The 72,089-nt window shown below is 43.6% G+C and overlaps 1 protein-coding gene across 2 annotated transcripts; it reads left to right on the forward strand.

Moving 5' to 3' along the window:
• Positions 1–41,239: 41,239 nt before the first annotated feature.
• RCE1 (Ras converting CAAX endopeptidase 1) lies at positions 41,240–55,720 on the forward strand. Of its 2 annotated transcripts, none has more exons than XM_063437369.1 (8): positions 41,240–41,439; positions 43,405–43,507; positions 51,941–52,024; positions 52,112–52,190; positions 52,487–52,654; positions 53,316–53,387; positions 53,525–53,587; positions 55,038–55,720. In XM_063437369.1, the coding sequence occupies exons 1-8, from the start codon at positions 41,318–41,320 to the stop codon at positions 55,271–55,273; spliced, it is 927 nt and encodes a 308-aa protein (XP_063293439.1). In that variant the 5' UTR covers positions 41,240–41,317; the 3' UTR covers positions 55,274–55,720. The 2 variants fall into 2 exon arrangements, with proteins under 2 accessions (XP_063293439.1, XP_063293440.1); XM_063437370.1 differs by having other exon boundaries at positions 41,329–41,439; positions 43,490–43,507.
• Positions 55,721–72,089: the final 16,369 nt, after the last annotated feature.

Consider the following 72,089-nt stretch of genomic DNA (forward strand, 5'->3'; position numbering starts at 1 on the left):
GCATTCCGCTACACACGTGTGTATGTATGTATGTATGTATGTATGTATGTATGTATGTATGTATGTGTGTGTGTAGAAAGGCCATTAGGCCTGAATTTGTGGGAGGAGTAAGTCCCCTACTTAAACCACTAGCCCCTACTCACCTCCTCACCTCTGACGTTCGAGTTCAAGTGTTCCTCGATCTACTTCTGGTTCGCAGGTTTCCTGGTTCACGTCACTTCCGGTTCGGGCGTCTGGTGTGTTGGCTGCACGGCTAAACTCCTCCGGTTTCGGCGGTCCGGCTTTTATGCTACACGTGAGTTACATTCCGGTCCCCACCACACCGCACTGTGGTCTCACCGGGGGGCCGGAACACACATGCCGGAAATCTTACCAGGGACCACCCTGTCATGTCAGCATCCATGCGGCCACCCGTCTGGGGGGTCCTACACCCCCCCCCCCATGTTAGAAATCTTACCAGGGACCACCCGGTCCCCTCATGTCAGCATCTATGCGGCCACCCGTCTGGGGGGTCCTACCACCCCCTCACAAACGTAAAACTTCGGTACAAACTTTAATCTGTCAAAATTAAATATACATACATACATACATTTGGGGATTTTCTCTTCCAGTTATAAAGCTATAAATTGTATAAATATGTGGGAAAGGGATGATGCCAGTAAAGTTTACTATAATGCAAGACATTTATAGATTGGGAAAACTTTCATTCATACCTTTCATTGCATTTTCCTTTATCTGTTCACATACCTAGTTTTGGCCTGTTATCACCACCTAGTGGTTGTTTATGGTATTCTCTGTCCTATTCTGTAAAAATGTAGCTTCCCTGCACTAAACTACAGCAGCAGCTACTAGCACAATATTATACCATGCCTTTACGTACAAGTCAATCTCAGTCCTGTTAAAACATGTTCCTTTGATCTCCACAGATTATACTTTTGTCATATATTTCGTCAAATAATTGCAAAACTGGGGTTCTTCACCTTAAAAAATCCTGGTTGCCATTCTACAATAGCACCAACCATCTGCTCCTTCCATATTGGAAAACCCTGTTTCTTGTTCTTTAATCAAGGTATAGTACTTATTCTTTAGCTCCTGGTTTGTTAAAAAATCAGACATTTATCACTTTACTTTTCTACTCATTCTACGTTCATACGATACGCCCACTCAGATTTACATCTGGCCCAAAAACCCTTAGGTTCTTCTACGATAGCATCTACAGCTTTGCCTCTCCAAATAAATATCTGAAATTATTGTTCCTGCCCCTTATACCCAGGTATAGTTTTTTCTTCAAACTTCAGTATTTGTTTTACTTCAGTTTTGTTCTTAAGGCCTCAGACAGCCTTCACTGTTCACTCGCTACTCTCTCATATCACTCGTCCACGCCCCCCAGTAATGCGTTACGCACTCATACGCCACGCTCAATCAGATCTACATCTGTCTCATAACCCCTTAGGCCTCTTCTACGATAGCACTAACCGCCGGGTCTCTCTTCCACAAATACTCAAAGCCCAAGTCCCCGGGTATAACCACTATCAAGGTTAGTATCTCACCATCACACAATTCGCCAATCTACCCCATAGATGGTACGTGAACTGGCACACAGGGTCTGGGCTACAGACCTAGCTCACCGAGGCATTTACAGACCCCGCAAAGCCATCTCCCACCTCAACACGGAGGTACAGCCCCACGTCCAAATCATAGTTAAACGCCTCATTCGCTCTTCTACAGGGCCGTAGTCAGGGCCTCACCTTTCACGGCCACACGTTTTGAACCTTTTAAATATCATCGAGAGGCCAACATCCCCCATCTGTGGCAACATATTCACCTCACCCAAATCATAGATAGAGCCTCTCACCGCCACTTGGCACTAGCAGGGCCTCATCCGTCACTAGTAAAAGCTAAGTTTTTCGCTTCGGCAATAACCTTACAGTCCAGTTCATCTGAGGAATTCCCCCCCACCCCTTGTAATAATTCTCTCAGAAGCCCCTACTAAATCCAACTAAATTAATTCATTTCTATAATGTCACAAGATACAACTACTACTGACAATTTGCCTGCTGAGGACATAATATCCACTCCCATCAGACCAGAATCTCCAGGAATATCTCTCGCCCCTTCTACCCCTACGTCTTTGAGAGCATGGTCTATACCAAAAAATTACGGCCAAACCTAGGCTTAGAGGCATCCCCTTTCCGGCTACGGCCCGAAAGGCGGAACTATACAGACTTTTGTCCCACCAAGCCCCTGAGCCTAGGCCAGGCTCTAGCTCTCAAAGTCAACCATCTGGCGCTGGCACCACCACCCAGGACACCCTTGCTGCAATCCTGGCCAACCTGCAGACCTTGAGCAGCAGGTTAAGCAAGGTGGAGAGTGCCATAGCCCCCTCAGGTAACCCTCCTGTCCTCTCAGCCCTCACCCCGGCAGGACCTATGGCACCAACACCCGTCCCTATACTTCCCCCTTCAGCTCCCGCCTCAGTTGCGTCTCCTTTCATGTCACCAGCTCACTCCGTCCCAGACTCTATTAGGAAAGAAATCCTAGATGGGTAGGACGTGTGTCTGGTGTCACTGCTTATTACATCCCAAGACATGCTGGAGAATAGGGCTTATACTTTGGCGATTGCCCTTCTATGGCTGATCCATCTAAACCCCACTCCCACCCCTCAATCCACTTCCACTCCTCACTTTAAACACGAAGGTGGACAGCGGGATAAACTGGGTAGGCCCATCTCCTTTTCAGGGAAGGCGCAGGTGTGCAGCAATTTCAATGCTAGTTCCTGCAGCTTCAGCGCCTGCAGATTGTTGCACATCTGCTCCATCTGCTTCAGGGCACACACAAAGACCATGCCCGGCCAGGTTGTCCCCTAGCAAATGACTAACCAACATTAACATCGACAACCTGGTTTTATTTAAAAAACTAATCCATATAAACATCGTGTGGAATATCTGATAACAAGGTTCACCCAGGGCTTTCTCACGGGTCTCATAGCCATTCCCCCAGGGACGCTGAAATGCCCCAACCTCCTGTCAGCCTACCTAGATCCAGAAACCACCGACACTCTCCTTTCCACAGAAATTGCACTAGGTTTCATGATCGACCCCTTCACCTCCTCACCGTTTTCTCCTGGCACACCAAAACCCATTGACATAGCTGTACACAAATATTCAAATTAAAAGTGTATGATTATTGATTTATCGGCACCGCACTCCTCTTTTGTTCCCAGCATTAACGCACTCATTCCCACAGACGAATTCTCACTACAGTACGTAAAATCAACGACGCCATACAAACCATCATCTCAACCGGTAACAATGCTTGGCTTAGTAAAACAGACATAACTAACGCATTTAGATTACTGCCCCTGCACCCATCACTTTGGCACTTGCACGGTGTTAAATGGCGTAACAGGTACTATTTTTTCCACGTGACTTACTTCAGGTCCAGGAGCAGCCCAAAACTGTTCGATATTTTCGCAGAAACTCTATGCTGGCTGCTTCTGAACATTATTAGGTGTCACGCAGCCATTCATGACTTAGATGACTTTCTCATAATAGAACCAAGCGCACACACACCCACCGACATTCTCAGCACCTCTGCACTTTTTCCACCCTTGGTGTACCTTTTGTCTCCCTCTAAAAACTATCGGACCCACTAATAAACTCACTTTCCTAGGGATAGAGCTGTACCTTCCGTGCCAGTCTCCCGCCTCAGAGGGGAAATATAAATGTTCCTGCGGAATGATGTATGCACCAGGAAAGAACTTCAGTCCTTACTAGGGTCCCTGAATTTCGCGATGCATGTCATTCCGCAGGGAAGGTCCTTCGTGTCCAGGCGTCTTTGTCTGCTTCACGGGGTACCGGACGCATGCCCAATTACGTTGGACCAACACGCCAAAGCTGACCTACTCACGTGGGGAAAGTTTTTGACTGTGTGGAACGGTATCTCCATGTTTATTCCCCCTCTCTCCAACTCCTCACCCTGCATTTACACTGACGCTGCAGCCAACACGGGGTTCACAGCTATATTCGGGAATCACTGGTTTAGGGGTCACTGGCCTTGCCGGGTTTTTAGAGTTACATCTCCCCTTTTTGAAATCTATCCCATCGTGGCGGCCGCACACACCTGGGGTCACCTCTGGTCCGGCAGGGCAGTAAGATGCTATTCCGACAATTCGTCAGCTTGCGATATCATTAACAAAGGGCGCTTATCCTCCCTTACCATTATGCAGCCGACCCGCAAGCTGACCTGGCTGGCAGCAACCGTCCAGTATTCCCGGGTATTCACAACACGGCCGCTGATGCTCTGTCTCGATCTCAATTCCAGGTATTTTTTCCAGGCGCTCCTGTCAGCCCACCATCAACCATCCAGAACACCGACATTTCACGAGTTAATCCTGGATTAAACATACTTATGCACCATGCTAGGGCTCTCACACACCAAGCACTATCACCCAACACAACTATCACCTGCAATAGGGCACTTACCATCTTCAATTAATTCACAGCGGAATTTGGATTACAAGGTGATTTTTCTACCCAAACCATGGTGGCTTTTGCCTCTTTTTCCACTTACACTTAAAACTTTCACACTATACAATCAAATTATACCTCACGGGGGTGCAGCATCACAGCCTCACTAATTTCCCTTACAACACCCCTTTGTTTTTCATCCTACCCCATTAAGAAAATCTTAAAGGGCATCTTTAAAGTTTCGGTTCCAGTTATCACCACCAGACTTCCAATAGATGGGCCTATCTTCAGACTACTCAGCAATCTCCTTGACGAATCCCCATTTGATTCGAAACACAAACCTGGTGATCAAATTGGTTATCTATCTAGCTTTTATGGGTTCCTAAGACCTAGGGAATTTACGGTTGTTTGTCAAGGAGATACCACACACAACCTTAAAACCTCACAACTCACTAAAGTAGACGATTATTACATTCTCACTATTCCATCTACCAAAACTAATCATTCACCACACCCCACTATCATCCATCTCTTCCAACAAACAATGCTTGGTGCCCAGTTAAGGCACTAGCCCACCTACGGTCTACAAATAACGCACAATTTGCAAACTCACCACTCTTGCAACTACAAGGGCACCCACTCACTACAGAAAATTCACCACGCATGTTAGAATTTTTTATTGGGGTAATTGAGTTACAACCAGCTTCATCCTCTGGGCATTCCTTCCGCATAGGAGCCGCTTCAGCAGCTTCTAGTTCTAACACTCCGGTCCACATCTTTAAAGACTGGGTCGTTGGAAATCCTCTATATACTATACGTACACTCCACGACCAGAACGAGAGCTTCGCCAGGCCTTCAGGAATTTAGTCATGTAAACAAATGCAATAAAGTGTGTTCTTTCGAACTTCTCTTTGCCCTCTTTTATTTACAGGCCCACTCGGACGTTGGTTTCGGCACACCACAACCAACTTTTCATATCAATCAAATATCCATTTCATATTAAATTCCGAGCACAAGTAGAAAGGCCATTAGGCCTGAATTTGTGGGAGGAGTAAGTCCCCTACTTAAACCACTAGCCCCTACTCACCTCTGACGTTCGAGTTCAAGTGTTCCCCACCCACCAGCACCTTTAGAACATACAATTCTCCTTGGTGGGCCCTCTTTTATTTACAGGCCCACTCGGACGTTGGTTTCGGCACACCACAACCAACTTTTCATATCAATCAAATATCCATTTCATATTAAATTCCGAGCACAAGTGTGTGTGTGTGTGTGTGTGTGTGTGTGTGTGTGTGTGTGTGTATATATATATATATATATATATATATATATATATATATACACACACTGGCCAAAGAAAAAAAATGTTTGTAGCAGTGTGCTTTTGTTTGTTTTTTCTCTCTTTTCTAATTTCACGACAGTCACTGGTTACTTGGTAAATCCTGGCTGCGTTATAGTTACATATCATGAATGAAAAAGCATTTTTTTCCTAGTGCAAAGGCAATATAGTGCATGGAAAGAATTTTTACCCATGTTAAGTCATCCTTGAAATAAAACAATCATACAATCCTTTTCTATGTTTTACTCTTTTCTAATGACTATGTATGTTTAATTGTTATTTAATGATACATTTTTAAAATCACTAGACTGTTCATGTCACCAATTAAAGAAGAGAAGACTGACTAAGGAAATCACGGAGGAAGTTTTTTTCCAAGATACTGAAATAGAAATGGATGATGAGGATTATTTGAGTCCCGGATCTAGTAACTGTAGGGATTGCATACCTTATTGTGAAAGCAGTCAGAATCATAAACAACATGAAAGTGATATTGTAGGATCAAATGCAGAAGGAAAAATTATCAGACAGGTTTGTAAGACTTAATTAATTGTTTGTCATTATTATCATCAACTTATTTTACCACAGATTATTTAGAGGGACATTCTAGTTCCCTAAAGTAATCCATTTTACTAAAGTGCTATATTAGTTCACTGATGTCAAGAGGAATTAGCACTTTATAAATAATCTTAGTAATTCTGGTTTAGAGCTGTGAAGGTTTCCTGCCTCCTAACTTTATGAGAAGCATTAGACTGGCGGAGCATGGCCATAGGTCCCCAATGCTTCTCTGTGAGAACTGATGGATTGTACAGAGATCACTAGTACTGATCACCATTGGAAGAGCAACCTGGAAAGACTGGCCTGGAACTGAAAAAAAGGTGAGTTTAATAACTTTTTTTAATAAAAGGGGTTGCTATATCTAAAATAAAAAGAACGCTCTAACATTAAAAATAATTAATTTTGACAGAGATGATCAGTATTGATGACCTCACCTCCAGCAACACTATGATACAATGAATATAGGCTTAGATTCAATATTAGTAGTGGTGAGTCCTGATAGCCAGAAAGTGTGTCTATCAAAAATAGATATAGAGATAGAGTAATCCAGGAGCTTAAAAATAGAATATTTAAAAACTAAATAGTATAGTTATTAAATTGTCGGACAAGTACTGCAATATAGAATAACTAGAAATATCATCATAAATACAGAATATAAAACATCGACTAAAAAGAGTAATCAAAACATCAAGCCTTAGTCCTGTGTAGCAGCAATGTATAGAAGTCTAAATCAGAAGTCCAGATAATAAATGAATCAGTCCAGGCATATAAGCAGATAAATATTGCACAAAGAATAATCGATATGTATCATAAAACACCTATAATCTGCTAGGAAATATATAGCAGAATCAATTAGACATGTGCAATTCGTTTCGGTCCGAATATGAATTCGGACGAATTTCGGGCAATTCGGACATTCGGGTACTTCTGAATGTCCGAAGTGCTGAAGTGCGAAGTTCCGAAGATGCCGAATTTCCGAAGTGTCGAACTGCCGAAGTTCCGAAGTGTCAAAGTTCCGAAGCACAGTTTTGCGTAAGTACTAATATACTTACCCAGTGAAAGAAGAAAAATGTTACATTGTATACAATTTTAAATAAAAAGTATACAAACATAGCCAGGATTCAGCTGTAAGCATTTGCAACACTTACAACAATCAAGTAACATACATTCATATAAAATGTAAGTTACTTGGCCAGTCATGTAATGACAGGAATGAATAAGTAGATAACTCCCTAATTCCCACGGTATTAGGGAGCTATCTACTAAAAGGCTGAAAGACCTAAATTGGTCTTTCAGCCAAATTTACTAATACTAAGTAAACATTACTTAGTATTAGTAAATTATGCCCCTACTCGCTATACCGCGAGTAGGGGCATGTCTATTAAACTGTGAGCAGCCTGTGGCTGCAATGTTAAAAAAAAAAAAGGTCCCCCTTCCCGAGCCCCCACCCCTGAACGGCGAGTGGGGACCCTAAATTATAATAAGGGGGGGACCTAATGTCCTCCCCCCTGGCCCCCACCCCTGAGTGGTGGGTGGGCGCCCTAAATTATAATAAGGGGGGACCTAATGTCCTCCCCCCTGGCCCCACCCCTGAGCGGCGGGTGGGGGCCCTATATACTAATAAGGGGGGGACCTAATGTCCTCCCCCTGGCCCCCACCCCTGAGCGGTGGGTGGGGGCCCTAAATAGTAATAGGGGGGACACCTAATGTCCTCCCCCCTGGCCCCCACCCCTGAGCGGCGGGTGGGGGCCCTAAATACTAATAAAGGGGGGTTACCTAATGTCCTCCCCCCTGGCCCCCACCCCTGAGCGGAGGGTGGGGGCCCTAAAAAAATGCCCCCCTCAGGTGACTAGGGGTCCCCAAACCCTTAGTCACCCCCTCCCACCCAAAAAAATTATCCCCCTACCTACCCCCCTCACCCTAAAAATAATGAGGGGGGGACATTTAACTAACTTTATTAGTATTTAGGGCTCCCACCCACAGCTCAGGGGTGGGGGCCAGGGGGAGGACATTAGGTCCCCCCCTTTATTAGTATTTAGGGCCCCCACCCGCCGCTCAGGGGTGGGGTCCAAGGGGGAGGACCTTAGGTTCCCCCCTTTTTAGGATTTAGGGCCCCCACCCGCTGCTCAGGGGTGGGGGCCAGGGGGAGGACATTAGGTCCCTCCCCCTTATTTTACTGCAGGGCCCCCTCCCACTGCTCAGGGGTGGGGGCCAGGGGGGAGGACATTAGGTCCCCCCCTATTAGTATTTAGGGCCCCCACCCGCCGCTCAGGGGTGGGGGCCAGGGGGGAGGACATTAGGTCCCCCCCCTTATACCAATTTAGGGCCCCCACCCGCTGCTCAGGGGTGGGGGCCAGGGGGGAGGGACCCCAATGTCCACCCCATTATTTTACTGCAGGGCCCCCTCCCACTGCTCAGGGGTGGGGGCCGGGGGGAGGACATTAGGTCCCCCCTTATTAGTATTTAGGGCCCCCACCCACCGGGTCTTTCAGCCTTTTGGTAGATAACTCCCTAATACCGTGGGAATTAGGGAGTTATCTACTAAGCGGTTGCAATAGAAGTGCCGAAGTCCAGAAATTCCAAGGTTCCAAAATGCCGAAGTTCCGAAGTGCTGAAGTGCCGAAGTTGCGAAGATGCCGAATTTCTGACGTGTCGAAGTGCCGAAGTGCCGAAGTTCCGAAGTTGCCAAAGTTCCGAAGTGTTGAAGTGCCGAATTGCCGAAGTCCCGAATTGCGAAAATTCTGAATTTCGGAATGCCGCACCGAACCGGAAATTTTCCCCATGCACATGCCTAGAATCAATATTGTTTGATAAGCATTTAAATCATTTAATATTTTGAAAAATAAATGTTGATGTCTGTGGCGAAAGTAACCTCGCCACTGGTTCTCGGAGGGGTCTGTTTGCCAGCCTCCTACCCTGTGACTATGGCCCCTGTGTTAAACCCTGGTGGAAACCACTGTTTGGGCCTTTTTTGGACTTGGACAGTAACACTTTGAACTCCTGAAGTGGTTTTAAGCGGCACTTTGAACTCCCGATCTCTCGAAGCGGCATTCGAACGCGTGGCGGCGGCCATCTTTAGCCACGAGCAAAATGAGCAGTGTTTGGTCGTCGAGTGCATGGAACTCAGATCGAACACTCGACGGAGCAAACACCGCTAAACTCTTACCTTCCATGGATGTTTGGCTATTCGAACGAGAGTTGAACGGCGTTCGGTGGGAATAAGCTCCCGAACCAAAGACATAGACTAAGTGCCATACAATCTCTCTACGTTCAATATTTTGGACGTTACTTCTAATCCTAAAGTAGACCAGCCGCACAGCCTGATTCTCTGGAACTGTTTTGGGCATGGGACCATGCGTGCGGTCGGTCAAAATGTGACTTCCAGGAAATTCCTGAACTGATCTGGGTGATTTTTGGATATGTTGGTCACCCAGATCAGGGCTATCAGGGGATGCAACATTTGTTGGGATATTATGTGTTTTGGGGTACTTTTGGGACTTTACAGAAATGTGTTTTTTCTTCCTGGAGTTAATACAGTATCTGACTCAATTATCGTGCAATTGAATTCTATTGTCATTGGTCTGTGACGTTGTAAATCAGTCCACCATCAGGTCCATGTGGGTGCACCCCTTGCATGGGGATTGTCATATAAGGCCAACTGTGGCACCAATAAAATCTATTCCAACCTGCACTCCAAAACTGTGTGTCGTCCTGTTATTGGAGGGAGAGAAGATTTACTCCTGTGTCTGCTGTTCCAGCTTGCAGAGGATTCAACCGGGAAAGTCCTTGTAAGGACTAGAGCTCCCAGGACTGAGTGTCATCCAGTGCCTGGGGGTGTCTAGAGCGAATTCCCCATTCAGGTCCAGGAAGGAGCGGTTCCAGGGCCCCAGTCAAGCCACGGCAACTGTGGGCAGACATGCTGCGGTTTGTCCCCTGTTCCAGCTAGGAAGTGGTCTTTGGCAGAGATACCCAGCCGGGGTACAGGGAGCTCCGTTACAATATTTATTAAAATATTTTGTATAAATTCTTAGATCTTATTTACTCCCAAAGTTAAAATATCTCTTCCGGACAATACCTCTTAAAGTCCCATAGACTATTTGTATTATTCGTTTGCGGGAGCAAAAAAACCTATAATTGCCTTTGAAACAATGACAACTAGAACATCAGAGGGGGGTTTATCCTTTCCCAATGTTTTTCTTATTCATGACACGGTTATGTTCTCACATTTTCTTGAATGGGGGAAACATTTGTTCTTTTATGAAACCCTGGTATATACAAAAGGAATCAAATTTGATTCTTTCCATCTTTTTTGGATAGAAAAGAATATCTATAGAAATTTGTAGATTGACAACTTAGTTATTAATCAAGTCTTTTACTCTGTAGAGACAATAAAGAAGCTTTTTTTTCAGACAAGCATCTTTCTAAGCATACTCCATTGAAAGCGTTGAAATTATTCATTCTAGATTTGAATTTGACAGGTTGGTCAGACGCTGGATTAATAAGAATAAAATATATTTATTATGCTGGTAAAATCTATACGTTTTTGGATCTACAAATAAGATCAAATCTTGATTACAAAAACTATATACATTTATAAGAATAGAAGATTTCTTATGTAAAGTTTTAATCATAAATGAACCACCTTTAGATAAGCTCCTTAATGGAGATTAAGGAAATATATCTTCTAAGATTAGGAAAGTTATATATTCCCTAAATCAAAATATGAAAACAAAATCTATTAAAGAATGGGAAAAAGACATGAATAGAAAGTTTTCTTTTCAGACTTGGAAAAACCGCTATAGGCACCTAGACCACTTCAGCTCAATGAAGTGGTCTGGGTGCCAGGTCCATCTAGTGTTAACCTTGCAGCTGAAAACATAGCAGTTTCAGAGAAACGTGGCGCCAAAGAAACTGCTATGTTTACAAAAGGGTTAATCCAGCCTCCAGTGGCTGTCTCACTGACAGCCACTAGAGGCGCTTCCGCACTTCTCACTGTGAAAATCACAGAGAGAAGACACTGATGTCCATAGGAAAGCATTGAGAAATGCTTTCCTATGGACCGTTTAAATGCGCGCGTGGATCCTGCCGCGCATGCGCATTCAAAGCTGACGTCAGGAGAGGGAGGAGAGTTCCCCAGCACCGAGGGAGTTTGGCGCTGGAGAAAGGTAGGTGTTTAACTCCTTCAGCTCCCTTCAGCCTGGCGGGAGGGGGGCCATGATGGTGGGGGAAGCCTAAAAACCCTATAGTGCCTGGAAAACAAGTTTGTTTTCCTGGCACTATAGTGGTCCTTTAAGGTCATTGGCAACACCATGCCAACATTGACATGTAACTCCAGCATCCTGCCTTTATACAATAAAACCCCCTGACAATGACCCACTCTTACATAAACAATAAATCCCAACAACATTATAACACCATATAATTAACGTTGAACACATAACCATTGCCACCAAGGGCATCCATTTTCACAGTTCCACAATTGTACAGAGATACCCCTACACACCCAGGTTCTGAGCTACCAATGAGCCCAAACCTACCAAACCAGTACAAAGGCCTACCTATTTTCCCTGAACTAAACATTTTACCCCATATCAATCTGACCTACCCCCCAACTTTTCTCTCCATCCCCCGCCACAGCTCAGAGCTTGACTCCTCAAGCCACCTGAGCGCCCCACCCTACCCCAGTAAAAAGCCCTCCAGAAAACCCAACAATAAAAAATCCAAGCCAACTTTAGAGAGGTGAACCCCATCATGCCTGTAATATCCTGGAAGCATTGCTTCTAACTCCATATGCCTAATCACCACCCCTCCCCTCAAAAGGCCTGACATACGCAGCCATCACCTTGTTTACTTTACACCTAATCTTAGCCACCGCAGAAGTATTCCGCGCGTGGCGCCAATGACAACAAGGAACCATTTCTGACCAAATGACCACAACCCCGGGCACTAACTCTCTCAATCTGTCCACGTCCTTATAGATACCTAGAATCAAATCCCTCTGGGGCACCAGTCCCACATCATTTCCCCCCGCGTGAAGCACTACCATGCACCTGCACCAAACTAATATTACTAAAAATTTCCAAACAAATTGCACTCCATCCCCAACCCTAAATCTAGGAATGTGCAACCAACCAGGCAGTCCAACCTAGAAAAGAAAAGACAGAGAAAAAATCCATAGGAACAGGTACACACCACTACCACCACCCCAACCTCACAGATTCCCACCTACCAATTCTCTTAACCAACTCATCCCCAAGACCCAATCGAGCAGCCTCTGTCGCAGCGCCAATCCTAAAGGAATGAGTCCCAAAATGAACTGGATCCAAATCCAACTGTCCCAAGGCCAACCGGAAGACCCTGAGGAACTGATACTTCGATAGGGCGGAACCATCTGCATGCAGGAAAAATGACCCCCCCCCACCTCTGCACGAACCCTTAGAAAAGCCTCCGCACAAAAAAACGGACACCCCCCAATTCCGGGCAACCAAAATAAAGTCACCAAACAGCCTTTACCAAAACAAGCGTCTTGGAACAATGCAAATTAATGACCACCCTGTTATGCCACAATTCGACATCTAAAGACTGTAACCCCCCCTATCTCTGGCACTGACCAACTCGCTAACCCGAAACAGCCCAAAAAAGGCCCAGCTAAAGACCACCGAGAACTTTGTACTGGGAGAAGCACACGTTAGGTAGTACTTGAACCACCCTTCAAAGAAGGTCGAACGACACTGGTCTCCTAGCGTGGACCGACACCCTCCCCTTCCTAAATCCTTTGAGAGCTTGAAGAACAATAAAATGCTTTGTAACATGCCGTTAAGCTTAAATAAAAAGGCTAAAGCTGACAATTTATGCTCAACCACCGCAGGAGAGACACCCACAGCAAACAAACGGCATAAAAACCATAATAACGTGTCCAACAGTGCATCCGCCGAAAGCTGACCCCCCGCAAAATTAAACGTTTCATCTCATTCCTGTCACACCTTACTGTATGCAGCCCAAGTAGAAGGCGCCAAAGACTCCCTTATCAGTCTGCCAAGCAGGAGGTCTGAGCTGCCACACTTCTTCCGGACCGGACAAACCCTTCACTTGCCGGCCTGGAGCAACCCAATGAAACGAGACAGCGAATGAGCGATGACATTTAAAACAAAAAACGGCACATGACGTGCCCGAAAGACAATATTACATTTCATACAGTACAAGACAAAGTGGCGAAGAAGCCGAACCACTGGAATAGAGGAAGCAGACAGCCCATTTACTGCGGCCACTACCGACATATTATCCCCCAAAAATATAACCTCCTTATCCCGCAACTGGTCCCACGAAGCTAATGCTACCACTAGGGGAAAAGGCTCTAGAAAAGCTAAATTGCAGATAAGCAGGCTAGCCTTCCATTCCTCTGTAGTGATGCCCCGAATGGTTCGCTGGCGAATAGTTCCTGGCGAATATAGCATGTTCGCGTTCGCCACGGATGGCGAACATATGCAATGTTTGGTCCGCCCCCTATTCGTCATCATTGAGTAAACTTTGACCCTGTACCTCACAGTCAGCAGACACATTCCAACCAATCAGCAGCAGACCCTCCCTCCCAGACCCTCCCACCTCCTAGACAGCATACAATTTAGATTAATTCTGAAGCTGCATTTTTTTATTATTATTATTTTTTTGTTTATTATACATTATCCTCCATAGCCAGTAACCTGTGTTTATTATACATTATCCCCCATAGCCAGTAACCTGTGTTTATTATACATTATCCCCCCCCCCATAGCCAGTAACCTGTGTTTATTATACATTATACTCCCATGGACAGTAACCTGTGTTTATTATACATTATCCCTCCCATAGCCAGTAACCTGTGTTTATTATACATTATCCCCCTATAGCCAGTAACCTGTGTTTATTATACGTTATCCCCCATAGTCATTTATCGTTGGACCTAGGCAGCATGATGTCTTAGGCCAGCCCAGAGAGTGAGTGAGTGAATAATATAATATATATGTTCAGAAACATATTAGTAATATATGCAAATTGGGTTCATGCATAGAGGGTGAAAAGGTATTAAAGAAAAACACACTTATTGCATGAAATTTACAAAGCCAAACTTTTAAAAGCTTTCCTCATTTCTTTCTCGGGATGAGGAATATATCGGTTGTAGACTGAGGATTTCCATCTGCCCAATCTTTTAATAATATGCACTGGAGTGTCAGTGTTGAAGGAGACCGAAGCTGCCCCTATTCTAAATGAAAGACCCGAGACATGGATACAACCCAATCTTAGGAGTAGTGTTCTGATGTAGAAGATTAATTTAGCCGTAGTCAGAGGGATTCAGTGAGAGTAGTGGTGAAATTTGTGTGGCATGACTGAGTGTGGGTAAGTAAGTAAGAGTCAAGTATTTTAACTGGGCACTAGTTCTAGGTGGGATGAAGTGGTATAGCGGATGGATGAGTAGTTTGGTTCGTTTTAGAGGTTTGTAGAGAAAGTATATAGTGATCATGATTTTTAGCGATATCCAATATTTTTAAGGTGGTCTCAAACAAACATAAAATGCTATATAAAATTTGTGGGAATATCGAATAGTCGTGTACAGTAAATCAGAGAGGGCTTGGAATATCGAACCATCGATCGGTAACCTGGATGAAGTAGGGGGTCTATCTGTTTTATTAAATACGCGGTAATATGCTTTTAATGGGATAGGTCGTTAGGAAAGGTGTGTGATTGGGATAAGTGGTTGTGGCTGTATTTACCTTATCCTGGGACCGACCTGGCTCCTAAGCTTGAGCCGCGCGTGGCTGGATCACTCCTGCCTCCACACGAGCCGCATGCGGCTTGATCTCCTCTTCTGACTTAGCCGCGTGCACTGACTGCAGTGATCGGTCACGTGGCCCACCTGGCACTAGGAGCACGGCTCAAGTCATAAACTCGCTCTTAAAGGGGCAGTGGGAGCCAAAAGTTTATTCAGGCTCCCATTGGCACACGTCATTACAGCACCCCCACACACGAACGTTTTGTGGGCACAATAGCTTGCATTTAAAAAAAAACAAAACTTTTTTGACTGTTATATAATAGCAGTCAGTTTCCTTCACACGTGTGCGTTTCAGGGCCTGCCAGGGCACAGTGTCACACCAGTGCAACTCATATCTGGTGTAACAGTAGTGTACATTTAAAAAAAAAAATACAGGGGGCTTGTTGTCACCTTTCGGGGACCCTTGGTGTTGTACGTGGCTGGGTGGAGGAAGAGACCTTCAATGACATCAGTGAGGACAAGGAATGGGACATGGCTAGCTTGGTATCCAACCTTGTGCAAATGGGGAGTTTACGGTTGTGCAAATGGACTGTTTGCGGTTGTTTGCGGTGCGTTAAACGGGGAGTTTGGTCTGTCACTGTGAAGCGGGCGTAACCCTTACACTACCTGATCGATACAACATCATACCTGATGTTTTAAAGCACGTTATTCCAAACAATTTAGGAATGTTAGGTGATTTATGCCCTTTATGGATTAAAACCAGACTCTGCATCAACTATGTAATTTTCCATGGGAGTTTTGCCATGGTTCCCCCTCCGGCATGCCACAGTCTAGGTGTTAATCCCCTTGAAACAACTTTTCCATCACTATTGTGGCCAGAAAGAGTCCCTGTGGGTTTTAAAATTAGCCTGCCTATTGAAGTCTATGGCGGTTCGCCTGGTTCGCCCGTTCGCGAACATTTGCGGAAGTTCGCGTTTGCCGTTCGCGAACGGAAAATTTGATGTTCGCGACATCACTATTCCTCTGGCCATGCTCCCACGCACTGAAAAGTAAGCCCTAAAACCCACACTTTCGGATGCATCCGTAAATAACTCCAATTCTAGAGAGGAAACTGCTGAATCCTCCGTCACGGAGAAAAAACATCCAGACGTCCAAATCCGCTTTAATGGATGCCGTGACCCGAATGAAATGATGAGGAGACACCACCCCCTCAGTTGCCTTTGCCAAAAACCTGTTAAATACACTACCGAAAGGAATCATACGACATGCGAAATTCAAACGGCCAATCAACGACTGTAATGTTCGTAACATAACTTTTTTGGCTTCCCTGACCTCCGCCACCGCCCAACGAAGAGCAAGCAATTTGTCTTCTGGCAAACGACATTCTCCCCTGACGGAATCTATCTTTAAGCCCAAAAACTCAAACATATTGTGGGACCCACAGTCTTGTCACCCACCAAAGGTACCCCAAAAACATGTGCCACCCATTCCAACATCCTCAATCCTATACGACATGCTTCTGAACCGGAAGGGCCGACTCACAGGAAATCATCCAGATAGTGGACCACAAATATTGTTCCCGCCTCAACCCTGACCACCCACTCCAAAAAGGTGCTACATTTTTCAAAGTAGGCGCAGGAAATAGAACACCCCATGGGCAAACAGAGATCTACAAAATACTTGCCTTTAAATTAACAGCCCAACAAATTATGACACTTAGGGTGAATCGGAAGGAGACGAAACGCTGATTCCACATCTGGCTTGGCCAACAATGCTCCGGAGGCCTGCCCGCCGAACCAAATCAACCGACTGATCAAACGACGCATACAATACTGAACAAAGGGCCTTATCAATATCATCGTTTACGGACGATCCCTTTGCAAAAGAAAGATGGTGTATCAACCGGTACTTACCAGGTTCCTTCTTCAGCACCACACCCAGAGGTGAAACCCTAAGATGAGGAAGCGGGGGTTCCGCAAAAGGTCCTGCCATCCTGCCCAATTGGACCTCTTCAAACTATTTTTCCCGTACCACCCCCGGAAGTTCCCCAACCGATTTTAAATTATAAAGACGAGGAACCACCTCCCTCTCCCGAAACAGGATAACAAAACCACTAGTAAAACCATCCTTCAGTTACGACGCATCAACCTGGTTACCATAGCTTTTTAGCCACGGCAACATCACGCTGACCTTCACCAGCGTTACCCCACTGGCAGCGGATGGCACCGCACCTCCCGAGGAACCCTCTGCTGCCGCAGCCTTACCTCTCTTGAAGCACCGATGAAGTCCATGGCTTCCTCCACAGCCTGAGCACTCAAGCTTAAACTGACATGTGGCCCCCCACTTGCACTGCCCTTCATTTACGAGCCAGAAAAAAAAAATTTCTGTGGCTGGCCGACGAGGTAGAGGAAGATCCCGCGCCGGCCCCTGAATAAAAGGGGGAGGCCTTCTGTGTCATCATTAGCTTGATCCAGAGCGGTAGGTCCACCTGATCCCACCACATCCCTGGATTTGCAGACAAGCGCTGACAAAACTGTTCATCATAACGCCACCACGAGAGACCCCCGTATGTGCGGTATGCCTCCCAAATGCCGTCAAGGTAGCAAATTCGCCTGCTCACTTCCGAAATCAATTGATGCTGAAACAGCCGATGTTGCCACTGTCTCCCCCCTTGTGCACCCTCCTACAACAGGGACGCCAACTGCACTTGACCCTAAACCTTCCACCCTCGGCACCCAAACCTGACTAAAATTCACAACCTTTCCCTTACCCTCACACCAAGAATCTTAGCAATTTTTTAAACCGTCTAACAGATCCCCTGAATGAGATACTAAAAATTACTCACCCTCCGAACCCCTTGCCGCTGAAGGCCGTGGGGGCGTCAACCAAGATCCGCTGTCCTGACCCAAGCGCTCCGGTGCTTCAAGCCGTACTTCCCCAACTGTAGGTCTCACCCTATCAGAGGGCAACCATCTAGACGACTTCCCAGCGTCTAGTCTCACCCGATCCGTGGGCTACCGTCTTGGCGAATTCGGTCTCACCTGAACCATGGACGACCGCCTTGGCGACCTTTCCGAGCGTGATCTCACCCAATCTGTGGAAGACCGTCTAGGTGACCTGTAAGGAGAAGTCCTGGGTAGGCCGGCCGTAGTATCCTTGACATGCCTTACTCCCTAGTGGGAACCGTGACTTAATCCCTCACTGACGTCCTCACCCCTAGGGCTGTGGGCATGCAAAGAAGTCCCTGCACCGCCCCTCTGGAAATCTCCTGCGAGCAGATCTAGACCCGCTATGCCTCTGCTACTCAATCTTAATGGGGGAATCTGAAATCCTCCTCCGTGCATATCCTGAAGAGGACCCTCTGCCGTCGCTGTCCATCCCCTGACGATGACTGCTCCTAGAACAATACCTATCAGCGTCCCTATGGAACCTGACGTACCCCTCCTGAGGACAACGTGGGACACCTACCCATGAGGAAAGCCCCCTGAGCTGTCCCTCTGTGTCATCCCTATAATCATATTTCCTGTTGCTTGCCTCCCGACTCACCCCATGTCACCCTAACGTCATCGCGGGAGGTGACACACTACACTCCCATAACCTGTCAGGGGAGATGGAACGTCGTCTGCCAGTGGAAAGAGGAGACCCAGCTGCCGTTTGTCTGGATGTTTGTCTGGCCGTATGCCTACCATCTGCCACCCTACTGCTGCCAACCAAACCTGTACTGGGACCCACCTCAGGGGAAACCCTTGGGCTAGCAAAAGTGGGAGCAACGGTGTTGGGAGCTGACTCACCGGGACAAAATAACAGAAAAAGTCAATGTGCATAACTATTCACCCCCCTAAAGTCAATACTTTGTAGAGCCACCTTTTGCGGCAATCACAGCTCCAAGTCGCTTTGGATAAGTCTCTATGAGCTTGCCACATCTTACCACTGGGATTTTTGCCCATTCCTCCTTGCAAAACTGCTCCAGCTCCTTCAAGTTGGATGGTTTGCGCTTGTGAACAGCAATCTTTAATTCTGACCACATATTTTCTATTGGATTGAGGTCTAGGCTTTGACTAGGCCATTCCAACACATTTACATGTTTCCTCTTAAAGCGGCACTGTCATGCCGAATCCCGTTTTTTTTTAACCCCCCTCCCGCCTCCACTACATCCAATTGACCCCCTAGTCAGCCCCAAATACTCCTAAGCCCCCCAGATTACCTCTTTTCTAATTTTTATTTTGTGCCCGATCTATATTCAGGGCACCGCCATCTTTGTGTGGGTAGGTGAAGTCCCTGTGGGACATGTCATCTGCCCACACTAGATAGCGCTGTGAGATTCCCGCACATGCCCAGTGAAACACCTGGACATGCGAACGGGAATTTCATCTATTCATTCATTAATCAGACAGACGAATGAATGAATAGCATTGTCAGACGAACAAACAAACACTGTGTATCAGTGTTCGTTTGTTCGTTCGGTTTATTACAAGGAGGGAGCTACCGGCGTGCAGCTCCCTCCTTGTAATATGTAAAGATAGAAGCGGCAGGGAGCAGTGCTCCCCACCACTTCCTAAACCCCCCCAGGTCCCCCTCTCACTCTATGGGGGTCAATATGACCCCCATAATAGCACAAGGGAGATTAAAATCTCCTGAATGCCCCTACTCTCTATACCGCGAGTAGGGGCATGTCTACTAAACAGTGAGCAGCCTATGGCTGCTCACTGTAGAAAAAAAAATTACATAAATTACAATAAGGGGGGGCGGACCTATTGTCCTCCCCCCCGTCCCCCACCCTGAGCGGCGGGTGGGGGCCATGAGGATAATGAGGGGGGGGAACCTACTGTCCTCCCCCCCAGGCCCCCACCCCTGTGCGGCGGGTGGGGACCATAAAGATAATAAGGGGGGGGACCTACTGTCCTTCGCCCCCGGCCCCCACCCCTGTGCGGCGGGTGGGGGCCATAATGATAATGAGGGGTGGGACCTACTGTCCTCCCCCTGGCCCCCACCCCTGAGCGGTGGGTGGGGGCCCTAAATAAGGGGACCTACTGTCCTTCGCCCCCGGCCCCCACCCCTGTGCGGCGGGTGGGGGCCATAATGATAATGAGGGGTGGGACCTACTGTCCTCCCCCTGGCCCTCACCCCTGAGTGGTGGGTGTGGGCCCTAGAAAAGAATGGTGGGGGGACCTACCGTCCTCCCCCCCCCAGCCCGGTGGGTGGGGGCCCTAAAAAAACAATAAGGGAGGGGACTTACTGTCCTCCCCGCCACCACCCCTGAACGGCGGGTGGGGGCCCTAAATGAAAATCCCCCCCCAATCAAGGTGACTAGGGGTCCCAAGCCCCTAGTCACCCCCCCACCCAAATCAAACTATCCCCTACCTACACCCCTCACCCTAAAAATAGTGAGGGGGGAATAAAATAACTAACCTGTAAAAAAAAATTAAACTTACCATTTGACATCTTCTTTTTTCTAAAATCTTCATTTTTCAGCCCCAAAAAAGGCCAAATAAAAAGCCATCATACCCGTTGAACTTAAAATAAAATAAAAAACCCGAGCGCAAAAAAAAAGCCATCCAATCACAGTGTTCTGTGTCATTTTACACAGCGTTGGAAAATTCCAAAGAACTTTCCCACGCTGTGAAAAATGACAAAGAGCACTCTGATTGGCTTAAACCCACCAATCAGAGTGTTCTTAGCCTAATTGCAGGGCGGGGCAAGGCTTTATAAGCCTTCCCCCGCCCTGCGTAGCTCAGTCTGCGCGGAGCCCTCCATGGGTGAAGATGGATTATTTTTTTGCGCTCGGGTTTTTTTTTTTCCGACGGGTATGATGGCTTTTTATTTGGCCTTTTTTGGGGCTGAAAATGAAGAATTTAGAAAAAAGAAGACGTCAAATGGTAAGTTTATTTTTTTTTTACAGGTTAGTTATTTTATTCCCCCCTCACTATTTTTAGGGTGAGGGGGGTAGGTAGGGGATAGTTGATTTGGGTTGGGGGGGTGACTAGGGGCTTGGGACCCCTAGTCACCTTGATTGGGGGGGGATTTTCATTTAGGGCCCCAACCCGCCGTTCAGGGGTGGGGGCGGGGAGGACAGTAAGTCCCCCCCCTTATTGTTTTTTTAGGGCCCCCACCCACCGCTCAGGGGTGGGGGCCGGGGGGGAGGACTGTAGGTCTTCCCCACCATTCCTATCTAGGGCCCCCACCCACTGCTCAGGGGTGGGGGCCGGGGGGAGGACACTAGGGTCCCCCTCTCTTTATTTAAGGACCCCACCCACCGCTTAGGGGTGGGGGCCAGGGGGGAGGACAGTAGGTCCCCCCCCCCTTATTGTTATTTAGGGGGCCCCCACCAGCCGCGCAAGGGGGGGGAGGTTATTAGTTTTTTTTTTTTTACAGTGAGCAGCCACAGGCCACAGGCTGCTCACTGCTTACTAGACATGCCCCTACTCGCGGTATTGCAAGTAGGGGCATATCTATAGAATGTAAGCTCGTTTGAGCAGGGTCCTCTTCAACCTATTGTTCCTGTAAGTTTATTTGTAATTGTCCTATTTATATTTAAATCCCCCTCTCATAATATTGTAAAGCGCTACGGAATCTGTTGGCGCTATATAAATGGCAATAATAAATAAATAAATTATTTACTAATACTAAGTAATCTTTACTTAGTATTAGTAAATGTGTCTGAAAGACCAATTTAGGTCTTTCAGCGTTTTAGTAGATAGCTCCCTAATACCGTGGGAATTAGGGAGTTATCTACTAAGCGGCTGTAAGATGCAGCCGCGGCAATTAATAGGATCGGAGTTTCATTCATTCGAATGAAATTGCGATCCGAACAAAGTGCCGAATTGCGTTCTAAAACAAACGAACATACTGTTCTCATTCAGTTAGAACGCAATTCGGCAGTTTCGGCTAAAATGACAGGAAGCATCGTGGGAACAGGGAGGAAAGGTAAGAACTGTGGGAAAATTGCTCTGACCAGCGGAAATGAAGCACACTTTGCTCCTCCGCTGGTCAGAGCTGGTCAAGCGGAGGAATCCTCCATAAGGCAAAGAGTCCCTACTTTATCTTATGATTTTAAAGAAAACTAGAGAAGACAGGAAGAAACGGAGAACAGATCCTGAGAGAGGGGGAGAAGAGGAAGAGATTGAGGAAAGGGAAATTCGGCATGACAGTGCTGCTTTAAACCACTCAAGTGTTGCTTTAGCAGTGTGTTTGGGGCCATTGTCCTGCTGGAAGGTGAACCTCCGTCCTAGCCTCAAATTACGCACAAAATTGTACAGATTTCGCTCAAGAATATCCCTGTATGTAGCACCATCCATCTTTCCCACAACTCTGACCAGTTTCCCAGTCCCGGCTACTGAAAACATCCCCACAGCATGATGCTGCCACCACCATGTTTCACTGTGGGGATGGTGTTCTTTGGGTGATGTGATGTGTTGGGTTTGCACCAGACATAACCTTTTCTTTGATGGCCAAAAAAAGTTTAATTTTAGTCTCATCAGACCAGAGCACCTTCCTCCATACATTTTGGGAGTCTCCCACATGCCTTTTCACAAACTCAAAACGTGCCATTTTGATTTTTGCTGAAAGTAATGGCTTTCTTCTTGCCACTCTGCAATAAAGCCCAACTCTATGGAGCGTACAGGTTATTGTCGTCCTATGTACAGATACTCCACCCTCTGCTGTGGAACTCTGCAGCTCCTCCAGGGTAACCTTAGGTCTCTGTGCCTCTCTGATTAATGCCCTCCTTGCCAGGTCCGTGAGTTTTGGTGGGCGGCCGTCGCTTGGCACGTTTGCAGTTGTGCCATGTTCTTTCCATTTGGTTATGATAGATTTGATGGTGCTCCTGGGGATCATCAAAGATTTGGATATTTTTTTATAACCTAACCCTGACTTGTACTTCTCAACAACATTGTCCCTTACTTGTTTGAAGAGTTCCTTGGTCTTCATGGCAGTGTTTGGTTAGTGGTGCCTCTTGCTTAGGTGTTGCAGCCTCTGGGCCCTTTGAAAAAAGGTGTGTATATGTAGTGACAGACTATGACTAGCTATTTATATGCAAACAGTTTGATTCACCATACTCTGCAAATATGTATATGCTTTTACACTGTTTTGCTCTGTCTGAAATACTTTCCCATATGCAGTCTACTTTTACCCCAGCCCCCTACCCTATCTTAGCATTTTGCTCTCCCCTCCCTCTTCCATACACCCACAAGCCCAGCTACTTGCGTCATGAAAACGCTCAATACCCCAACTAGGTATCTCTGTTGAATAGCCTCGAAGCTGGAAGAAGCGCTCTTTAGTGAATAGCTTTATTCCCCCCATGAAACTAGACGCTTGGAGATAATTGTGTTGCAATCCGCTAAACAAATTATCTCCCCAATACACAGTGCCAAACTCAAAAATACCCCCAAAACATAATAAAGACACACAAGAACCCCACACATGCCAGAGCATTCTTCATCCCAAACGGCATGTTATGAAACTGGAATAAGCCAAATGGGGTGACGAACACCGACTTAGGGATGGCATCCTTGGCTAAGGGAATTTGCCAGTACCCCTTACATAAATTGATTATAGTACTGGCCTTGGGGTTTTATTCTAGGCATGGGGTGTGCGTCTGACACAGTTGTTTTTGTTTAACCTCCGGCAATCTACATAGAAGCTGGTCGTACCGTCCTACTTCGATACTAGCACTACTGAGAAGGGCCCTAGCTGCAGTTGGTTCTCCCTTTCGGCTTGAGCCATGAGATAGGCACTGAAAGAGTTCGGGCCACGGTTTCCTCAGAGGGAATTCCGCCATAGAAGGGGAGGGGTAGTTTTTGGTGAAATTGGATGTTGTCTGTATATATGTATGTATTTTAGGCTGTTTAAATGTCAAATTTAAATCTGTATTGCTTCAATCTTTTTAATTTTTTAAATTAAATAAGCATTCAAACGAAAACATATTCTCCTCTTTTCTTCTGCAGGAGGATGATGTTTGGTACAATGAGGTTTGTAATCTATCCAATTGGTGAAAAAAAAATAAAGAAACATTCCTTGAAATTACATTCTTGAGAATCTCCAAACAACCAGTTTTTCTCAGTTCACTCTTTTATTTCAATGCAAAAAAAACATATTTAATTTAATATTTTTTTTCATCATCTTTGTAGTTGAAAAGTATAGGAAATACATACCGGTATATTGTTTAGTTGTGCAGATATGTGACCTTTGATGCTATATAAATAGTATGTATGTCTTGTTTACTGTATTTTTATTACTTTCTTCTTGTACAACAAATTGCTTCAGAATGTGATACTGTGCCAATTAGTTGCAGTGTCACTGATCTATGTTTAAGATTAACCTTAATGCAGTATTAAAGTTTACATAAAAAGAGTTTGTTTTTAATATGGAGAGTTGTAATTTACTTTTATTTATAGTGACATGCAATAAAGGAGGCGCCATCTTCGTACTTTGTAATGGTATACATTTTGCATGCCCAGACATCCCAACATGTAAAAACTAATTTCAGGTGAGAAAGTAGGGGGCATTTACCATGTGTAATATCCTGGAAATCAAGCGGTTAGCTGCACTCACCTGAACATGCTTAAGTGGGGTGCTGCTGGGGGCCAATAAGTACAGTAAAAATGAAAATCCAGCGCACTCCCTTATCTACTAAACAGCTACTTTGGTGCTGACCGATTTTGCTAGTTTTATTAAAAACACCTAATCTAGGCAAAAGATAATGGGGGTTTAGTTACATTATATGACCATACATAGCATAAGCCTGCCACAATGTCAATGTACCCCATCGTTGGCAGGTCCTACTCTAATATAAGATGTCTGGAGAAGGAACAAAAGAGAAAACAGAATTAGAGACACAGGAACAACCTGTGGATACTGTGGAAACATGCATAGCAGAGATACAATATGCCATGCAAAAGGACAAACATGCAATAAATGCAGAAAAAATTACTTTTTGCCAAAATGTGTAATAGAGGAACAAGCTCTATGAAGCCACACCCACGACCAGTATATAGTATAGATGAAATGGACAATTGAGATGATGACACAGGCACCTCCCAGATATACCTTGCCTCTGTGCAGGACACACAGCACTCTGCAGACGAGGCAGTGGTCACATTGGAACTAGGGGCTTCTCAAATACCTGTCAAGTTTAAAATTGATACAGGAGCACAGGTAAATTTTATACCAGGCAACATATATAGCCTCCCCTGTAATGAATGCCAGATGGAAACACAAAGACTACCAAAACTGATGGGGTATGGAGGAGAGGTCCTCGATGTTATTGGACGGTGTCATACAAAGTGGGTGTCATACAAAGTGTACATATAAAGAATCTGAAAATAGCTTGCAGATGTTTGTAGTAGGAACTTGGGCCCCTCCAGTGCTTGGTCTGCAGACAAGGCAGGAGATTGGGCTTATCAAAATTATGACTGTCAATAGCAATAACAACAGTCTTACAGCTAATACATGATTTCAGTGATGTATTCAGAGGACCTGGGTGTCTTCCTGGGGTATGCAAAATTTGCATAAATAAGGGTCACACCCTGTTATACATGCACCAAGGAAAATACCTCTAGCTCTTCAAAGCAGGGTGAAGCAAGAGCTCTCAGTGATGGAGGAACTAGGAGTGATCAATAGAGTCACAGAACCATCTGAATGGGTCAGCTCCATGGTGGTGGTAGAAAAGATAAACACAGGGGCAATCAGAATATGCATCGACCCATGTGACTTAAACAAGGTAATCAAGAGAGAACATTACAGATTACCCACTCTAGAGGATATAGCACATAAACTTGTTGGGGCATCAGTGTTCAGCGTGCTAGATGCTCAATCTGGGTATTGGCAACTGCGTCTACAGGAGACTAGCAGTCGGCTCACCACATTTAACTCCCCTGTTGGACAATGGTGCTTCACAAGAATTCCTTTTGGGGTAGCATCTATTCAGGAAATATTCCAGAAAAAAAATCACATGAGCTTATTTCGGATCTGCGTGGTTTTAAAGTTATAATTGATGATTTGTTGGTCTATGGCAAAGACCATGTCGAGCATGACCAAAACCTAATTGCACTTGAGCGGTGTCGTGAGAAAAACTTGAAACTAAACCCAAACAAACTTCTGATTGGAATTGAGGAGGTGAACTACTTTGGACACTTCATCAGTAAAGAAGGATTGAAACCTGATCCCAACAAAATACAAGCATTACCACAATGCAAGCACCAACCTCCAGGAAAGAGCTAGAAACAGCACTGGGTATTTTCAACTGTCAAAGTTCTCACAGGGCTTAGTGCAGCAAACAGCACCCCTACGAGCCCTGTTTCAGAAAAATGCATGCTGGTCTTGGGATATGCATATGCAGGAAATAAAAGCAACAATCAGTAAACAGCCAGGACCAATTCTAAATTTTTTTGATGTCAACTACGACACTGTCCTTTAAGTAGATGCATCGCAAGCTGGGTTGGGTGCAGTACTGATACAAAAAGGTCACCCAGTAGCCTATGCCTCACAACAGCCCAATCCAACTATGCCCAAATTGAAAAGTAAATGCTAGCCATTGTAAATGGGTGTGAAAAGTTTCATCAATACATCTACGGGCGTCTGCTTTCAGTGGAAACCTATCACAAGCCTTTAGAACATATAAAGCGGAAACCACTAAATTTAGTTCCTCCACGTTTACAAAGAATGCTAATGAAACTACAACCATATGATCTCACTGTAAAATACAAGCCAGGGAAGGAAATCCCGATGGCAGACACACTATGCAGGGTGTTCCCAGATGGACATAAAGCAAGGGAGGATCTGGAGGAACAAGTTTACACGGTCGTAGTCAATGTACCAGTATCGGATGTCAGACTGGAAAAAAATAAGACCGGAAACAATGCAGGACAAACAACTAGAAAAATTGTGTTGAGTCATGTGCAGTGGCTGGCCAGAGAAACGCAAGAAGCTGCCACCAGAGCTACAGGCATTCTGGTCTGTGAGACATGAGTTGTCGAATAACGAGGGCATTATCTTTATGGCTGAATGGATACTCATACCCAAAAGTCAACAGAAGCTGGTTTTGGAACAAATCCACGAAGGACATTTAGGCATTGCTCTGTGCAAACAAAGGGCACGTGAATTAGTATACTGGCCTAACATAGACTCTGATATTGAAAGATTTGTGAAAGTTTGTGATACATGCGGGAAATTTCACAGGCAGAATACAAAAGAACCACTCATCACTTGGAGTATCCTTCGCGTGCATGGCAAAGTCTAGCCACAGACATTTTTCATAATGAAGAGAAAAACTACCTGATCATTGTTGACTATAACAGCAAATATTTTGAAATCGTACAGCTAAATGACCTTTCTGTCGTCCACTATCATTTTGGTTTTCAAATCAATACTCGCCAGGTCCACAATGTTCAAGTGATAAGTTTAAATCCTTCATGAAGGAATGGGGCATCAAGCACAAGTCTGTTAGTCCATATCTACCACAGGCTAACGGGCTGGCTGAAAAATATGTTAGCATCGCCAAATCCATTCTATTGAAGGCACAATCATCTGGCCAAGATGTTAATTTGGGTCTACTAAACTATCATACAACTTCACTAGAAGGATTATGTTCTCCTGCACAGCTGCTTATGGGCAGAGCACTGAGAACCACAGTGCCCATCTCTCCAAAGAAACTTCAGCCCCAGAATTATACACATGAGCTTGTTGCAACTCAACAAGACAAAAACATTTCAAAACAAAAGCGATATTTCGACATATCAGCCAAACCGATTGCACCGCTTACCTTAGGACAGGCTGTGAGACACAGGATAAATGGGAAGAAATGGGAACCGGCACATATCGTACGTGTCTCTGAATCCCCAAGGTCATAAGTAATTGAGAATCCTCGGGGTCAGGAACTCAGACAGAATAGATGGCATCTATGCCCTGATTTTTCAAGTTCTGCCACACACAATTCAAATGACGATGAAATTCCAGCACACCTGTCATAGAAAGCAAACTTGACTTGCATACTGCGTGCAACACTAAACCAAATGATACAGAGGACACTATGGAGCTTCCAGGTGCAAGTAATGCAACTCCAACTGTAGAGGCGTCATCGAATGCTCATAGGGACTCAACAGACACCTACTCCAGTTATGGTCTTAAACTGAAACCCAAAATATGGATAGATTTTGTTTCACTGTAACTGTGTTTATGCTGTTATGGGCAAATGCAAATATTGTATTTCTCAAACTGCGTACTTTGTCTTTAAGAGATATTGCAAACTGACAAGGAGTTAGAAATGGAACATATTGTTTTCCATAACTGTTTCTTTAACCCCTTAAGGACACATGACATGTGTGACATGTCATGATTCCCTTTTATTCCAGAAGTTTGGTCCTTAAGGGGTTAAGCAATAACCTCTTACTTACCTTCAGTGCATAATATGCTTACGCCATTTTGTCCCAGACAAAATACAATAACAATAATGCATAAACAAGCTTCAAGGCTGTGCTACAACTCTTTCAGTACATAATATACTGCGGTAACCCTAAGTAGATAAAAAATCTCAGACTTTAAAATGCCATCTTGACCTAAGTCATTGAATTTTCCATGACGTGTACACCCTTTAGTTATGGCCTTGTACTTTTGTCAAGTTAAGGGAGGTCCCAAAATGAATAAAAGTAAAAGAAGTTACATCTCTAATGTTAATTGTTTAACTCTTTTCATGTAACCCGGAACAGGAAATAGATCACAGATTATAGTTCAGTTATAGAGGGAAGACTCAGAATAAAGAGATCCTGGTTAAGGTTCTAATCCTCTCTCAGTGCCTTTTGTCAATTCAACACAATTACCCTTTATTAGTGCTTATCTTAACTTGCGAGGAGGGCGAGCAGTAACACCTGTGGGCCTTGAGTGAAAATAACCATGGGTACAACAAGTGAAATTCTCACTGCAAAACAAAATTATATTGCTGATTAAACACTTTGTCATATTAAACCTCCTACTACTGATGTGGGATTATTAAAAATCTTTATTGTACTTGTATTGAATTATTGCACTAACTCCATTTTAACTTTATACTGTGACAATCCTCCATTTTGTCCTCCTAACCTGACTTCTTCAATCCTCCATTTTGTCCTCATAACCTAACTTGTTCATTTTAAAACTACCTTACATGACAGAATTTCCCAGCACATCTAATACAATAGACAAAGACAGTATTTTCTATAAAGACATGATTAACACAGGAATTGCTGACTTTTCCTTAACTTGCAACATAGTATAATTTGAAGGCCATGAGAACACAGTAGTAATGAAATGTTCTATTCATAAGAGACCTTGCACCTGGCCACGAGGCCTGAGATCACCGACCGTGTAAAATGACGCTCAAGACCCCCTTGTCCCCACCCGTGTCCAGAACAATCCCACCTCTTGGTGGGTGGGCACGGGACTAACCACTTAGTTTTTGAGCCAATTAATAATATTGATAGGAGGACACTAATCCCGACACTTAACAATTAATCCAATTAATGATGTTTATTTGCTGATATTCTAATAATCAATGATGACGTAAAATGTCTCTTAAAAGGGCCTGCGCGCCCGCTTTTTAATCACTTGCCAATAAATTTTCTTGAAGTTATTTTAACCTGAACCTTGTGTGTCAGACTTAATTACTTCAGCGTATATACGCAATTCAATTTTATTGATTTGGACAGGAACAGATAGACATTTAAACATTTTGGTTTACTGCTAAAAAGTACCATAACAACTTGGCACCCAACGTGGGGCATCGGGCTATGTCCGGCCGGTGAGCCGTCCTAAGGAAGACAAGGGTGGACGGAGGAATCCAGGGGGAAGGAAAGGAGATTGATCACCTCCAGGTACACGGTAGAGACTTCTGCAGAGCCACCGGTATGTTCCGGCCCCTTTGATTGACCCGTCCACGTGTCTGTGACTGCTTCCCGGGAGGACATCAAAGACAGGTAATATCTTGCCCGGTGCCTCGTTACTCACTTGTTTAGCTGCATTTTAGTCTATCTGTTGCCTGGGTGTGTTTGAATTGTTTGCCTGTTTCCCCATTTTGAGATAAAGGGGGGTGGACCTGCGGGGGATTTGCCTGGGGTTCTCTGTCTTGCTTGTTTTCCCCTTTTTGGGATAAAGGGGGGTGGACCTGAGGGGATTTGCCTGGGTCTTCAGTTTGTTAGTCTATCTGTTTGTATTTTACCCCTTTTGGGATAAAGGGGGGTGGACCTGAGGGGATTTGCCTGGGTCTTCTGTTGCCTGTTTTACAGCCTAGCTAGCGTTTTGGTACCCCACAGCTTCGGCTGAGGGGAGTCCGGTTTTGGTAACCCACAGCTTCGGCTGAGGGGAGTCCGGTTTTGGTAACCCACAGCTTCGGCTGAGGGGAGTCCGGTTTTGGTAACCCACAGCTTCAGCTGAGGGGAGTCCGGTTTTGGTAACCCACAGCTTCGGCTGAGGGGAGTCCGGTTTTGGTAACCCACAGCTTCGGCTGGGGGGAGTCCGGTTTTGGTAACCCACAGCTTCGGCTGGGGGGAGTCCGGTTTTGGTAACCCACAGCTTCGGCTGGGGGGAGTCCGGTTTTCTTTGGTAACCACAACCCTGAGCGCTGGGGCTGGTGGAATTCCAGTTTTCTGTTTTATTTGTGAGGGGGGCTTAGTCTTGTGGCAGGGGACTCTGTTTCCTGGGGGGATTCAAGTGGGCATTGCTTGTTTTCCGCATCACGTGGTAGTGAGACTTATAAGTGGGTTTTATAGGGGCACTACGGGAGTGAGGATAGAGGTGGCCACATTCTTGTGGACTACTGTGCAGAGGGAGGCTGACGGAACTCGGACCGGTGTCAGTTGTTTTCCGTGGCCGCTGGTAGTGAGACTTATGAAAGTTGTTCTCCGAGCGGAGACACTACGGGGTTGAGGGAGGTGACTTTGGAGTAAGCACACGAGTAAAGGAAAGGAATTACTGTTGATTTCATTTGAACTGTGATGCATGCACTGTATTTCAACTGTATTGTTGTCTTGTTTGTTTAATGAGGAGTCTCATGAACTCCTGTGTCTGTCTCTAAGGATTTTCCTTGCCTTTCATCTTTTCTACACTTCCTATATTGTTATACTATCCACTCCCATTCCTCTTAAAAGAGAAGTGATTGGTCACACACTTCTCACCTCGCTCCAATCCGTGTCTACCACCCCGGGTAGGCGGATTCAGTGACTAGTCTACGTTTTGGGAAGACGCACCTGAGAAAGTCCCACGGTTCTCGGGTGGCAGTCGAGCATTGTAGACGTTCCTGTTCAATTTTCCTTCTCTCTCTCTATATCTAGGACGCTGGTATAGGGGTAAAGGGACTATGGGACAGGATTTAGATAAGCCCAGCAAGGGCTGGTTAGCATGTGATTTAGTAGAGAACAGAGAGGGTGAGGAGATGGTTAAAGGTGTTGAAAGGATTGCAAAAGTATGTAAAATTGCTGTACCGACATGTGGAAGATTGCAACCAGAAAGCTGGCGCAAGTTACTGGCAGAAATGAAAGGCAAGCTTACAGATAATGATTTATTAAAGACTGCTGAAGCATGGTACAGAGTAGCGAAGGCTATTCAGCTAGAAGGTTGGGTTGAGGAAGAAATAAATCACAAAGGTGTGAAATTGTTTGTGTATCATAAGAATTGTGTTGCTGGGGTTTACCCTCAGCCAGCGCCCCAAAATGGCGCCCAGGGGATGTCTATCCCCAAGGTTCAGTCAGCAGTAGGTCATAGCCAGCTGACTATGTTCCCCACTCCCAATCCTCCCGAATCCCATCCCATCACCTCCCCTGTCTGCCCGGTCCTGAATTCTGATGGATCCTTCTTTACCCCTTCCCCGTCTCTAACAGTCCCATCATCCTCATCCATCCCGACGCTACCTTCCATGCCTAATCCTAACATTTCATCTGCCATTTCCTCCCTGCAATCCCTCTCCGTAGCTAATCCCCTCCCATCAGCATCCGCCCAACTAACTACCCCTCCCTCCCTTGCTCCGACTCCTCCTTCTGCACCCATCCCCACCAATCCCGTCCTGTCTCCTCCCATAACCAGCTCCACCCCAGTCCAATACCCTACCTCCTTAAATGTACCTACCCACCCTACTCTACTGCCCTCCCCTGCCTGGCCCTACCCCTTCCCATATCCCATGGCCCTGCCCTACCCCGGTTACCCTCCCTTTCCCCAAGCCACTCCCCAGGTTCCGGTCATGCCCAGTCCGGCTCAGTCTGCCCCGGAAGTGCCCATATCAAACATGGCCGCCACTTCTTCCCTTAATCCTAATGCAACTCCTTTTCCCGCCTCCAATATGGCGGCCCCCAGTTCAGCCCTGATGCCGGTAATCCCCGGTGACTACCTGTCCCCAGGTTATGACTCGCTAGCCACCCCTGCATCTGGGGCTCCTTCCCATCCCCCGATCCTTTCACCTCACGCGGGCCCTGCACCACGTAAGAGAGCCAATATCATAGAATTCGATGACGAAGAGGAGGACAGGGTCTCCCATGTCTCATCGGAGGTTGCTGCGGGAGCCTCAGCTCATCGTTCTATCGATGATCCCTTCGGCCACAAGGGTCGGGGAGAACGGGCCCCTCCTAAGTATGTTGCTTTTAACCCCACTCAAGCTAGTGCTTTAATGAAATCCCTCCCTGACCCAGAAAAGCAGCCTATGCCCTTTTACCGAGGGATAGTTCAAATCCAAAAGACTTATTCCGCCGCATGGCGTGATCTACTGAGCATTTGTGCTATTAAAGCAGGGGATGCATATTGGCCAAGCATGGCCCGACACCTCAGTACAGATCTGCTCGGCAGTGACATTGATTACCCCTCCGGAGTAACTTTTTGCAACCAATTAAGAGATTGGGCTAAGGACAAACTTGCAGATCAGGCTGCTGGCCTTACTGATGTTATACAAGATAAAGGAGAATCAGTGGAAAGGTTTCATGCAAGACTGTATCAAATGTTCACAGATTTGGGGTTTGATCTTACTGACAAGATTCATTCACAAATGCTGTCCGGTGCTTTTGTCCAAGGTGTTAAAGACCCAATACGCAAGGGAATTATCGCTGCCCGCCCTGAATATAAGGTTGTTCCCCTGGATACTTTACTCCTAGTTGCTAGGGGCCTAGAGTCTGCCCAGACCCCCAGAAGGCCAAGCTCTGCTCCTCTTATGGTGGCACGCACTACCCCTATTCCCAAGGGTACCAGACCAGAGGATGGTGTTTGTTTTAATTGCAAGGTCAAAGGGCATTTTAAAAGTGATTGCCCGGAACCCAGGAGAGAGCCAAGAAAGCCATCCAGGCCTGCCCCGGCCCCTAAGGCCGAGAAGGAGGTTCCAATAATTGAGGAACCAGATGATTAGGAAATTGGCAAGCCTGTGTCATTAACCCCTGTTATGGCAGTGTCTACAGGGGATAAGGGGGGGCCACTTGCTACAGTGACTTTACCCATTGAGGGCCAACCAACCACATTTCTTGTTGACACAGGTGCAGCCCGTAGTGTTCTGAGAGAACAAGACCTGCCAGACCCATCTTTCTTGTCCAATATTGATGTCTCTTGTGTTGGAGTGGATGGCCAGCCAAGACACAGCCCTTTAACAACTCCACTACGAGTTGGCTCTAGCCTGCTTGCTCGTTTTGTGGTATCCTCCACTTGCCCAATTAACCTGTTAGGTGCTGATGTTCTCTCACGCCTGCAAGCATCCATCACCTTCACCCCAGATGGGCAAATAGAAATGACTACACCTCTATCTGAATCAGACACCTCAGCCTTGTGCTCCTTGCCTCTGATGCTGCATTTGGAAAAACCCCGTGAGAAAGCAGCAGAATTAAGATCCAATTTCCCAGAGGTATTAAAAACACAGGTGCCCGCCAAGCTATGGTCCTCAGGCCCAGAGGACATAGGTCACCTAAATGTTCCCCCTGTGGTGGTAAAGCTTATCCCAGGAGCTAAGTTACCAAGAAAGCCACAATATCCATTGAAACCAGCACAGGCTGCTGCCATTTCTATCCACATCAAGGCACTCTTGGAGAAGGGTGCCCTGGTAAAATGTAAATCTGAATGCAACACCCCATTATTCCCTGTGAAAAAGAAAACTCCAAAAGGTGAGCCAGAGAAGTACAGGATGGTTCAGGATCTCCGTGCTGTCAATGAAGCTACCGTCCTGGACACCCCTCTTGTACCAAATCCCCATACTCTGCTCTCTGGAGTCCCACCATCTGCAAAATTTTTCACAGTCATAGACCTGGCTAATGCCTTTTTCAGTGTCCCACTGGACCCATCTTGTCAATACCTGTTTGCCTTCACCCATGAAATGCAACAGTATACCTGGACTGTCATGCCCCAAGGGGCACAGAATTCTCCAAGTCAATTTGCAAAGGCCATGGCCACCATCCTTGACCCATGACAAGCCGAGCACCCAGAAGTTGTTCTGCTCCAGTATGTGGATGATTTGTTGCTTTGTGGAGATGATATACCCACTACTGAAAATTGCTCAATTAGTCTCCTTTGCTATTTGGCAGAACAAGGATGCAAAGCCTCGCTCATCAAGCTCCAATTCTGCCAACCTTCAGTAATTTTCCTTGGACATTGCCTATCTCAAGGCACCAGACATCTTACTCGGGACCGGGTAAGAGCTGTACTGGACATTCCACCTCCAAGGACTTCAAAGTCTCTTCATGCCTTCCTAGGCCTCATTTCCTACTGCAGAGCATGGATCCCAGAAGCCTCTCTGCTTATGCAACCTCTCTATGATGCACTTAAGTCTGACCCATTCTGTTTGACTAATGAAGCTCTGGACAATTTCAATGCTCTCAAACGTGCCATTGCTTCTGCTCCTGCCTTGGGCCTACCTGACTACTCCAAACCTTTCAAATTATTTGTCTCTGAAAGACAAGGCCATGCAACAGGAGTTCTCACCCAAACTAATGACTTAAGAGGCCGCCAGAGGCCTATTGGATATTTCTCATGTCAACTGGACATTGTGGCCAGAGGGACTCCTTCCTGTCTCAGGGCTGTTTTTGCTGCAAGAGAGCTCATAGAAAGAACCTCAGACCTGGTCCTTGGCCACCCTCTGGTTGTTTTGGCCCCTCATGACATTTCTGCCATCATCAACCAAGTCCAGCTCAAGCACGTGTCTCCAGCCAGACACCTACGCCTACAGTGTCATCTTCTTCTACCTGACAACATTTCCATCCAAAGATGTCAAGTTCTTAACCCATCCACTCTTCTTCCACTCCCTGAGGGGGGTATCTATTATGGATTTATCACGGATGAAACCTACATTTACCTGCTCTGTGGATGTATCAAGAAAGTCATGCATCCACATTTGACATTTTATGAAGATGAAAAGCCTCTCTGTGAAGGCCCAGATTACGCCTTCTGTACCATGTGGTACAAACCAAACATTACTCCCGAACCTTGCTATGAAGATGAGCTTTACCACTGGACTGATGTGAAGCTCACTACTCAAGATTTCTATTGTGACTCTGAAGGCAATAGCATGGTCTTGGTCCAACTACCTCAACAACTTAACTACCTCTACCGCCATTGGGATACTGCTATCCCACATATTCCTGTTACCAAATTGAAGACAAGGTCATGGAATGATCTTGGGCCCATGGCGAAGCTATGGGCCACCATGGATGAAGAACAGCTACAGGAAAATGGTATTGCCAAATACCCAACAACTGACCTTCTGGAAGCATGGCCACGCCACTTCCTAGAAAAAGAATTTCAAGATCTGGTCATAGTGAATGATTATGACCCTGAAACACCTCATGACTGTTTTGAACAGATGAAAATGGAGACAGTGCACCTACCAACTGTGCATGAGAATCCATTACCAGATCCAGATTTTACCCTGTTTGTGGACGGTTCAAGATATGCTGATGAAGAAGGAAGATATCATACAGGATATGCCGTAACCACAACAGATGAAGTTATCAAATCATCATCCTTACCGCCAGCAATGTCTGCGCAAGAAGCTGAATTACAGGCTCTGACTTCAGCATGCAAAATTTCCGAAGGAAAACGTGCCAACATCTATACAGATTCAAGATATGCTCTGGGTGTGGCACATGACTTCGGCCTAATTTGGAAGACAAGAGGATTTCTTACCACCGCCGGTACACCAGTCAAGCATAGCACTGCAATCAAGGAGCTAATGGATGCCCTCCTACTCCCTAAAGAAGTGGCCGTTTTGAAGGTAAAGGCCCATGGGAAATTGGATACAGATGAAGCAAAGGGCAACCATTTGGCTGATCAGGCTGCTAAGCTAGCAGCCAGGGATCTGCAGGAAGTGGATGAAGAAGTGTCCGGACAAGAAGAAGAAGAAGTCCCTATTTTTGCTCTGCAAACTCTTCCTACTGATTTGCGAATTTTGCGAGAACAACAAGCTGCAGTCACTCCTGAAGAAATCCAGAAATGGAAAAAGAAAGGAGCTGTCAAAAAGGACGGAGTATATTACAACAACTTCAAATTTTGTCTTCCCAAAAATTTATATCCAGCAGTTGTCCAATGGGCACATGGGCCTGCACACCTGTCAAAGGAATTGATGGCCGCCCTCATACAGAAGTATTATGAAGCACCCGGAATCACAACATTGATCAGCAGCTTCTGTAAGGCCTGTGTCATTTGTGCAAAATGCAATCCAGGAAGACCAATCAAGGTGCCTGCAAAACATCTGGCAAAGCCCATGTACCCCTTCCAGCGAATTCAAATTGACCACATCCAAATGCCCAAGAGTGGGCCCCATGAATATGCACTAGTCATAGTGGACATGTTCTCAGGATGGCCAGAGGCCTACCCAGTGGCCAATATCACTGCAAAAACAACCGCAAGACGCCTACTTACAGAGATAGTATGTAGGTTCGGACTCCCAGAAGTTATTGAAAGTGATCAAGGCCCAGCTTTCACAGCGACAGTGACTAAAGAAATTTGGACTGCTCTAGGGGTGACTCTAGCCTTCCACACCCCTTACCACCCACAAAGTAGTGGTAAAGTAGAGCGCATGAATGGCACTCTAAAAGCCAGAATGTTAAAAATGTCACAAGAAACAAAAATGCCCTGGCCAGAAAGCCTGTCAATAGCTTTATTTAGTGTTAGGCACACACCTAGAGGGAAGCATTCACTGTCCCCATATGAGATTCTATTTGGGACAGCACCCAGACTAGGTTGTTATTATCCGCAGCAGTTACAGCTCCAATCAGATGTTTTAGTAGACTATGTAACTGAACTTGCAAATGCCTTAGACAAAATACATGCCCAAGTTTTCTCTTCAATTCCAGATCCCGAATTGGATACAGGTACCCATAACCTGCTTCCCGGAGATTGGGTTCTGGTCAAGAAGTTTGTGCGGAAAAATACCCTGGAACCAAGATTTGACGGTCCATTCCAAGTTCTCCTGATTACCGCAACCTCCGTCAAACTGGCCGGTAGGCCAAATTGGATCCACGCTTCCCACTGCAAGAAATCTCCTGTCCCCGAGGAAGCAGATACCGCACAAGCATGTACCTCTGGTACACCTTCTCCTTAATTAGCCTCATAAAGGCCCAGCAAGTAGCCATCACCAAAGATATTAGTGGGTATACCTTCTGGTACAATTCATCATGCACCCATGTGGCTACTTACACCTTTGACTATTGTGATATCGTAGAATGCCCATTTCCCACATCACAAATCCAGAGTATCTATAGAGATATCCCTCATTCAAAAGACCCATATGTTTGTGTAGTTGACAAGCAATGGGGGCACAATTGTAACCATTGGGGGGCGGCGGGATGGAATGCCGGGCCTGCCTGGGGTTACAAACCAAAAAGTGCCTTATCTAAAGTAGATGATCATGGTAGATCCCTTCTCCAGAGAATGACTTTGAGAAAGCCTGGGGGGGGTACACCTATGAAATTAATCCTTAACATTGAGCATCCAAGCCCAACAGATGCAGACCAGTATGTGATGGGAATGTATTGGAAAAAGGGTTCCTACCGTAAATTAGGGCATTTCTACCTCAAAGATATGTGTAACTCTTCTGAGTGGCAAGGGGCTACCCATATGGTCCCTAACCCATTAAAACCTCATATCCAGACCTTTCAAGACATGATGGCCATTGCTAACCCCACCTTTGAAGATACCATGGCCGCTGAAACAGGTTTTAATGATGTAAATTTATGGTTAGAATGGATGAAATATAATGCTAATAAGCATAATAAGACCGCATGCTATGTGTGTGGCGGTGCCCGGCCTCACCTGGGTACTGTACCTCTAATCCTGCCAGTAGATGTAGAGGAATGTGTTTTAAGCCTTTTTGCCTATCACTATAATTTTAACAGGTCCATATGTATTGCATGGACAAAGGAATATCCTCTCCTAACCAAGGATGTCAAACCCCCAGATGGTATTACCGTGTATAAAGGTAATTACACTTGTTATGCTAATTATGATGGAATTGGTAAATTCTTAGGTAACTTCTCTAAGGGGTATTGTGCTACCTACAGAAATGTCTCTATGAACTTGTTGCAGTCATGGCAGGCACACCAGGTCATTAGGGGATATTTACTGGTTGTGTGGGGATTTACAGCTAAGATCCAGAATGGACAAAGAGTGGTGGGGGGAGTGTACTCTGGCTAAAGCCATTATGCCTATACATATCATCTCTGACACACACCTCGTCACCCATGAGTCCAGGCACACTAAGGTTAAGCGTGACGCCCCAGTGAAAGGAAGTTTTGATCCTCATGTGTATATTGATGCCATTGGAGTGCCTAGGGGGGTACCCAATGAGTTTAAAGCAAGAGATGAAGTTGCTGCAGGATTTGAATCACTTTTTGCCATAGTTACCACAAACAAGAATTTAAATTGGATAAATTACATTTATTATAATCAACAGCGTTTTGTTAATTATACCAGAGACGCCCTCCAGGGGTTGGCCGAACAGTTGCAGGCCACATCCCAAATGGCTTTCCAGAATAGAATGGCCCTAGACATGATCCTAGACGAAAAAGGAGGGGTTTGTAAAATTTTGCCCGACACCATGACATGTTGTACCTATATCCCAGAAAACACAGGCCCTAATGGTAAAGTTACATTAGCCATTGAGAAATTAAATGACCTGTCTGAAGAGTTAAAAAGGAATTCTGGGATAAAAGATCCCTGGGAAAGATGGTTTGGTTGGATGACAGGATGGCAAAAGGCTTTAATGCATATTGGTATGGCTATACTAATTTTTCTTTTTATCTTTGCTCTTCTCTTTTGTTGTATCCTCCCATGTCTGAGAAAGTCCCTCATGAAGACTGTTGACCAAGCGGCACCCACTTTCACTCATCTCAAAGTTGATGACCAAGATTTCCAAGACATCAACTCACCCTGTCTGCCGCTGCAAACAATCCCTTTTATTGATAAAGTGCAGGAATTCTAGGAAGGGACTAGCTTAGGGACAGCATCTGTCAGTGAATGGTAAAGGCCCCGTGTGGATTAGTGGTGGGTTAGCTGCCATGGGACACCCATGGGTGTGAAGTGTTCGAGAGCCATACTGACGGATGAGTTAGCCTATCAGGGTCAGATCTAGGGACAGTCTTGCACTTTGCATTAACACCTAGCTAGCGGCCACGGGGTTTCTGTGCCTTTGGGTTAACACGTCTTCCTGGTACTAACTTAATAAAGTTTTTATCTCTTAGAATCTAACATTTCATAGGGGGGACTGATGTGGGATTATTAAAAATCTTTATTGTACTTGTATTGAATTATTGCACTAACTCCATTTTAACTTTATACTGTGACAATCCTCCATTTTGTCCTCCTAACCTGACTTCTTCAATCCTCCATTTTGTCCTCATAACCTAACTTGTTCATTTTAAAACTACCTTACATGACAGAATTTCCCAGCACATCTAATACAATAGACAAAGACAGTATTTTCTATAAAGACATGATTAACACAGGAATTGCTGACTTTTCCTTAACTTGCAACATAGTATAATTTGAAGGCCATGAGAACACAGTAGTAATGAAATGTTCTATTCATAAGAGACCTTGCACCTGGCCACGAGGCCTGAGATCACCGACCGTGTAAAATGACGCTCAAGACCCCCTTGTCCCCACCCGTGTCCAGAACAATCCCACCTCTTGGTGGGTGGACACGGGACTAACCACTTAGTTTTTGAGCCAATTAATAATATTGATAGGAGGACACTAATCCCGACACTTAACAATTAATCCAATTAATGATGTTTATTTGCTGATATTCTAATAATCAATGATGACGTAAAATGTCTCTTAAAAGGGCCTGCGCGCCCACTTTTTAATCACTTGCCAATAAATTTTCTCGAAGTTATTTTAACCTGAACCTTGTGTGTCAGACTTAATTACTTCAGCGTATATACGCAATTCAATTTTATTGATTTGGACAGGAACAGATAGACATTTAAACATTTTGGTTTACTGCTAAAAAGTACCATAACACTACCACTAAGCAGACTTATCCTGTATTCGTTGGATTATCCTGGTTTGCGTCTTAGCTTTACATAACTATATAAAGATTTACCTCCTCCCACACTAGTTGTAATCTGAAGTCTCATTTTGGTCAAAATGTCTCATTATGTGGTCATTTCATATTCCAGAAATCTCCTATACAGTCATAGTAAAAAAAATAATAATAATATTAACTTGCTCAGCTGTGTGGACAAATATCATAAATCTCCTTTCTATGTAATTATGAATTGACCATAACAAACATGGTGATAAGGAAATGGCCTCTTACATATTTGGTTGCCATGGCGCTAGAACGTCAATCTGTACGTTCTTACGCAATGTAGAGTTCAAAATACTTATTGTCCCCATAGACATGTCTATGATTGTCCCAATGTCAGACTTACAGAGATCTAAACACCTCATCTGTTTCAGATATTTCACTTCCGGTCTCTCTTGCCGTAATCCGTTTTGCTGCTAACTGTTAAACTATACATCAGATAAACTGGTTTGGGACACCTGTCATTCTCCGTTATTATCTCTAGAGATTAGAACGAGTTCCTTAATCTGTCAAACCAACCGACCTATGAGGGGGCTAAATACTGCTACCAATCACGAGCCGGCGTTTCTGTCCAATCAGATCGTGAGAGCATTACTCGTGGCGAATGGGACGTTTTCAATGAGAATGTTGCAGCCAATCAACGCAGCCGCTGGCTCTCGGCGGGTTCTCCCAGGAAGCGAGAGCCGGGAGGCTTGGCAGCCATGTCCGGGGATCATGGAGGGGATCCGGGGTACGGGCTGTGCGGGGTATCCGTACTCTGCTGTCTGACCCTAGCCTGCTCGTACGTGGGCAGTTTGTACGTATGGAGGAACGACCTGCCCAGGTAAATGTACAGCGCAGACATGGCGGCAGGATGAGGCCGGGTAACATGTAAAGCTGTACCTCTGAGCAGCTGGAATGCGGCCATGTAGGGGCACTCTAACTCCCATTCATATAGCAGGCTGCGGGAGTTGGGATCTAGCAATGAAAGACTACAACTCCCATCACTGGGACCTGTGGCTGCTACGACTGCAGTGGAGATGTCCATATACAGGTTACCTGGTAAAAGTGCTGCCCTGGAGTATGAAGCGTTCTCCTGCTAGTATGGAGCCTTCAGCTGCTGCTGGGCGGTATGGAGCCTTCAGCTGCTGCTGGGCGGTATGGAGCCTTCAGCTGCTGCTGCCACTATCTAGGGCAGGGGTAGGCAACCTTCGGCACTTCAGATGTTGTGGACTACAGCCCCATAATGCTCTTACACCTATAATGCTGGTAAAGCATCATGGGAGTTGTAGTCCAAAACATCTGGAGTGCCAAAGGTTGCCTATGACTGGTCTAGGGACTTTGCATAACTTGCAAACACCCCCAACAGTGACATCGCGGTGGGGGGTTCAGGCAAAGGTGTGTTTGTCTTGTCTGAACCTGTTCCTCGTGGGCACTGCAGTCTTTTTCCAGTCAGTCGTCTATAAGCGCCAGGAGCCCGTGTCACTGTTGTACTCTTGCGCATGCGTGAGATTACAGCATTGAGGTCTATGGAGGGCCCCATAGCATCATGTAATCCTTTGTAGACAGAGCCAATTCCCTGCAAACATCACTGGTGATGGCTGGGGGATTGACCCTTCTAAACGACCATAGCTCTGCGTCTCAATGTCTAGAAGTGAAGAGGAGGAAGAATATAGAGACAAAGTAGCCCCTACTTTTTTTCAGTATCTCTTTTGACTGGGTGGAATTTCAGTGAAATTACAACACAGCCAATATGAGTATTTCATAAAGCTTTTATCTTTATTAAATACTAATATTGCAGGGGGGTGGTGGGAGTGCTGCTTTAATAACGCAGGTTTCATTTGGGATGAGGTATGAATAAAATGCCCTTGCCTCCGTAGCACTTGTCCAGGGTTTTGATGCTCAGAGAGAAATGCTGGCTCCATGGAATTTTAGGAATTACATTTTTTTTTTCAATGTTTGCTATGACAGACATGCATAATTTTGATGAATTATCTAATTCGATAGCTTTGAATGATAGTTACCTTACTCCACAGGCTGAAAAAAAAGCAGGTGAATATGATTTTTAATATTTACCTGCTTCTTTTTATGCTTTTCACACCAACTCTGATCTAATTTATTTGTGCTATCCCTAAGAATGCTGTAAAAGTGCATTGCCATGCCTGACAGTCACATGTGCAGTTGGAAGATCTAGACGGTTGGAGAGAGGCAGTCTAATCGGTGTGTAGGGTTTCTTTTTCCCTGCTGTGTTGGTCAGTGCAGAGAGAATCAGGAGTTCCTTGCTGCACACAGTGATGCCCTGTTTCTATCATTAGTGCACTGTTCTAAAACTGAGATGGGTGGATAAGATGGTGTGGCTGGAGAAACACCCCTAGCTCAGAGGTGTGCCCATCAATGCAATCTGACCATGTTTATAAACATTAATTACATATTTTTTCTTGCTTTATTTTGTCTTGTATATTTGTTTCAAAGTGTTTGCTTGCTGGTTAAAAAAGAAAATGTAAAATGATGCATGTTCCTTCATGGACAACCAGGCTCAAAATAACCTGCCCCATTACTTTCATTCTATCCCTTCTGACCTGTCTGGAAGGAATTTAATTTGATAATGCTTAAACTACACGTCTGCATTATCCGTTTGGCTAAAGAGGAAGCATGCTGTGAATGCTGATTTGTGTCCAACTGTTCAAAAATGGCAGACAGAAAACAAACTGTGGGACAACCCCATAGATGTATAGCACCAACTAAGGCAATGCTGTAATTTTATTTTAAAGTAATAATCAATATGTTTTCTTACAATGTATCCACAAAGGGATCACCCGGCTGTCATAAAGAGGCGGTTTACCAGTGTACTGATTGTGTCCTCCTTGTCCCCTCTGTTTTTATGTTTGTGGAAGGAGCTGACTGGTATCAAGGTAAGTGTGACACTGTTGTTCTAATGTAGGTGGCATTTTAGAGCAACTCATTTTTTTTATTTTAACATAGCAAGTACACAGTGTTGATTAAAGAGGGATTTTTCAATTTTATGCTTTAAGGAATACTATAATGTTAAAGTACAAACGTGTTCCAAATACACTAGTGCTCTACTAACTATTTAGAAAACCCACTTACCTTTAAGGCATTAAGTCTTGGCCCCATGCGATCAAGCCTCCTCCCAATGAATATTTATATTGCATAGACAATGGCCAGACACACATCATCCTGACTAGATGCTACTGAAGCCAATTACCATCCAAAAAGAAGGGCAATCATGGGTCTTCCATAACATATTCAGACTTTTATAATTTAAGGGATATTATAGTCACTAGAAAACAGTGTTTACATTACAGCCTTGGGACACCTCCAGTGGTCACTCCTCAGATGGCTGCTAGAGGTGTGTCCTGGGGCCCTTTGCATGGAGACACTGAACTTTCTTCATAGAGATGCATTGACTCATTGATGAGGAGATGCTGATTAGCCAGGGTGCCGTTTAGCTCTGCCCACCAGGCATGCCTCCTTGGCTGAGATCATCAGACTTGACATTCTCCGCCAATCCATTGCTTTCCTATGGGAAAGCATTGTGATTGGCTGAGATCATCACTTCTGATGTCAGCCAAGAAGGCAGATATGGGGCAGAACCAGCACTGCGCAATAAAGGTAAGATTTTACTGTGCTCTAGCTGGGTACCTCCGCCAAGCTTGCTTTCTAGCTAGAACCGGGACATTCGTAGTGCTTCAGCCCCTAGCCGCCGTAGCTTGGCTGGGGTCTTTTCCGAAGTGTCCCACCCTGAAAGTCCTGTTAAGTGATTAAGCTTTCCTGCAAAGAATATAGCTGTCTCACCCAAACACTTGCCAAGATTTAGTGAGGGGTGAAGTAGAATTTATTTTATTGAACACAACAGGGGGTTATCAAACAAAACAATACAAGTCACTCCTTGGTGTCTAGGACAGAATTGGGTCAAGAGTCCATAATTGAATTACCTGCCTGTCACCAAAATCCATTGCACAATAGCTATTGTGTAATAAACAAATTATCTTTGCTTCTGTTTTAGCTTTTATTTATATATATATATATACATATATATACACAGACACGCAAACGCAATTATCTCCCATAGTACAAGAAAACTCCTAAAACACATATAATACTATACAGCAGATGAAAGGGGTCTCTGGAACAATGGGAAAACTCCCTTCTGGAAAAACAACAAGGAAAGGGCGGGTGGGAGAAGAACTAACAAACTAATACACTACACACCCTGTACCTATAATGAGCACAGGGTGACTAAATCATAGGAGTAATCTGGGGCCCTACATAAAGTGTCCATCTTCAGCCCCCCAGTGATGGTGACTACAATCACATTTACTATATTTGGGGGAGACCAGTGGGGCATGATGATGTTTTATACTTTATAGGATCAGGAATACCGTATATACTCGAGTATAAGCCGACCCGAATATAAGCCGAGGCCCCTAATTTTACCCCAAAAAACTGGGAAAACTTATTGACTCGAGTATAAGACTAGGGTGGGAAATGCAGCAGCTGCTGGTAAATTTCTAAATAAAATTAGATCCTTAAAAAATTATATTAATTGAATATTTATTTACAGTGTGTGTATATAATGAATGCAGTGTGTGTGTATGAGAATGCAGTGTGTGTGTGTATGAGAATGCAGTGTGTGTGTGTATGAGAATGCAGTGTGTGTGTGTATGAGAATGCAGTGTGTGTGTATGAGAATGCAGTGTGTGTGTGTATGAGAATGCAGTGTGTGTGTGTATGAGAATGCAGTGTGTGTGTGTATGAGAATGCAGTGTGTGTGTGTATGAGAATGCAGTGTGTGTGTGTATGAGAATGCAGTGTGTGTGTGTATGAGAATGCAGTGTGTGTGTGTATGAGAATGCAGTGTGTGTGTGTATGAGAATGCAGTGTGTGTGTGTATGAGAATGCAGTGTGTGTGTGTATGAGAATGCAGTGTGTGTGTGTATGAGAATGCAGTGTGTGTGTGTATGAGAATGCAGTGTGTGTGTGTATGAGAATGCAGTGTGTGTGTGTGTATGAGAATGCAGTGTGTGTGTGTGTATGAGAATGCAGTGTGTGTGTGTATGAGAATGCAGTGTGTGTGTGTGTATGAGAATGCAGTGTGTGTGTGTGTATGAGAATGCAGTGTGTGTGAGAATGCAGTGTGTGTGTGTGTGTGAGAATGCAGTGTGTGTGTGTGTGTGAGAATGCAGTGTGTGTGTGTGTGTGAGAATGCAGTGTGTGTGTGTGTGAGAATGCAGTGTGTGTGTGTGTGTGAGAATGCAGTGTGTGTGTGTATGAGAATGCAGTGTGTGTGTGTATGAGAATGCAGTGTGTGTGTGTATGAGAATGCAGTGTGTGTGTGTATGAGAATGCAGTGTGTGTGTGTATGAGAATGCAGTGTGTGTGTGTATGAGAATGCAGTGTGTGTGTGTATGAGAATGCAGTGTGTGTGTGTGTATGAGAATGCAGTGTGTGTGTGTGTATGAGAATGCAGTGTGTGTGTGTGTATGAGAATGCAGTGTGTGTGTGTGTATGAGAATGCAGTGTGTGTGTGTGTATGAGAATGCAGTGTGTGTGTGTGTATGAGAATGCAGTGTGTGTGTGTGTATGAGAATGCAGTGTGTGTGTGTGTATGAGAATGCAGTGTGTGTGTGTGTATGAGAATGCAGTGTGTGTATGAGAATGCAGTGTGTGTGTGTGAGAATGCAGTGTGTGTGTGTGAATGCAGTGTGTGTGTGTGTGAGAATGCAGTGTGTGTGTGTGTGAGAATGCAGTGTGTGTGTGTGTGAGAATGCAGTGTGTGTGTGTGTGAGAATGCAGTGTGTGTGTGTGTGAGAATGCAGTGTGTGTGTGTGTGAGAATGCAGTGTGTGTGTGTGTGAGAATGCAGTGTGTGTGAGAATGCAGTGTGTGTGTGTGTGTGAGAATGCAGTGTGTGTGTGTGTGAGAATGCAGTGTGTGTGTGTGTGAGAGTGCAGTGTGTGTGTGTGTGAGAGTGCAGTGTGTGTGTGTGTGAGAATGCTGTGTGTGTGTGTGTGAGAGTGCAGTGTGTGTGTGTGAGAGTGCAGTGTGTGTGTGTGTGAGAGTGCAGTGTGTGTGTGTGTGTGAGAGTGCAGTGTGTGTGTGTGTGTGAGAGTGCAGTGTGTGTGTGTGTATGAGAGTGCTGTGTGTGTGTGTGTGTATGAGAATGCTGTGTGTGTGTGTGTGTATGAGAATGCTGTGTGTGTGTGTGTATGAGAATGCAGTGTGTGTGTGTGTATGAGAATGCAGTGTGTGTGAGAATGCAGTGTGTGTGTGTGTGTGAGAATGCAGTGTGTGTGTGTGTGAGAATGCAGTGTGTGTGTGTGTGAGAATGCAGTGTGTGTGTGTGAGAATGCAGTGTGTGTGTGTGTGAGAATGCAGTGTGTGTGTGTGAGAATGCAGTGTGTGTGTGTGAGAATGCAGTGTGTGTGAGAATGCAGTGTGTGTGTGTGAGAATGCAGTGTGTGTGTGTGTGTGTGTGTGTGTGTGAGAATGCAGTGTGTGTGTGTGTGTGAGAATGCAGTGTGTGTGTGTGTGAGAGTGCAGTGTGTGTGTGTGTGTGAGAATGCAGTGTGTGTGTGTGTGAGAATGCAGTGTGTGTGTGTGTGAGAATGCAGTGTGTGTGTGTGTGAGAATGCAGTGTGTGTGTGTGTGAGAATGCAGTGTGTGTGTGTGTGAGAATGCAGTGTGTGTGTGTATGAGAATGCAGTGTGTGTGTGTATGAGAATGCAGTGTGTGTGTGTGTATGAGAATGCAGTGTGTGTGTGTGTATGAGAATGCAGTGTGTGTGAGAATGCAGTGTGTGTGTGTGTGTGAGAATGCAGTGTGTGTGTGTGTGTGAGAATGCAGTGTGTGTGTGTGTGTGAGAATGCAGTGTGTGTGTGTGTGAGAATGCAGTGTGTGTGTGTGTGTGAGAATGCAGTGTGTGTGTGTATGAGAATGCAGTGTGTGTGTGTATGAGAATGCAGTGTGTGTGTGTATGAGAATGCAGTGTGTGTGTGTATGAGAATGCAGTGTGTGTGTGTATGAGAATGCAGTGTGTGTGTGTATGAGAATGCAGTGTGTGTGTGTATGAGAATGCAGTGTGTGTGTGTGTGTATGAGAATGCAGTGTGTGTGTGTGTATGAGAATGCAGTGTGTGTGTGTGTATGAGAATGCAGTGTGTGTGTGTGTGTATGAGAATGCAGTGTGTGTGTGTGTATGAGAATGCAGTGTGTGTGTGTGTATGAGAATGCAGTGTGTGTGTGTGTGTATGAGAATGCAGTGTGTGTGTGTGAGAATGCAGTGTGTGTGTGTGAATGCAGTGTGTGTGTGTGAATGCAGTGTGTGTGTGTGTGAGAATGCAGTGTGTGTGTGTGTGAGAATGCAGTGTGTGTGTGTGTGAGAATGCAGTGTGTGTGTGTGTGAGAATGCAGTGTGTGTGTGTGTGAGAATGCAGTGTGTGTGTGTGTGAGAATGCAGTGTGTGTGTGTGTGAGAATGCAGTGTGTGTGAGAATGCAGTGTGTGTGTGTGTGTGAGAATGCAGTGTGTGTGTGTGTGTGAGAATGCAGTGTGTGTGTGTGTGAGAGTGCAGTGTGTGTGTGTGTGAGAGTGCAGTGTGTGTGTGTGTGAGAATGCTGTGTGTGTGTGTGTGAGAGTGCAGTGTGTGTGTGTGAGAGTGCAGTGTGTGTGTGTGTGAGAGTGCAGTGTGTGTGTGTGTGTGAGAGTGCAGTGTGTGTGTGTGTGTGAGAGTGCAGTGTGTGTGTGTGTATGAGAGTGCTGTGTGTGTGTGTGTGTATGAGAATGCTGTGTGTGTGTGTGTGTATGAGAATGCTGTGTGTGTGTGTGTATGAGAATGCAGTGTGTGTGTGTGTATGAGAATGCAGTGTGTGTGAGAATGCAGTGTGTGTGTGTGTGTGAGAATGCAGTGTGTGTGTGTGTGTGAGAATGCAGTGTGTGTGTGTGTGAGAATGCAGTGTGTGTGTGTGTGAGAATGCAGTGTGTGTGTGTGAGAATGCAGTGTGTGTGTGTGTGAGAATGCAGTGTGTGTGTGAGAATGCAGTGTGTGTGAGAATGCAGTGTGTGTGTGTGAGAATGCAGTGTGTGTGTGTGTGTGTGTGTGTGTGTGAGAATGCAGTGTGTGTGTGTGTGAGAATGCAGTGTGTGTGTGTGTGAGAGTGCAGTGTGTGTGTGTGTGTGAGAATGCAGTGTGTGTGTGTGTGAGAATGCAGTGTGTGTGTGTGTGAGAATGCAGTGTGTGTGTGTGTGTGAGAATGCAGTGTGTGTGTGTGTGAGAATGCAGTGTGTGTGTGTGTGAGAGTGCAGTGTGTGTGTGTGTATGAGAATGCTGTGTGTGTGTGTGTGTGTGTGTGTGTGTGTGTGTGTGTGAGAATGCAGTGTGTGTGTGTGAGAGTGCTGTGTGTGTGTGTGTGTGTATGAGAATGCTGTGTGTGTGTGTGTGTATGAGAATGCTGTGTGTGTGTGTGTGTATGAGAATGCTGTGTGTGTGTGTGTGTATGAGAATGCTGTGTGTGTGTATGAGAGTGCTGTGTGTGTGTGTGTGTGTGTGTATGAGAATGCTGTGTGTGTGTGTGTGTATGAGAATGCTGTGTGTGTGTGTGTGTATGAGAATGCTGTGTGTGTGTGTGTGTGTGTATGAGAATGCTGTGTGTGTGTGTGTGTGTGTATGAGAGTGCTGTGTGTGTGTGTGTATGAGAGTGCTGTGTGTGTGTGTATGAGAGTGCTGTGTGTGTGTGTGTATGAGAGTGCTGTGTGTGTGTGTATGAGAGTGCTGTGTGTGTGTGTGTATGAGAGTGCTGTGTGTGTGTGTGTGTGTGTGTGTGTGTATGAGAGTGCTGTGTGTGTGTGTGTGTGTGTGTATGAGAATGCTGTGTGTGTGTGTATGAGAATGCTGTGTGTGTGTGTGTATGAGAATGCTGTGTGTGTGTGTATGAGAATGCTGTGTGTGTGTGTGTGTGTGTATGAGAATGCTGTGTGTGTGTGTATGAGAATGCTGTGTGTGTGTGTGTGTGTGTGTATGAGAATGCTGTGTGTGTGTGTATGAGAATGCTGTGTGTGTGTGTGTGTGTGTGTATGAGAATGCTGTGTGTGTGTGTGTGTGTGTGTATGAGAATGCTGTGTGTGTGTGTGTGTGTGTGTATGAGAATGCTGTGTGTGTGTGTGTGTGTATGAGAATGCTGTGTGTGTGTGTGTGTGTATGAGAATGGTGTGTGTGTGTGTGTGTGTGTGTGTGTGAATGCTGTGTGTGTGTGTGTGTGTATGAGAATGGTGTGTGTGTGTGAATGCTGTGTGTGTGTGTGTGTGAATGCTGTGTGTGTGTGTGTGTGTGTGAATGCTGTGTGTGTGTGTGTGAATGCTGTGTGTGTGTGTGTGTGAATGCTGTGTGTGTGTGTATGAGAATGCTGTGTGTGTGTGTGTGTGTGTGTATGAGAATGCTGTGTGTGTGTGTGTGTGTAATGCAGCGTGTGATGCAGAGCCTTGGTGGGGGTGGGCATTTTTATTTTTTAATTATTATTTTATTATTTTTTTATTTTATTTTTTTATTTGTATTTTTTTATTATTATTAAGATATATACATTTTTTTTGTCCCCCCTCCCTGCTTGCTAGCTGGCCAGGGAGGGGGGCTCTCCTTCCCTGGTGGTCCAGTGGATGGGCACTGTGTAGGAGGGGGCTGTGGGGGCTGCAGAGAGATGTTACATGCCTTTCCTGCAGCTCCTGTCAGCTCTCTCCTCCTCCGCCGGTCCGTTCAGCACCTCGGTCAGCTCCCAGTGTAAATCTCGCGAGAGCCGCGGCTCTCGCGAGATTTACACTGTGAGCTGACAGTAGAGCTGAACGGACCGGCGGAGGAGGAGAGAGCTGACAGGAGCTGCAGGAAAGGTAAGTAACATCTCTCTGCAGCCCCCACAGCCCCCAGTCTGTATTATGGCAATGCAAATTGCCATAATACAGACAATTGACTCGAGTATAAGCCGAGTTGGGGTTTTTCAGCACAAAAAACGTGCTGAAAAACTCTGCTTATACTCGAGTATATACGGTATATGTTTGTGTTCCTGACCTTATAGTGTTCATTTAACTAAAGTCAAGCAGTGGAGCACATGGATACATCAATGTTTCAGTCATCAGTGGAACTTTTATGAAGGTCCCTTATCAAAACTTTGCATTAGATACATAATCTACTAAATATTCTTGTGCTCTTACTTTTGGATGGAATTTAGGTCATGTAGGTGCTACCAATAGTGTTATCTGCTAAAGCGTGACTTGTAAAGAAATCAAGGTGAATTTCAAAGTAGCCAAACTGAAAGAATTCTCCAAGTCCGCTTTGCTTCCGGTTTTGCTACTTTTGCCTTAAAGGGACACTATAGGCACCAAAACAACTTTAACTGAATGAAGTCTAACTGCTCAATTTTCGGCCAGTTAGGAATTAAAGGGAAACTACAGTGCTAGGAAAACAAAGCACCCCCTCCACTCCTACCTCGCCGATGACATCCAGCAGGGGGAACTAATTAATGCACATGCACAACAATGGCTGCGCTCACACTATTACTTCCCCCATTACTATGGGGGTGTCGGGTGATGCTGGATTTCCTCATGCATAGCGTGCGAACGTCCAGCCTCAGACGACCAAAAGTTTCTCTATTAACTGTCTGGTAGACACCCACTAGAGGTGGGTTATTTTAAAAACTGCAATAATTAGCTTTGCAGGGTTGGGACGTTCACTCAGACCACATCAATGAGCTGACGTGATCTGACTGCCTATAATGTCCCTTTAAATCACTTTGTTTATGCTACCATAGTCACACCTCCCTGCATGTGACTGACGCAGCCTTCTTGAACACTTCCTGAAGTCTGTTTAATTTATAATTTCTTATCTCTTGCTCTGTCAATAGCCTTCTAGACCCTTCAAAAGCTCCTATGTATGATTTAAAGTTAAATTTACAGAGCGAGATTAAAAACTCTAAAACAACCATGTTCTTGTGAGACTTTGCTGAATACAAATATGTGCATTTTATTGTAGTACAAGCTAACAGTATTATGACATTTACAGCTAAAATATCAGATGGAACTACAGTTTAAAAAAAAATCAATTTCTCAGTTGTGTGTTTTTTTTTATTTTAATTTTTTTCCATAATAAATTTGATTCATATATGAATAGTTCATGGGAAATTAAAGTCCTGTTTCTCCTGAATAAAATTATATATAATAAGTGTGGGTGAATTCCAGTTGAACAGACATATAGCGCAAATTCCAGTTTTTGTTTACATTTTGTTTTGATCAGAACGTGTACTATTGACTCCGTCCTGAAGGGGTTAATTTTCTCTTCTTTGTAGACAGATGCACCACTACTTTCTCTCATGGGTTTTCGATTTGAGGGAATCCTTACCGCAACAGTATTACCCTTACTACTAACAATGGTAAGCCTGTGAAGTGTCATTGAATCAAATGTAACATCTAGATGGAATTTAACACCAGTTAATGTTTATTTTCATTTTTGCTTTCAGGTATTATTCCTTGGACCCCTTGTCCAACTCTCATTTGACTGCCCATGGAATTTTATTGATGGATTAAAAGTTGCTTTTGGTAAGTACCTTTGTGTTTAAATATGCTTTTGAATGTAGATGTTAAAGAGCAGGTGCTCATACGTAACCACTAGTATTGTGCAAATACAAGTGGTTACATAAAGCATTGTCTTTTCTGAGAAGTGCACTTAGGGCTGTGAAATCAAAGCTGCTCTTTATTTGATATCAGTGAGCTAGTCACAGCGGTACAATTTAGTAATACATGGGTTTTGTTCTGTAATGCTATGCTAAATTTGTAAACTCAAATTTGCTGCACCTTTTTAACATTAACTTTTTTTTTTTTTTTTTAAACCATAGATCCTCGATTCTGGATGCTGTGCGTGACTGACATGCTGTGGCTTCGTAACCAGGTGATTGCTCCTCTAACTGAGGAGCTGGTGTTCAGGGCATGCATGCTGCCAATGTTAGTTCCATGTACTGGTTCCGGCCCAGCCATCTTCACATGTCCCCTTTTCTTTGGCATTGGTGAGTATGGTATAAGTCAGTTTGTTTTTGTGTGGGTGTTTTGTTTTTTGTAACAAATATTATTTTATAGTGTACATAAAATGAATGCATAATGATGTACATGCCACTTTTTTACTACTTTTCAGAACCTGTTTGCACTCAGTGACACATTTTGTCTCTTATTAAAGCTGCACTGTCATGGCTGCATCTGTTGTTTTTTGTTTGTTTGTTTTACCATACCCCTAGGCCCCCTCATATTACCTTTTTTTTAACATCTTTATTTTGTGTCTGGACCTAGGTCCTGGGTGCCGCCATCTTTGTGTGGGTAGATGAAGGCCCTGTGGGATAAGTCACCTGCCCACACTAGATAGCGCTGTAAAATTCCCGAGCATGCCCACTTAACACTGGAGCTATTGTCTGAAATTCAGATGGGAATTTTTTCCATTCATTCGTCAGAAATCTCCTGAATGCCCCTACTCGCTATGCCCTAAAGGACAATGGAGAGGCGGGGGGGATGGATGGAAGGGAGAACCTATCTTCCTCCCCCCCCACCCATGAGCTACGGGTGGGGGCCCTAAATGACAATAAAGGGGAGACCTTGTGCATTATCCATAAATATAAATGTATGTTTTATGCAATAACTGAAATTTGCTTATTTTAATTTTTTATTTTTTTTTTCCAGCCCATTTCCATCATGTGATTGAACAACTCCGGTTTCGTCAGGCAACAGTTATCAGCATCTTTCTTTCAGCTGGTGTGTTGTTTTTTGTTTTTGTAATGGCTCAATAATTACCTTGACTTTTTCTTGCTTACGTTTTTTTAATTTCCCTTTTTCTGTTCCCCTTAGTTTCTATTCATATAAACTGACAAGTATTTCTTCTTTCCTTTTAGCTTTTCAGTTTTCATATACCGCAGTGTTTGGGGCATATACAGCATTTATATTTCTGAGGACTGGTAAGAATATATCAGTGATTAAAAAGACGTTGGCTTATTCTATGGGCTGTGGTGGCACAACTCTTTTGCATACAATGCCATCTGGATTTAGTGATAATGTTTGCACAGAACTGAACTGACAGCATATCAGAGAAATTTTCCAGTATGGCTATTTTGACCCTAAAAAGACACTATAAGCACCAAAAAAAAACAACCTTTAGCTTAATTGAAGGATTTTAGAGTATAGATCATGCCTAGCCACACCTCCTCTATATGTGATCTACACATTCTCTTCACAGATTTACTGTAAATAGAGATTAAATGTTTAAACTTCCTTTTGTGTACTTTATAATGTATGTCCTGCTCTGTTAATAGCCTGCTAGAGCCTATCTGTAATTAACATTGCTACGGGTAAAAACTTCTACAGAAAACACAATGTGCTGTCACATGATTGAAAATTAAACAATTTTCCTTCAAGCATTGTGTAAGTCACATCTGGGGGAGGTGTGGCTAGGGCCACATAAACAGAAATAAAAGGGATTTAACTCACGAATGGCAGAGAATTAAGCAGTTAGACTTCAGAGGCATGATCTATACACAAAAACCACTTAATTTAAGCCAAAGTTGTTCTTGTTTCCTTTCACATTTGAAACTCCCTTTGAATTCTCACTTTAGTGAAGAGCTTTTGGAAATAAAGTTCCACTGCTTAAACATCCAAAGGTTTCTCTGGCGTTACATCTCTGCCACAGATAAGACCAAAACACTTGAACATTTCTTTGTATTCGAAAACCATCACAAAGGCTCTAAAGAGTATTATGCTACACTGGCCCACTAGTTCAAGGAAGTAATTTGTTATGCCTCTTGGTGAGTCAGTTTGTCTAAATTTCTAATGGCAAGATCATGGCAACCTCTAGGATAGGCGCCACCATGAACCGACCTGCAACGTGGCCACCTGTTGACCCACTGTTTCTATTCTGGCTTATGTCCCATCCGTAAGTACAGAAGCACAATTTATAGGGAACATATACTTTTATTTTTATTTTTTTTATATAACATCCTGTTTTAATATGATATACACAATTTTTGGGACTCGGCTAAACATCTGTAAAGGGATAAAAATAAACCATATAGTGAAGTACAGTAAAGACACGGTTAACTCTGCGCTCCAGAAATGCACTCACAGAAATTGTAGGAGTTTTTGGCCCCGTGCGGTGCCTCCCCTGGTTAAGGCAAGGGGGGCTATCACTTTCTTGACCTCCATCCACCAATTGTATGGTCCAAAATATTTTCTGGAGGGGGAGAGGGGAAATTCCATTGCCAAGCATCACTGTAACCTAACATACATGTTGCATCTACCTCGTGTGGGTGGATTGAGTTGCCTATCTGTACGCATGCCGTAAATTTTCCACCCATTTAACACATTTGTAATTGTTTTTTAATTACTCTAACTACATATATTATTTATTTGTAGGGCACCTGATAGGCCCAGTCCTATGCCATTCCTTTTGCAACTACATTGGCTTTCCTGCTATTTTCTCAGCACTGGACCACCCCCGTTGTGCAACCATTCTTATTTTTTATTTTCTTGGGGTTGCACTTTTCTTTCTGATGCTCTACCCCATGACTGATCCTGTGTTGTATGGGGACATTCCAGTTTGTCACTTACTGGAAAAAGGATCTGCAGAATACCACTCCATTTGCTCTTGACAACACCAGCAAATGCAGCTTTGATTACTTCTCACAACTGAAGGGAGAAAGTACATATTTTTACCATCTGAAAGTGTTCAAGACTTGATTAAGCTAAATGAACTTCTTTTGATTCACTGGTGAATCTCTTACCATGAGTGGTGGGGCAAACTGACAAAGATGGTGCATTGAGTTTCTTTAAAGTCTAGAATTTTCTACTGAATGTTTAGAAAATATCTATTCTAATATTGTCCAGCAATGTAGAGAGAGAACATATCTTTTGGTATCTTCACTATGCACTCAGTTTTTGGGTGTACTGCTGCTCTTTCAAATCAAGCTGTTTGTATTGCCGGGCATGCCTCACAGTTAAGTCGCGTATATTTTTGGAACCAAAATTTTATTCCATAGTTGTCTATTTTTGTACATATTGTGTGGACCCAGAATTAAATTATTTTCATGTTTGGTGAACACAGTGATCATTTTCTTCAGCACAGAATATGTGTAACATTCTCACTCGGATATCTACAGAAAGCTCAAAATGCATGTTCTGTTCTCCACACATTTAATGTCTACATGACAGCATGATTTTGTTTATACATGCTAAATGAACATTGTTACAGACACTCCATGTAATATGCCTATACAATATATAAAATATTTTTTCTTCTTAATTGAAAAGCTCATAATCTTTAAGCAATATACTTTGTATTTTACCCGAGCTTTTCGATCACAAGAATAATGCGAGCGCACAAAAACCTAAGGCAGCTTTTTATATTTCTATTTTTGTAGAGTGCTAACATTTTACTTGAACAAGTAATGTGGACCGCTGTTTGTGTTTGATCTGGATCCACAGAGGGTCACATGCTTGATAATTAGTTGTTTGGTACTGTAGGATTACACTGAGTAGTCTAGAAATTGGCATTTTGAGAATTAAGAAAGCATTGAATGGCTATTTTGGTACAGTATATTATCTGGTCTGATTTTAGGTGGAGTGCTTTGTTACTAAACTAAGTGAAATATGTCTACACTTATTTAATATATACCAAGTTTGTTAATTTTATTGAGAAATAATGGCAACATCTAGAAGCTTGAATCTTATATTCAACTTGGACTAGTGAAAAATCCTGATTCTCTAGTTGTACCTTGAACAAAACTCTTATACCGGACAAACAAATACTCTAACATTGCTCAAGAAAATTATTTTAAAAAAATTACCGTAAATACGTGTTTGTGTATGTAAATATACACTCACGTGTTTAAATTACTAATCATCTCCTCAATGTACATTTGCTATGGTTGGTCATATTTTGAAACCCTTCATGAATTATTTAGCAGGAGCTTTTCCATCTAAATAAAGCTGGACCTGTTCTGGACATATGTTGGTTATGATGTTGACCTCATGACTTTTCTACTCTAGGGTGATTTGTATGTTTACAATAGCATGTCTATTACACAATCTCTGGTTCTATAGTGAAGTTTAAATAAACAGATACTCAGAATTTGAATGTAAGCATCAAATCCTAATATAGCCTGCAAGAAAAACAGGTACACCTGGAGTTATTACTGCTAACCTCTGACTTTTGAGAGAGAATATATATATATTCTATCTCTAATTTGCCAAAGCCCAACACTCGAGTATCTCACCTTCGTTTCTCTGCCTCTGTGTTCTTTAGCCCACACACAATTGCAAATGAGAGCACTCACATGACTTTTGTTACATCACAACACACTAAGAGAAGAGAACAAACAAAGCCAGAAAGGGAATGGATAGATCGAAACACTTCACCTTCAAGCTTTGAAATTGGAGCTTGAAGGTGAAATGTTTCGATCTATCTATTCCCTTTCTGGCTCTGTTTGTTTCTACCTAGGGGTTACCCCCCATTAACCAACAGCAACCTGACACATTCTCTCTATTCTTTCTATTATTCAGTATTCACAACACACTAGCTTTACGTGTCGTTTAAGGCCTGTGCAGTAAACGTTTAAAACAAAGTTTATTGCATTTCATCAGCACCAAGGCTCCCTCGGTGCAGCTTAGCTCTCAGTCTCTCACCACTGTTAAATTTAAGGCTCCAATGCTCCTCATGGAGGAGCATTGGGGATTTAATGCACATTTTTTTTTACTGTGTCAGTCTGTCACTGTGGAATCGCCTCTAGTGACGGTCGTATTGACAGCTGCAAGAGGTGTACTTAACCCTGCAATGTAAACACTGCCGTTTTAAAAAATAAAATTAAAGGCAATGTTTTACATTGCAGGGTAAAAAAAGGGGAGGGGTACTGTATCCAGACATTCAGATGAAGTGGTCTGGGTAACTATAGTGTCCCTTTAGGTGGGCAGAAATGTGTACACTTTGTTTTAGCTATTGTGTTGCTATGTAACGATAAAAAAACATTGTACTGTTTGAAACATCCTCTCATTTGCCACTATAAATACAATTATTTATTTAGTATTTGCAGAGGGGGGATGAGGGGACATTTACTTGCCTGTGAACTATGTAAACTAACTTCTGAATTTATTTACATCAAATTATTTCAAATGCTCCCAAATTAGCCCTCAATAGCTCAGGAAATAATTCCAAAATAATTAACCAAATAAGTAAAAATGGCCCTTTAGCTATGCAAACAGCTAGCAGATACAAAGCTTAAAAATAGGTGGGTGGGAGTTTCCTCTAACTGTAGACAAACGTATGATGGTTAATATTCTTAATGGAAATAGCAGCAGCTACTCACATTTTCACCCATGGTTAGACCATTCGTAACAGTATGTTTGTTGGGGGCGGTGTTCAGCATATCTAATATTGTCCAGCCCAACCTCATCACCCGTATACAGTAGGTTAAGAACTAATAAACTATTAGGAGTCCAGGACTCCTTCCATCCACTATATAGATGGGATCTACTTAAAGAGCAGCAGTCTCTCTCTGCCATTAATGAAACTCTATTTTAGTGCTGTATATTGATATTTTTGAGGAATGTCCTTATTTTTAATCTGGTTTAGCAGCTAGGTTTGGTCTCGCTTTGGTCGCTTTGGTTTGGTCTTGCTTTTCAACCTAACTTGACTGCTGTTGTGACATCAGTCAGATAAAAATGTGAAATTCAAGGAACACAAAAAACAAAACACGACACCGCATAAAACAATATATAATGAATTTTGAAAACTGTCCTCAGACATCAGGGAGATGAATCAGTCCGTTGGAAAATTTGAGACAACTTAAAGGAACACTATAGTCACCTAAATTACTTTAGCTAAATAAAGCAGTTTTAGTGTATAGATCATTCCCCTGCAATTTCACTGCTCAATTCACTGTCATTTAGGAGTTAAATCACTTAGTTTCTGTTTATGCAGCCCTAGCCACACCTTCCCTGGCTATGATTGACAGAGCCTGCATGAAAAAAAAACTGGTTTCACTTTCAAACCGATGTAATTTACATTAAACAATTGTATCTCAATCTCTAAATTGAACTTTAATCACATACAGGGGGCTCTTGCGGGGTCTAGCAAGCTATTTGCATAGCAGGGGAAAAGAACATCTTAATTAAACAGAACTTGCAATAAAAGCCTAAATAGGGCTCTCTTTACAGGAAGTGTTTATGGAAGGCTGTGCAAGTCACATGCAGGGAGGTGTGACTAGGGTTCATAAACAAAGGGATTTAACTCCTAAATGGCAGAGGATTGAGCAGTGAGCCTGCAGGGGCATGTTCTTTACACCAAAACTGCTTCATTAAGCTAAAGTTGTTCAGGTGACTATAGTGTCCCTTTTAATTTGTAAATGTCTGCATTCCACATGTATATTCTACCATGTTTCAGGGATTTTTTTTTACCCCTCTTTCTTATAAGCAGACGGTGAATTCTTCTGCTTCCCGACTACAATTTGGAGAAAATCCCTCAGTTGTAATTTCAGGTATTATTCTGTTAGGCACATGATAGCAATACGCAAACAGAAATAGAAACCCTATAAATCTCTGCAATTGCTAATTCTCTACATGAGTATATAGCAAATAACAACTTTGTTTCCTGTGCTGTGTTCTGTATTCATTATTCTGTCAAATTGTTTAACATATACCCTATGTGCACAAAGTTAACTTGTTAATTCTGTTAGTTTGTTAATACTACTGTATACTTTTAAGTTTAAATCAGGTATTTTGTTTCTTAATTCTTTAAATAAATTTATTTAACTTTGGAAAATTCTAATCCTGAAATAGAACCTTTTCTGGTACAGTAGAGGAGATACAAATTGTCATGTCATACACTGGTATGTCTACTAAATGCAATTAGTTAGTTTTATATTGTAATATTGTATATAACCTAACTTTCGATACCGCATTCTAGTTATTTCCAATAGCATAATTTAAGGTGTGTAGAGTTAAACTTATTTCTTTCCCTTGAATTCTTTGGGATACTTTGAGAAGTGAAAAAGCAAATGAGTAGCATGTCTATAGGGCATTTCAGCTCAGTGTTTTACATCTTAAAAGGATAACTAATTGAACTATATTTTCATATTTGTGGCATAATATACTGTATCATTCCCTTTTTATTAATGTACTTAATTTGTGTTTTGGGGGATATATATTTTAATTTTAATTTTATTTTTTTATCACTTTGCTACTTTTACCACTTGCCCTGACAGCCATCGTTATGCACTTTGGGTCAAACTGTCTCTTATCACAGCTAATGCTCATTTTCCAAAAGTCCTATTAAGAGATGGTACATAGAGATTAAAGGATAACGGTCATTGAAAATGTTGAATATCGTAACATCTTTCCCAAGGGGCATTTTGACTGGTTATGCAGAATAAAGTAATGCGTAGTTTAAAATTAAACTTGTTATTTAGATGGAGTATGGGTAAAACTGAAACCGTTTACACGAAGACTGTTTAAAAAAAAAAAAAAAAAGTTTTTTTAAATCTTTTGGTGCTTATTGCCTACACTGGAATGCTGCTGAGAATTGGTATATACAGAAGAAAAGATCTATAATATATTTTGGAAGCTAATATTTATAGATTTTCAAAACAAGCAGGTTTCTCATTACAAAGTAGAAACCAAATTGCAAAATAATGTATAACAATAAATACATTCTGTTTGGGGGGCAGGGGAGATGCAGGTGTTTATTAGAAATGAGAGAGAATGTCTGTAAATGTTGATTGCTAAAATGTTATTTTTGTCAGTTTTTGTGAAATAAAAATGTTATCTCAAGTTTGTTTTACATTTTACTTCTATTTGAATGTGTGTAATTCTTGATATCTAAAGCTATGTTTTACGTTTTTACAAACATGCAATTGAAAAATCCTATCAGACATAGCATAAGTAATGTGTGTCTGTTCTGCAGCCTCCATGCATAATCGCAGCAATACAACGAAGTCAGCAGAGAGAATTGGGTTGCAGTGTTGAGCCCCCATTTAAGAGAAAAACCACAAACCCTTATCTCTATAAATAATGATCACGTGTGACAGAATGTTTGTATAAATGAAGAGGCTGCGGCAGTAAACATGATCTGCACCTCTGGTGGGTGCAGGCCTCATTAATTGCTCCCGGCACCAGTCAGCGTGAAGGCTGGAAATTTCAATGGCAGTTCTGCAAGGGAGCAGTAGTTTGTCCCCCACAAGAGGTGCATGCCACACACTCCCACACTTGACTGCCAGGGTTGATAGCCTCTCCCTGCAGAAAGCTAACTGAGCAAATCCATTACAGACAGCGAGCACACTTATAGGGGCAGACCGATGAAGGAAAAACTATGGTGGAGAAATCAGAGGGTGAAATACTAAGTTATTTATTAGACTCTGTTTTTCACAAATTAAATCTTAATGTGAAATGCCTTAAAGTCACTATAGGCAATCTGGAAATTTTTACAGATCACTTATTTTTATTTATTTATTTTTTCGCCTCTATTTACATTTAAAGATCTACTATAGGCACCAAAGCAGAAAAAGGAATAATGAAGATTAAACATATACACATATATAATCCTAGACCTATCTATACACACATACATAGGTATGTGTGTGTGTGTGTATATATATTTGTCTGATTTTTTTATATATATATGTAACCCCTTAGTGACCAGTCCATTTTTCAATTTTCTTACCGTTCAGGACCAGGGCTCTTTTTACATTTCTGCTGTATTTGTGTTTAGCTGTAACATTTCCCTTACTCATTTACTGTACCCACACATATTGTATACCGTTGTACTCGCCATTAAATGGTCTTTCTAAAGATACCATTAATAGATAATTGGTGAATTTTTTTTTGACACACAATTTAAGAATACATGTACTGAGAACTTTAAGTGTTACTGCCAAAGAACACACCAATATATGATCAGCAACATCTCCTGAGTATAGTGATACCATCCATGTATAGGTGTGTTGGGTTCTATGGGGGCTAAAAGACCGTATTTGGAGGGTGCGCATTCCTGTTTTCCAACTTGGAATTTTCTCAGCTGGTCATCATGCACCCGTGTCCTACTTGGGACATTTTTGAAGCCGGCCAATGTAATTTATCCCCATCAAACCATATGTTTTTGAAAAGTAGACAACCCAGGGTATTCAATATGTCCAGTATTTTTTAGTAGTCATAAACACTGGCCAACATTTTACTTAACCCCTTAACGCCGTTACGGCGTTCTATGCCGTCGCGGCTTTAAAGGGCTTTAAAGCCGTTGCGGCGGCATAGAACGCCGTAACGGCTTGCAGCCCCAGGAGCAGAGGTGTACTCACCTCCGCCGCGATCCTCTTCTGGGGGGCTGTCTGAGAGCCCAGGCAGCCCCCCTCCGGCAAATGAGGCCCCCGGGGGCCATGTGATCGCTCTCAAAGAGCGATCACATGGCCCCCTATAGCTGGCTATGGATCTGCCAGCAGGGGGACTGTTTAAAATATTAGACAGTCCCCCTGCTGGTAGGTAGTGTAAAAAAAAAAATATTAAAATGTTATAAAATAAATTAAATGCCTTTTTATATATATATATAATATGTATATATATTATATATATAATATATATACATATTATATATATGTAACGTCATACGTAATGTATTTTAATATTAATATTAGTATATATATTAATATTAAAATACACTTAGAATGACGTTACATATATATAATATGTATATATATTATATATATATAATAGATCTACATATATATATTATATATATATACGCATAATTACAATAATAAATAAATAAAATAATTAAATAAATAAATAAAATATTGAAACAAAATATAAAATAAATTATATATTCATATGTAATTTCATTCTAACTGTATTTTGTTATTAATATATATATATTGGAAACAGAATACACTTAGAATGACATTCTATATATATCTATCTATATATAAAATACAAATAACCGCAAATATATATAGAGATAAATACATATAATTACATAAAAGATTACATTAGTATACACGTAGAATTTATATACCTATAAATGCATATATATTAAAATTCTACGTGTATATTTAAGTAATTTTTTAACATAATTATGTCATTTGATTAATTAAAATTTGATTGACATGCCTGACAACACAGGGAGAAAGTGCAGAGAATTTAATTCGCATGCACTATATTAGACCCTGTAACTCTCCAAGACACCATAAAACCTGTACATAGGGGGTACTGTTTTACTCGGGAGACTTCGCTGAACTCAAATATTAGTGTTTAAAACTGGTAAATTGTATTACAACGATGATATTTTAAGTAAAAGTGACGTTTTTTGCATTTTTTACAAACAAACGGCACTTTTATGGACTATATTATTGTTGTAATATGTTTTACTGTTTTAAAACACTAATATTTGTGTTTAGTGAAATCTCCCGAGAATAACAGTACCCCACATGTACAGGTTTTATGGTGTTTTGGAAAGTTAGAGAGTCACATATAAGGCTTGCATTTCATTTTTTTGACATTGAAATTTGCCAGATTAGTTATGTTGCCTTTGAGACCGTATGGTAGCCCAGGAATAAGAATTACCCCCATGATGGCATACCATTTGCAAAAGTAGACAACCCAAGGTATTGCAAATGGGGTATGTCCAGTCATTTTTAGTAGCCACTTAGTCACAAACACTGGCCAAATATTAGTTTTTTGCTTTTTTCACACAAAAACAAATATGAACGCTAACTTTGGCCAGTGTTTGTGACTAAGTGGCTACTAAAAAAAAACTAAACATACCCCACGTTCAATACCTTGGGTTGTCTACTTTTTCAAATGGTATGCCATTATGGGGGTAATTCTCATTCCTGGGCTACCACACCGTCTCAAAGGTAACATTACTAATCTGGCAAATTTCAATTTGAAAATGGAACGTTCTATATTTGACCCTGTAACTTTCCAAAACACCATAAAACCTGTTAATGGGGGGTACTGTTGTACTCGTGAGACATCGCTGATTACAAATATGTGCATTTTGTTGCCGTAAAACCCAACAGTATTATGACATTTACAGCTAAAATGTGAGGCGGAACTACAAATTTAAAAAAAAAATTCAAATTTCTCAGTTTTTTTTAATTTTATTCATAATAAATTGTTTCAAATACAAATATTTTATATGAAATGAAAGCCCTGTTTCTCCTGAACAAAATGATATATAATAAGTGTGGGTGCATTTAATATGAAAGAGGGGAACTACGGGTGAACAGACATATAGCGCAAATTCCAGTTTTTGTTTACGTTTTGTTTTGATCAGAACGTGTACTATTGACTCCGTCCTGAAGGGGTTAAACTACTTACTTGTCTCACTAAGGTTATTCATTTTATACACCTAATGAACATACAATTGCATAAACACTGGCCAAAGTTAGCATATATATGTGTTTAACCCCTTAAGGACACATGACATGTGTGACATGTCATGATTCCCTTTTATTCCAGAAGTTTTGTCCTTAAGGGGTTAAAAATGCAAAAAACAATTATGAACACTAACTTTGGCCAGTGCTTGTGACTACGTGGCTACTAAAAAAGACTGAACATACCCCATTTGGGTTGTCTTCTTTTGCAAATGGTATGCCATCATGGGGGTAATTCTTATTCCTGGGCTACCATATGCTCTCAAAGGCAACATAACCAATCTGGCAAATTTCTATGTGAAAAACTGCCTTATATTTGACCCTATAAACTTTCAAAAACACTATAAAACCTGTACATGGTTGTACTGTTATACTCGGGAAACTTCGCTGAACACAAATATTAGTGTTTCAAAACAGTAAAACTTATTCAAACAATGATATCAGTGAAAATGTGTTTGTGTGTGAAAAATGCAAAAAACTTCACTTTCACTGACAATATCATCGCTATGATATGTTTTACTGCTTTGAAACACTAATATATTCTTTTCAACGAAGTCTACCGCATAAAACAGTACCCCTCCCCCCATCCCATGCACAGGTTTTAGGGTGTCTTGGAAAGTTACAGGGTTAAAGGACCACTATAGGCACCCAGACCACTTCAGCTTAATGAAGTGGTCTGGGAGTCAGGTCCAGCTAGGGTTAACCCTTTTTTCTATAAACATAGCAGTTTCAGAGAAACTGCTATGTTTATATTAGGGTTAATCCCTATAAGACAGCCACTAGAGGGCTTGCGTGCTTCTCACTGTGAAAATCACAGTGAGAGGACGCCAGCGTCCATAGGAAAGCATTATAAATACTTTCCTATGAGACTGGCTGAATGCACGCTCGGCTCTTGCCGTGCATGCGCATTCAGCCAAGGTGGAGGAGGAGAGCTCCCCGCCCGGCGCTGGAAAAAGAGGTAAGTTTAACCCCTTCCTCTCCATCCAGCCCGGCGGGAGAGGGGACCTGAGGGTGGGGGCACCCTCAGGGCACTATAGTGGTCCTTTAAATATAGTGCTAGCAAATTAAATTATCTCGACTTTTGGCCTAGGTTGTCAGGCCAGGCCCCCAAATTGCAATCAATAAAATTACTTAATTATGTAAAAATATTACATAAATATGCACTTAGAATTCAAATATATATACATATTTATTTGAATCTAAGTATATTAATGAAATTTATCTATATGGAGATATATATATATATATATATATATATATATATATATATATATATATATATATATATATATATATATATATATTGCTCAAAAAAATAAAGGGAATACTTAAACAACACAATGTAACTCCAAGTCAATCAGACTTCTGTGAAATCAAACTGTCCACTTAGGAAGCAACACTGAGTGACAATCAATTTTACATGCTGTTGTGCAAATGGGATAGACAACAGGTGGAAATTATAGGAGTGGTTCTGCAGGTGGTGACCACAGACCACTTCTCAGTTCCTATGCTTCCTGGTTGATGTTTTGGTAATTTTTGAATGCTGGCGGTGCTTTCACTCTAGTGGTAGCATGAGACTGAGTCTACAACCCACACAAGTGGCTCAGGTAGTGCAGCTCATCCAGGATGGCACATTAATGCGAGCTGTGGCAAGAAGGTTTGCTGTGTCTGTCAGCGTAGTGTCCAGAGCATGGAGGCGCTACCAGGAGACAGGCCAGTATATCAGGAGACGTGGAGGAGGCTGTAGGAGGGCAACAACCCAGCAGCAGGACCGCTACCTCCGCCTTTGTGCAAGGAGGAACAGGAGGAGCACTACCAGAGCCCTGCAAAATGACCTCCAGCAGGCCACAAATGTGCACGTGTCTGCTCAAATAGTCAGAAACAAACTCTATGAGGGCCCGACGTCCACAGGTGGGGGTTGTGCTTACAGCCCAACACCGTGCAACACGTTTGGCATTTGCCAGAAAACACCAAGATTGGCAAATTCGCCACTGGCACCCTGTGCTCTTCACAGATGAAAGCAGGTTCACACTGAGCACATGTGACAGACGTGACAGAGTCTGGAGCATCGGCGTGCGCACGGGGTGTGCCGGGTGTGCCTGGGCACACCCTAATCCCCGCGGCACGCCTCTGGAGTGAGACCGCAGGGGAGATCTCAGGATCTCCCATGTCGGCTCGACTGTTCCCGGCAGCTGGGGCTCCACAGTGCTGCAGAAGCACACTCACGCTGGGGGCCTGGAACAGCCTTCACTGTGTTTCCACCCACAGCAGCTGAACATATGAAGCAGGCAGCCAGGAGGATCGATTCTGGAGAGAAACCATCCTGGTGATCCTGCTCCGTCTGACAGCCTTTACACACAGGAAGCATGTGACCTGTTATTCAGGCGAGCAGCCCAAGCGGGACTTAAAGGTTTGTTTCCTGTCTGTGTGAAAGGCTGTCAGGCAGGGAGAGGGGGTGTGCAGGGAGTCCAGAGCTGCTGGCAGTGAGGGGAGAGGGGAGGTGAGCAGGGAGTCCAGAGCTGCTGGCAGTGAGGGGAGAGGGGGGTGAGCAGGGAGTCCAGAGCTGCTGGCAGGGAGGGGAGGGGAGGGGAGGGGAGGGGGGGATGTGCAGGGAGTCCAGAGCTGCTGGCAGTGAGGGGAGAGGGGGGTGAGCAGGGAGTCCAGAGCTGCTGGCAGGGAGGGGAGGGGAGGGGAGGGGGGGGGGGGATGTGCAGGGAGTCCAGAGCTGCTGGCAGTGAGGGGAGAGGGGGGTGAGCAGGGAGTCCAGAGCTGCTGGCAGTGAGGGGAGGGGGGGCGAGCAGGGAGTCCAGAGCTGCTGGCAGGGAGGGGAGGGGAGGGGGGGGGGAGCGAGCGAGCAGGGAGTCCAGAGCTGCTGGCATGGAGGGGAGGGGGGGGGTGAGCAGGGAGTCCAGAGCTGCTGGCAGTGAGAGGGGGTGAGCAGGGAGTCCAGAGCTGCTGGCGGTGAGCAGGGAGTCCAGAGCTGCTGGCAGTGAGGGGATGGGGGGTGACCTTAGACCCACAGTGTACCATTTATCACTGTGCTCTTGATTTCTCCCCTTCTGTTTCAGTCAGGAGCTGAGCGCAGAGCTTTAAAGGAGCAAAGTGGGCAGTGGCACCCAGGCATTCATGTTTATTTAACTGATTCTTAATGTGTAATTGTATGTATGTTTGAGGATGTAATTGTGTGTGTGTGTTTGAGGATGTAATGGTGTGTATGTATGTTTGTATGTTTGAGGATGTAATTGTGAATGTGTTTGGTGTGTATTTTTAAAGGTATTATGTGTGTGTTTGAGAGCGTAATTACGAGTATGTTTTTTATGGCTGAATGAGTGATAGGTGCCTAATACCTTATGGATACACAATACACGCCTTGACACCCATGCTTTGACACTCACATTCCCAACTTTCCATGTACATACACACACACACACACGTGCACACCCTAATGCAATAGGCTGCGCACGCCAATGGTCTGGAGACGCCGTGGATAACGTTCTGCTGCCTGCAACATCCCCCAGCATGACCGGTTTGGCAGTGGGTCAGTAATGGTGTGGGGTGGCATTTCATTGGGGGGGCTGCACAGCCCTCCATGTGCTCGCCAGAGGTAGCCTGACTGCCATTAGGTACCGAGATTAGATCCTCAGACCCCTTGTGAGACCATGTGCTGGTGCAGTTGGCCCTGGATTCCTCCTAATGCTAGACCTCATGTGACTGGAGTGTGTCAGCAGTTCCTGCAAGATGAAGGCATTAATGCTATGGACTGGCCTGCCCGTTCCCCAGACCTTAATCCAATTGAGCACATCTGGGACATCATGTCTTGCTCCATCCACCAACGTCACGTTGCACCACAGACTGTCCAGGAGTTGGCAGATGCTTAGTCCAGGTCTGGGAGGAGATCCCTCACGAGACCATCCGCCACCTCATCAGGAGCATGCACAGGCGTTGTAGGGAGGTCATACAGGCACGTGGAGGATACACACACTACTGAGCCTCATTTTGACTTGTTTTAAGGACATTACATCAAAGATGGATCAGCCTGTAGTGTTTTTCCACTTTAATTTTGAGTGTGATTCCAAATCCACACCTCCATGGGTTGAAAAATTTGATTTCCATTTTTTAATTTTTGTTTGATTTTGTTGTCAGCACATTCAACTATGTAAAGAACAAAGTATTTCAGAAGAATATTTAATTCATTCAGTTATTTTTGTGCTCCCTTTATTTTTTTGAACAGTGTATATTTCGTATTTTTTATTTATTTATATTTACTTTTATTTATTTATATTTACATAGATTTATAATTAAATTCCAAGTGTGTTTTGGGGTTCCCAATTAACTTTGACATAGTGTGTCAACATTGTAGAACCCTCACCCACACACACACACACACACACACCCCTTGACTCACAAATACACACTAGGGATGTGCATGGGGAAAATTTTAGGTTCGACATTCGGAACTTCGGCATTTCGGGACTTCTCTTGCAGCTGCTTAGTAGATAACTCCCTAATTCCCACGGTATTAGGGAGCTATCTACCAAAAGGCTGAAAGACCTAAATTGGTCTTTCAGACAAATTTACTAATACTAAGTATCAATTACTTAGTATTAGTAAATTTTGCCCCTACTCACTATACCGCGAGTAGGGGCATGTCTATAAAACAGTGAGCAGCCTGAAAAACAAAACAAAAAAGTATCCCCCCTCTTGAGCCCCCACCCGTGCCATGCAAGTGGGGGCTTTTAAACTAAAGGGGGGACCTATTGCCCCCACCTCTGAACGGCGGGTGGGGGCCCTAAATTAGAAAAACGGGGTGGGGGGAGGGACCTATTGTCCTACCCCCGAGCGGTGGGTGGGGGCCCTAAATTAGAATAAGGGGGATGACCTATTGTCCACTCCCCCCGGCCCCCAGCCCTGAGCGGCAGGTGGGGGCCCTAAGTTAGAATAAGGGGGGAATGACCTATTGTCCCCTCCCCCCGACCCCAACCCTGAGCGGCGGGTGGGGGCACTAAATACCAATGGGGGGACCTATTGTCCTCCGCCCTGACCCCCACCCCTGAGCAGCGTGTGGGGGCCCTAAATACCAATAAGGGGGGGGGACCTATTGTCCTCCCCACCACCGGCCCCACCCCTGAGTGGCGGTGAGGGCACTAAATAAAAATATAACCCCCCTCAAACCCCTAGTCACCCCCCTCCCAAAAAAATGAATAACCCCTACCTACCCCCCTCACCCTAAAAATAATGAGGGGGACCACTAACTAGGTACTTGTAAAAAATAAAAAAAATAAAACACCATTTGATGTCTTATTTTTTTTAAATCTTCTTTTTTCAGCCCCCAAAAAGGCCAAAAAAAAAAAAAAAACCAGAGCGCAACAAAAATAATACATCTTCACCCATGGAGTGCTCCGTGCAGACTGAGCTCTGCAGGGCGGAGGAAGGCTTATAAAGCCTTGCCCCGCCCTGCAATTAGGCACAGGTTGGTTGGTTGGTTTAAGCCATCCAATCAGAGTGCTCTGACAGGTAAATGAAGAGACTGACAGGTAAGTCTCTACATTTACCTGTCACAGCGCTCTGGATGGTTAGCTTGAAATCCAGCCAATCAGAGTGCTCTGTGTCATTTTACACAGCGTGGGAAAGATCTTTTGGTAGATAACTCCCTAATACCGTGGGAATTAGGGAGTTATTTACTTATTCATTCCTGTCATTCTATTGACTGGCTAAGTAACTTACATTTTATATGAATGTGTGTTACTTGATTGTTGTAAGTGTTGCAAATGCTTACAGCTGAATCCTGGCTATGTTTGTATACTTTTTATTTAAACTTGTATACAGTGTAACATTCTTCATTCTTTCACTGGGTAGGTATATTAGTACTTCGGCAATACTGTGCTTCGGATCTTGTGGTGGTTGTTACCTATTGAACAAGTGTTTTGTCCCCCCTGTTCACCCGCCGGAATGCCGAAAAATGTGGCAAATTTAAACAAACCAAACACTCCCCGAGGTGCAACAGCGTGGAGACCGTAAGTGGTATCAGCTGAAAAACGACAGGGAAACCAGAGTCTACGTGCGTTCCAGCTGCTGGATAAGATCACCAAGTGGCATGGAGGGGACCGGAATAAATCACTCGTATGACTCACAGTTAGTTGGCACCTGGGAGCGTTGGACAGAGAGGAGGCGTCAAAAGACTGAGATGCCGACAGGAACTTCAGGAAATGTGATCCTGAAGTCTCAACAGGTGTGAACCGGAAGTGACCCTATGCAGAAACATCAGATCATTACGGTAGTGCAGGTAAGGGGGGGGGGGAGTCCCTTAAGTAGGTCCCACATGCCCCTCCCACAACTCTAGGCAAAGCCTTCACATATATATATATATATATATATATATATATATAAAGAACAGTCCAAAAAGAGTCCAATAAAACCTTTGGATGAGAGAACAATCACAGTTCTATCTGAAGTAGAGACGTCTATGGAGTAGTGGGATTGAGGGGTTCGTGGGATCCATATGAAAGAGAAAATAAAATCTAATAGTGCAATAAAACCCAAATGGGTAGCAGCCGATAAAAAAAATGTCTATATGGTCCTACTCACGTTTTTGAGAGCTAAAAACTAGCTCTAGTATAAACAGCGTACAGTGGTATAATCCCCACTTATGGGATATGTGAGGGAGTGTTGTAAGTAGATATCTTGTCAGATGGGGACCACATGTAACATAAGAAACAACAATAGTGCTCACTGTGATAAACCTAGGAGAGTGTATAAAAATCCCAGATGTTTACTCACATTTAATTGGGCAGATGCACTGCTCAATGATAGGGCGTAAGTGGTATAATCCCCACCAAGGATGCTTTGGAGTAGTTTCTCTCTGGAACAAGTAAAACTCAAATGCCAGATAGTAAAATAATAAAAATGGTTAAAAAAAAGATAAAATGGCTAACTCACAACAAAGAAAGTGTCCAAAATACCTTTATTAAAATAGTTAGTTAAAATTTCCACAACGCGTTTCTCCCCTTAGGGATTTCTCAAGTGGATAATAACATGTGCCTGACAACACTGGCTTTATATAGGTCTCAAATTACTTAATTTTGGCACCAAAATGACATCATGGTCACATGACCTTTTTTTTTTTTTGCATAACTTTATTATAGGGAAGGCAATACAACCTGTGTCAGCCATATTAGGGATGGCAATAAAAAAGAGTGGAAGGAGGGGAGCAGCCATATTGGGAGGGGAAAGGGAGAAGGGGAAACTAGATAAATCTAATAGAAAAAGAGTGAATGATAGGGAGAGAGTATACTAAATAACAGCTGATAACAATTAATGAACAACAAAAGGGACTAGTAAACTAGTTGGGTAAAGCAATAAAGTGCATAAGGAATAAACCACAAAACATATATATAAATGAATTAATAAAACAGATATGTGACGAAAAGCAAGTGCAAAAAACATGGTTTTGTAGCATACATTTTAAAACATGATATTATTGTAAGATTGTAATAAAAATAAATATAAATGGTCTCAATAAATTGCAAATGTCACAGAAAAAATGCTGAAAAGTATAACAAATAATAGAAATAATGGAAAACAGTAATACATTTAAAAAAAGATAAAAACTATAAAAAAAAAAAAAAAAAAATGAATATAAAGAAACACAGGAAATTAAAAAGATCAAAATCAGCATTTAGTCCTTCAGGGGCAAGGGTTTTTAAAAGGAATACCCAAGACATTTCATTTCTTCCAAGAAATTTTCTAAAATCACCACCGCTCCATGGAATCTTGTATCTTTGGATGCATTTAAGATATTTGTTTTTTTTGTCATGTTGGATGAAGTGTTTTGAAACTGAGTGATTAGGATAGCCTTTAATGATATTCCAACAATGTTCTGCCAGTCTAATTTTGAGGCATCTTGAAGTCATATGCTGTAACACTAACACAGTACTCTGTACTCCATGACCAAGTACCGCTGCCTGTGTTCGCCAGACAAGATGGCTGACATCCTTGAAGAGCACGTGTGTTCGGTCACACGAATGACAGCCACCCAAGGAGAGCAATTGAGTCA

The sequence above is a fragment of the Pelobates fuscus genome, chromosome 12 (assembly GCF_036172605.1).
Source record: "Pelobates fuscus isolate aPelFus1 chromosome 12, aPelFus1.pri, whole genome shotgun sequence".
Taxonomy (NCBI): Eukaryota; Metazoa; Chordata; class Amphibia; order Anura; family Pelobatidae; genus Pelobates; species Pelobates fuscus.

What these genes read in the sequence shown, in the direction of transcription:
- RCE1 (XM_063437369.1), top strand. Translation starts at nt 41,318, where the DNA reads ATGTCCGGGGATCATGGAGGGGATCCGGGGTACGGGCTGTGCGGGGTA. An exon ending in TGGAGGAACGACCTGCCCAG is followed by an intron (nt 41,440 to 43,404) that starts GTAAATGTACAG and finishes GTATCCACAAAG; the next exon opens with GGATCACCCGGCTGTCATAA. An exon ending in CAGCATCTTTCTTTCAGCTG is followed by an intron (nt 53,388 to 53,524) that starts GTGTGTTGTTTT and finishes CTTTCCTTTTAG; the next exon opens with CTTTTCAGTTTTCATATACC.